General features: G+C 51.7%; 4 protein-coding genes across 4 annotated transcripts; all 4 read right to left on the bottom strand.

Moving 5' to 3' along the window:
* Positions 1-20,897: 20,897 nt before the first annotated feature.
* On the bottom strand, positions 20,898-27,864 carry LOC142595841 (ubiquitin carboxyl-terminal hydrolase 42-like). The gene is made up of 11 exons (XM_075724686.1): positions 27,763-27,864; positions 25,891-26,011; positions 25,352-25,450; positions 25,162-25,255; positions 24,948-25,015; positions 24,698-24,768; positions 24,155-24,237; positions 23,291-23,402; positions 22,762-22,902; positions 22,543-22,643; positions 20,898-20,985 (listed from the first exon to the last, which is right to left on the bottom strand). Exons 1-11 carry the CDS (start codon positions 27,862-27,864, stop codon positions 20,898-20,900), a joined length of 1,080 nt encoding a protein of 359 aa, XP_075580801.1.
* Positions 27,865-32,979: 5,115 nt separating this feature from the next.
* Positions 32,980-33,939, bottom strand: LOC142595882 (olfactory receptor 14C36-like). Its single transcript, XM_075724732.1, has one exon. It carries the CDS (start codon positions 33,937-33,939, stop codon positions 32,980-32,982), a length of 960 nt encoding a protein of 319 aa, XP_075580847.1.
* A 5,827-nt stretch (positions 33,940-39,766) lies between these two features.
* LOC142595840 (E3 ubiquitin-protein ligase RBBP6-like) lies at positions 39,767-46,927 on the bottom strand. The gene is made up of 13 exons (XM_075724685.1): positions 46,889-46,927; positions 46,163-46,381; positions 45,889-45,977; positions 45,672-45,768; positions 44,963-44,970; positions 44,688-44,801; positions 43,602-43,774; positions 42,746-42,849; positions 42,120-42,251; positions 41,962-42,040; positions 41,807-41,864; positions 40,007-40,529; positions 39,767-39,871 (listed from the first exon to the last, which is right to left on the bottom strand). The coding sequence occupies exons 1-13, from the start codon at positions 46,925-46,927 to the stop codon at positions 39,767-39,769; spliced, it is 1,740 nt and encodes a 579-aa protein (XP_075580800.1).
* Positions 46,928-50,048: 3,121 nt separating this feature from the next.
* LOC142595883 (E3 ubiquitin-protein ligase RBBP6-like) lies at positions 50,049-53,899 on the bottom strand. The gene is made up of 3 exons (XM_075724733.1): positions 53,734-53,899; positions 51,798-51,897; positions 50,049-50,106 (listed from the first exon to the last, which is right to left on the bottom strand). Exons 1-3 carry the CDS (start codon positions 53,897-53,899, stop codon positions 50,049-50,051), a joined length of 324 nt encoding a protein of 107 aa, XP_075580848.1.
* Between the last annotated feature and the right edge of the window lie 14,870 nt (positions 53,900-68,769).

Here is a 68,769-nt window from a genome sequence, read left to right as displayed (position 1 = left end):
CCTCAAGGGCAAGAGGGCTGCAAGAGAAGGAATCAGAGCGGACGTGAACCCCCACTGCCTGCAGAGACCCCCAGGAGTCCTGCACAGGGATTGGGGCTCAAAGCCCTGGCCTCCCACACCTGCAGGGATAGCTGGGAAGTCTGTAGGGACTCGTGTGTTCGGTGGCCGTGGGCCAGCACGGCCGAGCCCTGCTGGACAGGTGTGGCAGGTCAGGCAGGGCAGGTCTGGGGAAGGTCTGTGCCAGGTTCTCCGGCCCGGCTCGTGCTGGATCTGCAGGGACCCTTCTGACGGGCTGCACTGGAGGAGGGCTGAATGGGGAGAGCGGGGCTGGGAAGGGACCCCAGCTCCCCATCCACCTCTGCAGCAGGCAGCAGGGCAGAAGGAGGAAGGCAGTGGTGGGACCAGTGCAGGGAAGGAGGGGAGCAGTGGGACGCTGAGGTGACACACTTTCCCAGACTCTGACGTCCAGCAGCTCTTGCCCCCTATGCCCAGGTCCACCCCCGTGGTGTCAGCACACCCTTCCCCACCACAGTGGTCGCTGGTCACTGCACCTTGGCCACGCTTTCGACCTGGTCATTCGTGTGGAGGAACAGGGAGATCAGGACCTCCTGCGCTTTCTTCTTCATCATCTTCTTCTTTCTCCCCACCACAGTCTTCATCAGGTCTTTGAAGAGGCTGATGGAGAGCTCCCGCACCTGGCTGGACTCCTGGTAGGGAGGCGGACAGGGGGACGTCAGCAACAGCCGCTCCTTGCCCACGGTGAGCAAGGGCGTTAGCGTGGCTGGCATGAGGGGAGGTGCTCTGGGGTCGGCTCCTAAACAGAGGAGCTGTGGGCCAGATCCGCAGCTGCAGCTGAACGGCCCCAGAGCCCTGAAAGGCCCCGCAAGAAGAGCGAGGAGGGGAGCCCTGCCAGAGTGCTGCCCACAGGGCTGGGCTGAAGGGCAGCTGTCCCTGCAGAGCACCCAACTGTAGGGCTCAGGCTCCCACGGCAGCCTTACATCATCAAAGAGGGGCAGAATCTTCTCTGCCAGCTGCAGAGCGATGAGGCTGGCCTCCTCCCTCTTCAGGTGACCAATCATGTTCGTGAGGAATACCAGGGCCTTCATCTTGCCATCAGTGTTGACATCCCGCAGGGTCTCCATGATGTCGGGCAGCAGGACCAGGATTTTTCTTGCCTGTATGAAACACAAAGTTTCCTCATTGTGAAGTGCTGAAAGACCACCCTGGCAAAAATGCACTGGCCGCTGAGCACCAGCCTCCCGCCCGGCTTCCCAGCAGGTGGCACAGGAGTTGCTGCAGCAGCCTCCTGGCAGGCAGTGGCCACTGGTGGGGATGCAGGGGGAGTGCGAGGAAGGGAAGGGAGCGCAGGAGAGCAGTGTCCCTTGCTCAGCCACCCCCTTTTCCAAACGGCCTCAAGGGGCAGATGGATTGCTAAACCTCCGTGCCTGGAGGGCTCCGCAGGCATCCACCAGGCCCCTCCATAGCAGGGAGGGTGACTGGAGCTGTCACCCCACATTCTGACCCAGCCAAGGCCAAGCCACCGCGTTACCCGCTGCCCCAGGCCCCGGCTGATAACTTGGCTCTGCTTGACTACACCCTGCTCACCGTCTCAGGTGTCTCTGAGAGCGTGATGAGGCCCCTGAGCACCAGCGAGAGCATCACCGGGCGTGGATGCCTCAGGTACCTCTGGGCCTTGTACAGGGCAGCAAACTCCTCTGTTTCAATGTCAGCGCAGACCAGCAGCTAAAACGAAGACAGCAGTGAGAGACCAGCAGAGCCCACAGGGCTCCCGCCACCGCGCTGGCACAAAGGAGGCACGACGCAAGTGTCTCATCTCCCCACCCTGGAAGCCCCCTCAGCCTGCACAGCGGCCACACCTGTGCCCCAGGCCCAGCTACTGCCCCTTTCTCTGCTCCTGCCCCAAGTTTCCAGGCTGCAGAGTAGGGCAGGGTGACGCAGGCAAGGGGGAAGCGGAGTGCTGCCTGGGAAGAGCCAGGCTTCGTGTTTTTTCACCAGGGCCGAAACAGCACGGGGTGGCCCCAAGTGTCTGGCATGGGGTCTGGCTGGTGCTGGGCAGGTCCCTGCTGACCCTAGGGGGCTGTGTCCGTATGGACTGGAGGAGGTGGCCATTTGCAGGCAGACAGAAGGGGAGGAGGCTGTGCCCGTTTCCCTGGGGAGCCAGGCACAGCCCTGAAGCTGAGCACGGTCACTCACAGACAAGGGATAGATGCAGGCGTCCTCTGCAGCACAGCGGAACACCTTGCGCAGCCGCTGGTCCTGGAGCACGCTGAGCAGCTCTGTCAAGACACTCCTCAAAGCCCAAGGCGCAGAGATCATCAACTCCCACATGGTCAGGGCAGCGCTGCAGACCCAGAGCTCTCAGTCAGCAGGGCTGCCTCGGCCACTGCACCATGCCCGGGCCAGCCTCTCAGGACCCAGGAGGTGCTGCAGCCCTGGCCCTGCCAGCCCCCATCACTGGGGGTGCCCGGGGGCCCTCCCCGCGCAGGCAGGAGGGGGCTGAGGTGGTGTTCCCCATGGGGTAGGGAGGGGCGTCGTGGCAGGGCTCTGGCTTGGCCAGCTTTGGCTGCTGCGGGCACGGCTGACCCACTGGGGCCGGGAAGCACGGTGGGATGGAGGGCCCTGCTCCTCGAGGATGTCCTGCAGTTTTCCGTGGGTCTGGCAGCCAGAGAGTGTCTGGGCCCCTTTCCCCACAGGGAACAAGGCCTCAAGGTTGTCGGGGCCAGTACCTGTCACATGTTGGAGAGATCTTCAACAGGCTCCTGACCACCTCCCTGGGGCACCGGTCGATCAGTAGGAGAAGGAGTAAGTCCAGGCTGCGACGGGCTGGCACCGTGTGGATGCACTCCACGTTTTTGTGGATGCACCTCATGATCTTTGGCACCTGGAGGGGACGCAGGCGAGGATGGTGCTGCCACTGGAGTGCAGCCATTTCCCAAGCTGCCACTGAAACGGTTGCTGCCCTTCCCATCCCTCTCTGCTGCCTTGAAACGGCTTCAGGTGCCCGAGAGAGCTGGGTTAAGGAAGAAAGGAAGAACAAGGCCTGGCAGGCCTCACGGGCAGGGCAGTCCAGCTACAGAGCACTTACATCTGTCAGCCAGGAGGCAGGGTCTCTCACAGCCATGTCCAGGATGTTGCTGCCCATCTGCCTATCACAGATGTCATCTGCTGTCAAGGCCTCAGTGGCCACAAGGAGAATGTCTGTCATCTGAGAAGGCTGGAGGTATTCGCTAAACACCTACAGGAGGAAGGGAGGGAGGGAAGACATGTCCCGCTGAGCACCCTGACGGTGCTGCTTGGCTGAGCAGCGTGAACAGCTCTGGCGAGAGATGCCCGGCAGCGCTGTCAGCAGTGCCCGCAGGAAAGCCAGAAGCAGGGGTTGCAGTCTCTGCAGGGCAGAAGATCCCCAGGGTGAGGGAAGAGGGTGGGGGTCCTGGGCACCGTGTGATGGCCCTACAGAGAACCAGGGCTTGCTGGTGGCCAGGAGGGCTGAACTGCTGCTGGGACGATGGATTGCTGCCCTCGGATAGTCCCCGCTCGGGGACGGCAGGAACCCTCTCACCAGGGACAGTGAGGCCATGCCAACCCCACTGATTCTGGGTCCCTTTGCTCACACAAGCCTCCTGCCGATGCCACGGACAAGAGGCCCAGCAAGGGGGGAGCTCATTACCATGGTCACGTTGCTGCTGCCAAGCAAAGAAAGCAACCAGGTGCTCTCAGAATCCCATCCTGCTTGGGGCTCTGGCTGCTCCGGATTATCCTCTGGCAACGTCTTGCCTACATGGAGGGGAAGCACAGAAGAGTCGGTAGGACACAGCGTCTTTGCCAACAAGCTTCCCAAACAGGGAAAAGAGCTTTAAGCTCGGCACGGCTGAGGAGGGAGGCGGTGCTGGGGCCGGCTCCCATCCCCGAGCAGCCCTGCCATTCAGGTGCCGCCGTGGCCCATGGCCCACAGGACCCCTGCTGCCGGTGTGCTGTGGAAAGAGGATCCCAGCATGAAGCCAGTTGCTCTCGCTGGCCCTGACCCTGCCAGTCCCGGGGGCCCCTCACTCACTGATCTGCAGCGGCTGGACCATGGACACCTCGTAGGGCTGCGGTGGAGAGCTGCTCTCCTGGGGAGCCCCCTTCTGCTCCCAGGCCACCCTGGGGCGGCTGGGGGGTCTCTCCGCCATCCTGCAAAATGGAGGAAAGTGGAGGAGGAGCGGGGACAGCTTAAGGAAAACGCCTCAGTGCTGCGGGGCTGCCGGGGGGCGGCAGGAAAAGACGTGGGCTGCGCTCCGGGTCCCCTCGCCAGCTCCACGCTCCTGCGCTGTCCCGTTGCTGTCTTGTCAGACACTGCAGGGCCGTGGCCATGCTGGCTATATATGGTGCCGTGGGGTGTCACAGAGGGGCGTCACAAAGGGCCCCACTGTGACCCGCCGCCCGGGCCGGGAGGGGCAGGGCGTCCACGGCGGGGGGTAGGGAGCCAGCTCACCATTGGTCTATGGGTCCTCTCGGGGTGCCCCCAGGCCCCCATCTGCCCTTATGTCCCCTCAGGACCCTCCTGTACCGTCCGGCTCATCCCAGAGCCCTGTGTTCACACGTGCCGGCACGGCCCCGGGACCTCCCTGGAGTCCCCTGCTTCTCCCGCTCTGTGTAACGCTCTCTTCGCATCTCTACGGTTTCCGGCATGTCACAGTTACATCCTTTCCCCCACTCTGAAAATCTCTCTCAGCACCAGGAAGCAAAAGATGTTTACGCCTGCTCCGCTCCTCCGATCGCTGTTTGGAGATACAATTGTTGGTGGGACTCTGACAGTGGGTATGGTCTACCAGATGCTCTCAGAATAGGAAACTCAAAAGAAATATTCTCTCTTTTCTACACTGCCTTAACATCTTTAAGTAATGCATTCACCTACAGCTGAAGCGACAGAGGACCTGAGGAGTCGTTCAGAAAAGTCTTCTCTAAACACATGGATCTCACTGGGATCCAAACCAAGCCAAACTGATTCAAGCAGCTTCTAAGCTGCTCCTTATTTGTGCCTTTAGAGGTTTCTCAAGATTCCTAAGGTGTGCAGTGGAGAGGATCGACATTTTTTGATGGTGTCTGCCGTCTCATTGCTTACAGAAGCGCTCATTCACTTTTGGTTCCGTCAACCATGGCTCAAGGTGCAACTCACCACTTGAGAAAGTGAGAAACTCTTGGAGACGGCAGACCATGAAAGGAGAAAACTAGTTGGCCTGGGGTGAAACTGGTGAGACCATAAAGGGAAAAGCTACCAGACAAAAGATCAGAAAGTAGAGCATCAGCGTGAAAGGGGGCAAGAGGGACTAGCAGGTGCAGCTAAAAAGCAGCCGGGGACGCCTGGGGGCACAGAGGAGGTGGGGCAGGGCGCTCCTGGGGGCACAGCTCCTCCCTGTCCCCAGGGAAACTTCTGCCCTGGCTCCCGGGCAAGGACGTGCAAGGCCAGGGCATGCCAGAGGTGGCCACGTCTGAAGAGCAGGAGGAAACCTCCCGCTTTTGCAGTCCAGCAGGGCAGCTGGGGCTTTGTTGCAAGGACAGCCTGGGTCAGTGTGTGCTGTGCTGCCACGGGCTGCTGCAAAGCCTGGGCGTGAGGCAGCTCTCGGGGCAATCCTGGTTCCTTCCGGGGCCTGCTTTTGCCCTCTGCCTCCCGAGAGAAAAGACTTCCAGAGGAGGTGAACAAACATGGCTTCTTTTGGGGAAAAGCCTAAGAGAAGGGTGAAATTCTCAACCACTAATGGGGCCAGGCAATGCAGCAGCAGGCAGCGTCAGTCTCCCCGGCGCAGGGCTGGGGCATTTTAGCTCTCCCCCTCCCTCCTGCCCCTTCTTTTCAGCCCCTCCATCAGCCCTGCTTTGCTCACAGTCCTCACAGGCCCCACTGCACAGCCTTTCTGCAATGACCCCTGAGCCAAGCGGCCATGGGGCTGAAAGCAACCCCGCTGCTTGCTATCCCAGACAAGCCTGGCAGTGCCGTCACCATTACAAACACCACCAAATCAAGTCCTTGGCTGTTTCTGGAGATGGCAGAAGCAAAGGCTGTCTGCCAAACGGACAGAACAACCTGCTGCCTCTCGAGAAAGCCCAGGAGAAGTGCTTCAGCCTTCAGCTAAGCACATGGTAAGGGGTCTTGTAAGGCATGTCATCCGTATAACTGTGTTTTCTACAGGCAGATACGGCACAGTCCCTCCAGGAGCCCATGCCACGTACCGCTCCTGCTCTCCTCTTCCCCGGACCAGCAGGGGGTGCAGCTTGGGGTCCAGCTTCCCGCAGTCGTTGCCTGCTGCGTGCCTCTTTCCCCGACTGCCACCGCTGCAGCACTGCCAGCTCGCTGCAGACACACAGCGGGAGGGAGCGGTGTGAGCACAGGGAGACCGCTCTGTAGCCGGGGCTGCCGTGGCTGCAGAAGGCGGCTCTGCTGAGAGGCCAGTGCCAGGCAAAGCGCCTCTCTTTCCCAGAGCTGCGGGGAGCGGGAGGAAGGGCACTGTGCGAGAGGAAGAACTGCCCGTGTCTGCAGAGATTTACCACTTGAGCTTGTCCTGCAGATCCATCTGGTCATCCCTCTGCCCCCTGCGCTTGCGGGCGACCTGCCCCAGGACGCACGTCACCACCTCCCGCAGGGCCTGGTGTGTCCGTGGGGAAAGGCTCCTGCAACAGCAAGGACAACGTCTCTCTGACCCTTCAGCTCTCACCCTCCTGCCTCTTCCCGCACCCAGCCCCACACGTGCATGGCCCCATTCGGCCCCACAGCCCCTTCAAGGCAGGAGGATTTTCAAGCACCTGCTCTGGCCCCTGCCATCGGGCTCTAACCCTGCTCATTCCCATGGCTGGAGAAATCCCCGGCTGCTCTATGCGGCCCCATGCCTCAGGGGTTGGCTTCCTTGACCCACCACCGGTGGCTCAGCACCACCCCACTCTTCCAGGCCTTGGCTGCAGCCGCTGCACTCTTACCGCTTAGGTGGGACAGCATCGTCCCTGTCAACCGTGGGTGGCTCTTCTCTGGCCTCTTGCCACTCCTCCATCATCATCTCCAGGAGGTCGGGGCTGCACTCCCCCGACTCTGTGCTAGTCGGAGGGCTGACTAATAATTGCTCAGAGGACTTGCACTCCTGCATAGGAAGAGACTCTCATACCCAGAGGGGGCTCTTTTTCTGCAGGAATTCAAAGTACCTGGGTCCCCTGCGTCTCCTCTTGTGTCTCAGTGTTCGCTTTGGGCGTCTCCTCCTCTCTCTTAGCCTTTGCTTTGGTCCCTGGCAGGGTTCGCCCTTTACTTCTTTTGTCTGTTTTCTTCTTTTCCTCTTTGTCCAAGTATTTCTGGATGTGTTCTGGAAGCGTCTCCTTCTTCTTTGAGCGTTTTGTCTGGAGGGTGACCAAAATGCAACAGCAGGCAGCATTAGTCTGGCCTGCAGAGGCCGGAGCTCTTTTCATTCCTACCCTCCCTTCTGCCCCTTCTCTTCTGCCTTTCTGTCCACACTGGTTTGCTCCCAGGTTCCTGCAGGCTCCACCAAAGAGCCTGTCTGTAATGACCAGGGAGCTAAGCGAGCAACCACCAGGCTAAAAACCACCTGGCATCTGGCTATGCCAGACAAGCCTTGCAGTTACGCTGCTGACAGAAACATCCACAAGCAAGGTCTTTGGGTGTGTTCCAGGAGAGCAATGGAAGTGAAAAGTATATTCTCAAATGGCAGAGTAACCCGCCTCGCTTCAAGTAAGCACCAAAGCAACTGCTCAGTGGTCCCGTGAACACACGGTGAAGAATCTTGTGAGAAGCAGCATGCATGGAGCAGCGCTTCTCTACCGTCCAGTATGACACGCTCACTGCAGCAGCCCATGTCAGGTACCTTTCCTCTCCTCTCAAGAGCTCTGGCAATGAAGTCTATTGTTCTGGGCTTGACCAGAGGAGTTAGTTTCTTTTTCTCTTCCTTTTCCTTCAAGGAGCTCCCCTGGATGGGCGGTAGCCGCCTGCAAAGACACAACAGCGTGCGTTGGCAGGAGTGCGCGAGGGGCTCATTCCGCATCTTGTGCTTCCAAGTGGCGCACCTGCTTCTGCAGCAGAATGCGCTCTGCTGGCCTCCTTGTGATCAAGTCCACAGAGACGGAGAAGACCCCAAGCCGTCAGACCCAGATGTGCCCAACAGCTCCACTAAAACTCTGGATGCCCAGGTCTAGGCCCTCTCTTGCTGGAGCAACAAGAGGAACAGGGTCTGATGCCCGGACATACTGCTACGCCCTGCAGGTCAGTGCACTGGAGTCTGCCCAGTGGTCCGAAAGACAGAGGCAAGATCACAGGGTCACCCTCATCCGTTTATGCAAGCGTCTCACCTGGCACGAGGCTCACTCCTCTCAGCTTTCTGGCCCTGCTCTGGCCTTACAGTCATTGCAGGTAACTGCTTCGGAGAAAGCCTTGCTTGACGAAGGAGACACTTCTCGGCAAGAGCCTCTAGAAACAGGAAATGAGACAAGTCTTCAGAAGAGCATCTTGGTGGTGTTCTGGGAACGAGGTACCTATTGTGTCCCAGTTCCAGCAAGAGTGACGTGCAGGTGTGCTCAAGCCTGTGGTAACACTGATGAAGGTGGTCCTTCTCATCCCTTTGGATGAAAGCCATGCTTCCTGGGAGGTCTCAGGCCTTTTCGACAGTTTTTTTTCTCCAGCTCCTCATGCCTACAGTGCACCAGGATTCCCTGTGCTGAAATGGGGGGTTCCCTGGGAGATACTCGTGGTCTGCAGGACTCATTCTGGGGAGGGGAATCATTTAGCAAAAGAGGAGGCGGCTCTTGCATTTCTGGATTGGTCCCGTGCACACAGATTTGCTGCTGGGGCAGGTTTGCACCAAAGGAATTGCTTCTGAGACATCTGAGAACATGCTGGGTAGAAGCAGGGTTAGTGCTTTGCACAGTTTGCAGCCCAGGCTGGGGAGCGGAGGCCACTGGGAAGGTGTCCTTCAGCAGTCCCAGCGGCCATTTGTGGTGCAGGGCTGCTCTGAGACCTTGTTGCACAGTGGGTCACTGGAGCTTTACCATGACGGGTACAGTCACAGGAGGTGCTTCTCCCTCTTCCAGGCATCCTGGGATAACCTCAGCTCTAATCCCCTCCACTCGTGGAGGAAGGAAAACCTACAGCCCTGTGCCAGCAACCCGCTGGTCCCTTACCTTTCTTTCCACTGCCACCACCTTTTCCCCAGCCCTGCTCTGGGGCGGCCTTCACATGTCCTGTCAGGTCTGCTTTCACTGTTGGCATTTTAGGCACAGTCTCAAGCTTGTACCTGGAAAGAGGAAGAAGGCACCAGGCTGAACAAAGGACATTGCATTGTTTCCCAAGGCAGCCCATCCTGGAGGACCATAGTAGGAATGCCAGTGCCTGGAGGGGCAGGCGAGGCCCCGTAAGCCTGTGCCAGTGTTTTTCCATCCTTCCCGTGAGAATGGCCGTCCTCCCACAAACCCCCTTGCTGCTTCCGGGGAAAATGATTCCTCTCTTACTCATAGCGCACATGGAGAGCAGACTAATCTCTAGGGCTCTGATTATCCAACACCTTTCTGAATTCTGATCTTGTCCTCCAAGTTTCTTGTAGAGCCTTGACAGCATTGTCGCTCTGCCACTGTGTGTTTGGCTGTGAAACAACACACAGCGAAAGCTGATGAGCAGCAAGAGCTTTGAGTGCTGGCAGTTTGCTGTGGGAAAAATCGCTGGACGTTTGCAGTGTGGGAGCAGGGCTCTGCCGATTGCAAACAGTGGCGTTCCGCGCTTGCTTAGCCCCTTACACTGCCAACACCCATGTCACTCTCACGATGGGCAGAGCCCTGTTCTGACACTGCAAGCAGCCAGCGATTTCTCCCACCGCAAAGGTGCCAGCACGGGAAGCTCTCGCTCCTCCTATACCATCCTTTCCCCTGCTCTGCGTCCCGCTCTCTCCCCCTGTCTCTCCCTTTCTCTCCCCCCTTCCTTTCCCCTCGCACCCTTTCCCCTCTCTGCCCCTGTCCTGATCCCTCTCCCATTTCTCTCACCCCGCTCTCCTGCTGCCTGGTGCAGGGCGCTTGGCCATCCCCCAGCCCCGCCGCCACCGCTCGCTCCTTGGGGCAGCCGCCCTCTGCCACGTACTGGGAGAGCTCGGGGAACTCATGGAGGAAGTCAGACAAGTCGGGGTCATCGGGGACGGTGTCCTTGCTGTCCCCCAGCCCTGCCACCACCGCCTGCTCCTTGGGACAGCCGCCCTCTGCAACACATTTGGAGAGCTTGGGGAGCTGGTGGGGGAAGGCAGTCAAGCTGGGGCTGTCAGGGACATCGGGGACAGTGTCCTCGCTGTCTGTGGTGTTGAGCCAGGTGAGCATACAGTTGGTGGTGGTGTCCTCTACCTGCTCAGGGAGGGCCTTGCCAAAGGCATCTGGCCCCTGCTCGGACAGATCCGTGGGCTTCCCTGGGACTGCTGGGGTGGTCACCGCTGCTGAAAAAGCAAACAAAGGCAACCCAACCCTGGGGCGATGCAGGCTTTCCTCAGCTTGGCCACCCACCTGCAGGTTCTGCCACCCCCCAAACCTCACCTTCGGGTTTTATTGCAGTTCCACAGGTTGGTGGAGCCAGGGCATGCTGGTGGGGGCTGGCAGCAGGGACACTGTCCTCAATGGCCGCCCCGTCCTTCTTGGAGGCCTCCGACGGCTGCTGGCTGCTGCCAGGCACCTGGAGGGAGAAACAACTTCCATGTCTGCAAATCCCCAGTTATCAAAGGCTGTCAACAGAGGTGGAGCCGACCATGCCCTTGATTGGTTTAGGTGAGCTTGGTAGTGTAGGTTAATGGTTGGACTGGATGATCTTAAAGGTCTTTTCCAACCTAGACGATTCTATGATTCTATGATTCTATGAGCAGGAGAGCCACGTGAAGGCCTGGGGACAGCAAAGGCACCTGCTCTGTCCCCACCACAGCACGCCCGCTCCACAGCCTGCAGCCCTCTCTTGGAGAGGAGGCCACTCCGCCTTCCCCTGCCCTGCGCACATCAGACACCCACCTCCAGCTCTCAGGGCGCGGGCTGGCGACCCTCGGGGCAGCAGCAGGAGCCGCTCGGACCCTGCCTGTGGCCTTGGCCCTGGGGCTGAGCACTCGGGGCTGGGCTGGGGAGCTGGGCCATGCTGGGGCCCAGGGCACTGAGGGCTCCAGGTCCCTGTCCCCAGGCCCACCCGCACGCGGAGATTCCTGCTCCTCCTTCTCCTTCTCCTTCTCCTTCTCCTTCTCCTTCTCCTTCTCCTTCTCCTTCTCCTTCTCCTTCTCCTCCTCCTCCTCCCGCCCCCGCAGCTCCCCGCTCCCCCCCCCCCATTTCTCCTCAGGCTGCTCGGCCTCTGCCCCCTCCGGCCCCGCCCCAGGCTGCCTGGGACTGACAGGCCGCCTCCGGCTCCGCTCATTGGCTCAGCTGTGGCCAATGGCGTGGCTGTTGCCAGGCGGGCACAGGCAGCCCGCGCCTCTCCTCCCAGGGCTGCCCTGCGCCCGCTGCCCCCCAGCCCGCAGCGGCTCCTCAGCCCGCCGGGACACTGGGCCTGCGGAGAGACGGCCTGCGAGAAGGGCCATGGCCCTGGGGCTGTTCTCTCAGCAGCGCAAGGGCTGTGCACAGCCCTGCCCTCCCTCAGGGCTCTGCTGGGGGCTGGGCCTGCCCGGGGAGGGAGCTGCCCGGGAATTGCTCTGGGCCCCAAGGCTTTCCCAAAATGCAGGCCTGTCTGTGCTGCCAGCCCCAGCCCTGGGCAGGGGGAGCTGCGTGACGGGAGCCGCTGATTTGACTTTCTGGGCAGATGATGGAGTAGGCAGACACAGGCTGTAAGCCTGGGCTGGTCTGTACCTGCAGAGCTGTGGGCTGAGCTATTCTGCCTCTGAAGGCTGGAGAGATACGGGCTGTGGGCAGAGTTACTGTTTGCCAGTTAGCATTTCTTTTGGGGTCCTGTGACGGTGATGGTAAGGTCGCCAGCCTGCAGCTCTGCGGCAGTTAAAACTACGACTGAAAGAGTTTTGATGGTAGATGCTGTTCTGTGTGTTTCATTGTCATTAATCTTTTCATTGAGCTGGAATTATTTCTGTGCAATTAGGTGATGGGGATCTTCTTTTACTGGACTTCTGGAGCACGTCCTGACAGCCTTTGTCATGCAGAGCTTTCCCATTTGTTCCCAAGAGGAGTGATGGTCACGATGTGGAATGAGTCCTGTGAGTAGTGGCTTCACCAGTAAGCTTGGATTTAGTGAATCCCCATGGACAAACATATGCAGCAGGTGCTCCAGCCAAGAACTTTGATGTGCTGAAGCTCTGGACTGAATTTGGAGGGGTTTCCTCCTCCTCCTCCTCCTCCTCCTTTTCCTCTTCCCTGTTCTTCCTCGTTCTCCTCTCCTCCTCCTCTGGTTCTTCGTCATCGTTGTCCTTCTCCTTCTCCTTGTCCTCTTCATCTTGTGCTTCCTCCTCCTCCTCCCATTCCTCCTCCTCCTGTTCTTTTGCCTCCTTTTCTTCCTATTCCTCCTCCTGTTCTCGTTTCTCCTCGTCCCTCTCCTCCTCTATTCCTTTCTCCTCCTTTATTTCTTCCTCATCATCCTTTTTTTATTCTCCTCCTCCTTATCGTGCTCTTCCTCCTCTTCTCCACCTTCTCTTCTTTCCTCTCTTCCATCTCCTGCTCTTCTTCCTCCTCCTCTTTCTCCTCCTCATGTTCATTCTCTTCCTCCATTTCTTCCTCCTCTACCTTCTGTTCTTTGTCCTCCTCCTCTTGTGTTCCCTTCTTTTCCTTTTTATGTTCCTCCTCCTACTCCTCCTCTTCCTGCTCTTGTTTTCCTCTTCTTCTTCTTGTTTCTCATGTTCTTTATCCTGTTCTTCCTACAGTTCTTCCTCCTCCTCTTCTTTTTCTTTCTCCTCCTTTTTGTCTTCATCCAGCTCTTCCTCCAACTCTTCTTCCTCTTCCTCGTTCTCCTTCTCTTTCTCCCCTTCTCCTCATACACCTCTGCATTTTTATCCTCTGCGTGTTCACCCTCCTCCTGTTCTTGTTCTTCATCGTCCTTCTCCTTATACCCCTCCTTCTCCTCCTCTTTCTCCAACTCCTCTTCCTCCTATTTCCTTCTGTTTTTCTTCCTTTGCTTCCTGTTATTGTTATCCTGTTTACCCTCCTGTTCTTGACCCTCCTCCTCCTGTTCCTTTTGTTCTTTTCCACCTTCTCCTCTTCTTCTACTTCCTCCTATTATTTCTCCTTCTCTTTCCTCCTCTTCCTCCTCCTATTCTTCACCCTCCTCCTCCTCTTCATCTTCTCCTGCCTCATATTCCTCATTTTCTTTCTCCCCCTCATCATCCTTTTCTTCCTCCTCTTCTTCCTTCTTCTCCCACTCTTCTTAAGAATTTTCTTCCTCTTATTCCTCCTCCTCCTCTTCTTCTTTCTCTTCCACCTCATCCTCCTGTCTCCCCTCCTCCTTCTTCTTCCTCCTCTTGCTCATTTCTAATCTTTCTCCTCCTCATCCTGTTCCTTTTCCTCCTCATCCTATGTTTTCCTCCTCCTTCACCTTTTTGTCCTTCTCCTTTTCCTCATCCATTTCCTTTTGTTTCTCCTCATGCTTTTCTTGCACTTTCTCCTTGACAATTGCATCAGATTCAACAAGGCCAAGTGCCGGGTTCTGCACTTGGGTCACAACAGCCCCATGCAATGCTACAGGCTTGGGGAAGAGTGGCTGGAAAGGTGCCTGGCAGAAAAGGACCTGGGGGTGTTGGTCGACAGCCGGCTGAACATGAGCCAGCAGTGTGTCCAGGTGGCCAAGAAGGCCAACAGCATCCTGGCTTGTATCAGGAATAGTGTGGCCAGCAGGAGCAGGGAGGTGATTGTGCCCCTGTACTCGGCGCTGGTGAGGCCGCACCTGGAATCCTGTGCCCAGTTTGGGCCCCTCCCTAGAAGAAAGACACTGAGGTGCTGGAGTGTGCCCAAAGAAGGGCAACAAAGCTGGGGAAGGGCCTAGAGAACAAGACTTAACGAGGAGCAGCTGAGGGAACTGGGGTTGTTTAGTGTGGAGAAAAGGAGGCTGAGGGGAGACCTGGTTGCTCTCTACAACTCCCCAAAAGGAGGTTGTAATGAGGTGGGTCTCTCTTCCCAAGTAACAAGTGATAGGAGAAGAGGAAATGGCCTCAAGTTGCGCCAGGGGAGGTTTAGATTGGCTATTAAGAAAGATTTCTTCACCGAAAGGGTTATCAAGCATTGGAAGACGCTGCCCAGGGAAGTGGCTGAGTCACCATCCCTGGAGGTATTTAAAAGGAATGTAGAGGAGGCACTTAGGGACCTGGTTTTGTGGTGGACTTGGTAGTTTTAGGTTAACAGTTGGAGTCAATGATCTTAAAGATCTTTGCCCACCTAAATGATTCTGATTCCATGACTCTATGCAAAACAAAGCTTACAGAGGGTGGAAACAAGGACAGGTATCCTGGGAGAAACGTGGAAAGATTATCTGAGCGTCTAGGGACCAAGCCAGGAAAGCCAAAGCTCAGACAGAACTTAATCTGGGCAGGGATGTCAAAGATAGGCAGAAGAGCTTCTTAAGTATGCAGGGGACAAAAAGCAGCCGAGGGAAATTGTGGGTCCCTTGCTCAGCAAGACAGGGGACCTGGTTCCACAGACGTGCAAAAAGCGGAGGTACTGAATGCCTTCTCTGGCTCAGCCTTTACTAGCAAGAGCAGCCTTCAGGAGTGCCAGGTCCCAGAGAGCGGGTGGAAAGGTGGGAGCAAGGAAGAGGGACCCTTGGTGGAAGAGGATCAGGTCAGGGAATACTTGTGGAACAACGTAACGATGATGTATATGTCTACAGTGGTGTTATCTACAGATACAGAGTGGCAAAGGGTTCTCGTACAAAGGCATCCATGTCGAACATATATGAGTATTGTTTCAGGGGTATTATCAGGATGTATTTCAAAATGACAAACACTTTGTTCAGTGTCAAGAGACATGTCTTGGGCCTTCATGGTGTTACTTTCACAAATAAATCCCTGTTGTTCCATCCAACACATGTATCAACATCAATAGTTTGCCATTTATTCCCATTTTGTTGGGCCCATACTCTATGTTTTAATGGATGGAGTCCAGTTCCATTCTGGTTTAACCCCAGCGCAATGATTGGGTAGCTATATGGTGTGTACTGAAGCATTGCGCATTGTTAATACAAAAGCTGTGGCTTTACTGTCAGTAGGGTTATAGGTAAAATTGATTAGACACCACCAGGATTGGAAGTCTCTTTCGAATTGAGTTGCATTATCCCAGATAACCTTTCAAATTTCAGTGGGCACGGTACCCTCATCGCCTTCTCTTATAATTGTTGTTACAGCCGATTGTATCCACCATTTGTGCTGCTGGAACAACTGCCCTTCATTCTCCTACTTGTGCACTGCCTTCACCTTCTTCTATTGCTTGTTTGCCAGTGGTAATTTCTAATGCAGCAGCCTTATCTTGCCGTTTCCCATTTACTCTTTTTGCTGAGGCATCAGTAAACCAAACGTTTTCTGTTGGTGTTCCCTTTCCTAAGAGTGAGTAAAGTGGGCGAGCAATGATGGAAAATCCAGGTACGTGTTTTCTCCAGTATCCTAAAGTACCCGTAAGCTGTTGTAATTCTTTCCCAGATTGGGGCATCTGTGACTGTTCTATGATATTTAGGGTGTCTGGTGGGATTGTCACACTACCTGCAATCCACCAAGAACCCCAAAACTTGACCTCTCTGCTTGGTTTCTGACACTTCTCAGGTGGGATTGCAACTTCTGCTTTATGTAGCGCTTGCCCTGCTGCTGCTGCTGCTTCCCCTACCTCCTCAGGGGAATGTCCTCCGATCAGAATATCGTCTATATATTGGTATAGTTTCACGTTGTGGGGAAGTGTGACTGTTTGCAACAGTTCAGCAAGCGCAGCATGAGCAAGTGTAGGTGAGTGTTTGTATCCCTGTGGGAGTCTGTTAAAGGTATATTGTATAGCTTCCCAGGTAAAAGCAAATCTGTCTTTCTCCTCCTCCTGCAAGGGGCCCATAAAGAACATCCCTTTCACATCTAGCACTGCCATGCATGGGTGTGCAGCTGCCTCTAGTGTGGCTGTAAAGGTTGCAATATTGGGGACTGCAGCCGTTAGCGGAGCTGTGTTGGCATTTGGACGCCTGTAATCAATTGTCAGACGCCATCTCCCATCCAGCTTTCGGACTGGCCAGACCGGTGAATTGTGTGGGGAGTGGGTTCTGGAGATAATTTGTTGTTTTTCTAAATCAGGTATGCCTTTAGAAATTCCATTTTGTGCTGCAGCAGAAATTGGCTATTGTGGTACGTTAGTAACTACTGAATTAGGGAGTGCAGGGGCTGCACGGAGTAAACGCACTGTAGGCTCCTGTTCTTTATCAGGTTAGGATTAATATTTGAACCAAAGGACCACATCCCACCGTCTGGGAGGTGCCACGTTTGGCCATTCAAAACATCAAAGCCCAAAATACTTCCATTATGCTTTTTTACTGCAAATGGGTAGACAGCATGCGTTTTTCTCCCGGGAGCCATAAATGAACCTTTGCAGTCTGACAAACAGCACTTGCTCCGTTCACTCCAGTAATTTTAACTCTTTGCCATCTGGGTCATATACTCAGCTTCTCAGTATCTTATTGTGTCAATATTGAAATTTGTGCACCAGTGTCTATTAGGAATTTGATTAATTGTTTTTGAGGGCGAACTGGTATTAAAATACATAGGCCATTATTATCTATCCATTGATAGGAGACCTTTTGCCAGATGGAGAGACCCAATTGTCATCCAGGCACTACTTGTTTTTTGATCTTGGATTTTGGGGAAGGAAAGGGTCATCACCCCCTCTCGGAGCTGGTGATGGTATCTGGGTGTTGGAAATGTTTTCTCTCCGATGGTGTCTTTGAACTGCATGAATTAGATCTTGGGTAATGCTGGCAGGTTGTTTCTGAATTACAGCTCTCGGAATGCCTAATGTCAGTGCTTGATTCTATAGTTCTCTCCACCTCTGACCCCTAGGTTGACGATTAATGGATTTTGGTTCCTGGGAACACTTTTGGGGTGTTTGTTTAATTTGTCTGATGTTACCACTAGGATTTTCGGTTTCAAAAGATGGGTCGGATTTCTCACCCATGATTGATGATGTCATGCATCAGTGTTGCCCATGTGGGGAGATCTCTGCACACTAGGGCCCCTTCCTGTTTGTTGGCACCCTCCCTTATGTCTAACAGGGCATTGAAGTCTGTGTTCCCCCTTATTTTCTCTCCTTTTGCAATGAGGTAGGGTTTGAGCATAGCAGGGGCTCCATTAATTAAGGGCTTTAGCATCTCATGATCCACGATTGCTGATGTGGGAACGTCAAGAGGGCTGCGATCATGCATGACCTGAATACAGGCAGCTTTTGTAACAGCTGTGGAAAGTTCATTTAGGGATTTGATAGGCATTACTAGAGGTTCTCCTCTCTCCCCTATATCAATTCCATTGGCCCAGTATGCCACTCTACTGGTTATCGAGTGGGGATCATCTGGAAGCACGAGGCCAGCATTTAAAAAGACACCAGGGCCCCAGAATCCATTGGTTTCCTCGCCGTTTAGTAAAATTCTGTCTCCGCCTGTTAAACACACTCTCCAGAAATACTCAGTCTCAGTTTTGCCTGGCTTACAGCCATAGCATTCTTGTAGGTCAGCCATTTGGATTGGATCACATGGGGTTATTTTTTGGTACGATTTCCTGCTCCACCCCGAGGCCCAGTATTTTTTCTTTTTTTTATAATGGGCCTAGCGACATATGTAGGGGCATTTGGAGGAGATAAAGAATCATCTTTCCCTGTTTCATTATCATCAGGGTCAGCCCAGATGTTTCTGGGGATACATTCTTCAGGGGATACAATTAATTTCCTAATTTGTACAATGTCAAGGGAATTGGGAGCTTCCATGAATATTATCTCAACATATGGCCCATTATAATCGTACATGAAAACCAGCCCCATTTGATCCAATCCAAGATGAAGATGGCAAAGATACTCAAAAGTGTTATAACCTTTGACAGTGGAAACATGTCATTTACACTTTATATGAACAGTCTACTGTTCTTTTCAAAAACTTACAAAGGACATTTTGCTATCTCCATATCAGAACATAGTGATTTGAAGTTAAAGCTCCCCACTAAGATGTGGGAAAGAAAAGACCCATGTGCCCTGGAAAGAAGAGTAATTACACAGACTCAGTAGTCTAGCTCTTGTAGTTTTCAGTTCTACTGAAAGAGCAGGTATGTGGGTTTTTTCACTTGTGCTTGGCAATGATTAAAAAAAAAGACAAACCCTTGAAACTTCCTCTGAAATTAGAGGTGGGTGAGACACATCACATTTTCTGACTCTTCCACTATCCTTCTTTCTTTTGAAGTTGTTTGTATCAGTATCATACATTCTTTGCTTTCACTAGAGCCAAGACAACGTCAGATTTTTTTTTCCCCCAGGCCTACCATCTCCTGTCAGGCAGAGATATCCATGCAGAAGTGCTCAGTTACAGAGGCCTTGCTGCAAGAGGACTAAGAGGTGGGTGCGTGGTTCATGATGGTTCTTATCCGTGCTTTGGAGGGTTTTCAGATTGGTGGTAATTACCGAATCCTAGCATGATAATGACTGCAGTAGTCTGAGGGTAGGAGGGAAACAAAGGTTTGGGGGGAGGAGAGGATACTTTTTAAAAGCCGCTAGATTTTTTACAACACAGTTTTTGTGTTGTAAACACCAGCCCTCAGGGGTGGGGGCTGTTTCTGCCTGGTGCCCTTGACCTGGCGCTCACAGCTGGGAACAGGCTTTCCAAAATCCTGCTAGAAAGTGCTACATAAGAAAAAGCTACAATGTGAAGATGGCTTGAAGACACGCACACAAGAACTTGACCGACCGTGACCTCTCCTACCCAGGCGGGTTTGCTGCTGCAAGAAATGAGACCAAACTGGCTGAAAGCAGCAAAGTTGCAAGAAAATCGTGTAAACTCAGCTAAGAAATATGCATTAAGCGCCCTTGCACAGAGGGTTCACGTGTACAAATACTCAAAAGTGAATGGTAACAGACAATATCGTGGCCAAAGCCAATAGGTTATGTAAATTGTAAAAATGAGTATATGAATAGTCTTAAGATTTCACACAAGGAATCAAGAAATGTAACACGGTGACCTCCTCATGCTCCCAGCTGAGAGCACCTTTACTGCTAACAATAGAAAGGGGTTTTAGCTAGCGCGTGCTTCTGCTGCCTTTTTTCCCAGTGCCTGTGCATGAACTAGAAGAAAAGAAAAAGGCAAGCAAATCCCTTTTGGTAACAAGAGCGGCAGATGTGGGACCTGTGGCTGAGCTGGGGAACAGGGAGCACCCCTGGAGCAGCCTTGGGGCTTGCTGCCAAGCTGGGAGAGCTGCCTGCAAATCAGCTCTCCCAGCAGGACGTTGCCCAGGAGTTACTTTGAGTCTTACTCTTGTCCTTCAGGAACGCTGTTCCACACCAAGCACACCCAGAGCTGAGCCTGTGCAAGGAGAAGCCTTCTCCAGGAGAAGCACAGCTGGGGCTGATGGTGACAGTTCCCAGCAGCTGTCCAGGTCAGAGAGATGCAGGTAAGATGCCCTGGAGGAGACAGCGACCGCTTGGCAGTTCTCTTGCAGGAACAGGGTTGAAGAGCAGGAGGGAGCCAGGGCAAAAGGGCCTCTGAGGTCAAAAAGTGCATCAAACAGCCAGAGCGCAAAGCAGAGGGAGAAGAGAAATAGGTGCAGGGGACATGGCTGGGACAGTGCTTTCAAGGTAACATCTGCCCCAGAAGCACAGTGACAGTGAAAGGCATTGGGAGGTCATGGAGTGAGTGAGAAAAGGGCCTGGCAGAGAAGAGCCCAGAGAGACAGGAGACAAGATAGAGATGGAGGGGAAGAAGAGGGCGTGTGGAAAGTGAGGATGCTCATCCTGTGCAGGTCCTTGGGAAGACACTGGTGGCAGAGCAGCTGCTGCGGAAGGAGCAGGAACCTGGCTTCTGCTGCAGGTACTTGTGATGTCACCTGCTGCCGAGAAACCGCTAGGGCAGGAGTTTTTAAATGACTTGTGCAGATGCTGGCGATATCACTTGTGACTGAGCAGCAGACAGCTAGGAAAAGATGCATCGCCCACTTAAGTGTCTGTGATGTCGCTCGTGGCCAGAACCAGCCTGTTGCTGTTTCAGGTGCTTGTGATGTTACTGGTGGCTGAGGAGCTGATAGGGCAGGAGTTTCTGTGTGATTCGTGAAGGTGGTTTTTGATGTCGTATGTGCCTGAGAAGATGATAGGGCAGGCACAGAGAACAGCTTTATGCAGGTGCAATATGCATAGCTAAATAAAGAGAACAAATTCCCTTGGTAATTCTGTGCTAAGGTGTCCTTGCCTCTCTCCTAGGCCAGCAAAGAACTGACTTTTACACAGGTCACCCGAGGATGACTGCTGCCAGGAAAGATCTTTCCTGTGCTTGGCGGCTCACCTGGACCCTGTTCCTGCTCACATCCCCATTCCCAACGCCTCTCTCGCTGGATTCGATTTCTAGAGGTCATGGTAGTCCCAAGCGGTGGCATTTGGAGATGAAAACCGATGCTGATGGAGAAGCACTTTCGCGCCTTTTGCAGTGAGTCATGGCAGGCTTGGGAGCTAGGTGGTTTATACTTTGTGCGAGGAGAAATGCCTACACATTTCTGCCTTGGTTATGCCTCAGAAACTGATTTCATATGTAGAACGCCTTGCGACAGGCTTGGAAAGAGGCCAGAAGGCGTATGAACTGCAGCTCTTGTGGGACACTGCAGAAGCATCTTCAGGGTGAAGCGTTGTCTTTTTTACTCAGACTCCACTGCCCAGGTTTGCCAGGAAACCAGCTTCTTCACCAAAACAAGGAGTAAAAAGAGTGGAAACCCATCGTCTTAACAAGATGACCCTGTTGGAGGGACCGTCAGTGGCAATGCTTGTAATGCCTTGGTTTCCTTGTGTCTCTTGCACCAGATGTCACACCTGGGAGAAGACAACGTGAATCACACGCAGGTGACCTGAGCCTCTAATCGAGCAGCACTGGAGATGCTTTGTTCCTGGGCATTTTTTTCCCTGAGATCTCTACATGCTAATTTAATATGCTCAGCAGGTGTAGAAAGCTTCCACCCTTCTGGATCACAAGGGTGCTTTCATAAAGGAAGTCTCGAGTTACACAATTTCAAAAACACCCTGAACCCCTCTGTTCTTTCTTGCATGGTCAAACACTCTACAGAAATCAGAAGCACCACTCAGGACTGGGTCTGGTTATGATGGCAATTTTATTGTTTTGATCGCCTGAAACACCTGGCAAGAGTGAGGCAACATTTGCTGGTGATGCTGCAAACATTGCTTACTTCTGCGTGCTCCTCTCCAGAGTTCTCTTTGGATTTCTCTTTCTTCTTGCATTTCTTGCATTTCTTTCGCGATTCCGGATCACCAGAATGCTCGCTTCTGACTTTTGCCGCTTACTTTCGGGCACACGTTCACCCCGCTCTGCACAGGACAGTTTCCTCTTTCTGCATCTTTGTTTTTCATTTGCCTGGCAAGAGCCTGCAGACTCTGGGTGAACTGGCACCGGTGGGAGCACACGCTGTTCAAGTGAGGATTTCCGTGGCTGCTGCTCACCTACCGAAGCAGAATGCGAGTCTGCTCTGTGGTCACTTGAGCCGTGCACAGCTTCCCCTCCTGAGCTTCTGCCATTCTCAGGGCTGCTGTTCTCCCCGTGGGAAGAGCTGCACAGGTTCCCAGTGCCGCGCACCAGCTGATGGCGAGTGTGCTTCTGTATTTCTGCGCGGCAAGCGTGCCTCCACCTGGGAGGCAGACAGTCTGGTTGGCTTCTGTTCAGCTTCTTCCCCTGCTTGGTGTCAGAGCGCGCTCTCTTCCCGCTGCAGTGCTGAGGGGGAGTCCCTGCAGAGTCCTGCATTTTTCTCTTCCCTTGGATCCTCTGCCTGTTTTGTCTGCGTTCGTGATTCCTCAGTGCTACGGTGCCTCCAGAAAATGGACTCTTCAGCACCTGACCCAGCTTTGCCACGGAAATGCTCTTTGTCTCCTGGCATTCAGTGCCTGCTCCAGGGGTCAAATCATGGTGCCTGGAGAAACAACGGTGATCTTAGCCTAGGGCTGTTGTTGCAGCCTCCTCGTGGCTTCAGTCTCATCCTATCATTTTCCGGCAGCACTTGATAAGGCACGCAGAAGACTGAACGAGAACTAGAAGCTGGAAATTAGATCATGGTCTTCCAGCCATGTCTGTCCCTTTCCAAGCACTAACTCATCTTTGTGCCCTCTCAGGCCTCCCTTTCACCTCTTGTCACAGCTAGTCAGTCTCAGAGAGCACACAGCCAGCAAGTTGCACAAGCACAACAGTTTAGTGCCAGACAAGGAGGGAGAAGAAAGGAGCAGAACAGAGAGAACTGAACGAGACAAACAGTCATTCTTTCCCAGGACAGAAAGCAAAACCCACTGGAGGAGAACAACAACAACAACAAGAGCAGTAACAGGAGCGGGAGTGTATTCTGAGCACCCCTTCACGCTTGTTATTACCTGGCATAGAAGAGTAAATATGCACGCTGGCGGAGAACCGTCTTGATGTCACAAAGACCTACAGAGTCATCATTCATCTTGTACCACCGTCCATTGCTGGCCTGCAAAGAAAGGCAACGCTCTCTTCAGATGAACTGCAGGGGTTTTAAAACAAAACCACAGACAGAACACCACTGCAGGACACAATACACCAACGCAAATCACAGAGCTGACTTTTACCTTCACGAAGCAGTAATAGTGTCCTGCCTGACAGCCAGAACCTTCGTGTACCAGGACGGCATACAAGGAATAGAGGAGCGGTTCTCCACCCGCCTGAGACATGTATGCGCCAAGGTCCAAATATTCTGGATACTTCACAACCTAAAGGGACACCAAGAAGACTCACAAATTATCCTGAGAGTCTTTAGGAAGCAGCCTGAGAAAACTTTGTCACCAACCACAGGCTAGAGGTATAGAAATAGATCTTCTGGGTTCATCAAAACCAGGTGTTGCCATTTCATCATTGAGGTGGCAGAAAACCATTCTCAGCCAAACCAGCTCTTCACGAGCGCAGTAGGTGCTTATCTTCACATTGGAACTTCCCTCTTACCACAAGGGAAAGAGCGAGGCATAGCTATTGCACTGATTTTCCTTAGATGGCTGCACTCAATAGCTGTCGTGCAAACACGAACAACTTCCAAAAAAGGATTGTCCCTCAGGAAAGGTCTCCTTCCAAGCAGACAAAGTTGCAGTGCACTTGTAAACATACCTTGCTAATCTTTCTGCCAGAGAAAGCATCAAATCTCTTCAGGCACACTGTCAGGACATTGGAGGAACGATGTATTGTAAGGCTCTTGGACGCAGTGGCCAGCTGTTCACACCTTGAAACAAGCACAGACCCAACTGTTGCAGCCTGTCTTCTCCCCACTCCGCCCCCCATCCATGGATGGTTGAGTTAAGGCTTGTTTTGCTCAACTATCGTATGCACGTGTTTGCATTCCACACCCCTTCAGTCCGCACGCTCTCAGTGAAGGTAGCTTTGGTCTAGGCTGGCTCCCTTTGGAGAGCAGCAGCCCGCAGTCTACAAGACAAGAACTAGGCTTGACAGCATTCAGAGAGCCAGTGGGGGCTGCTACTGCTCCGAGGACTGAGGTCTCCTGGACAGAGACGCAAGCATCCAAAAAGCCTTGGAAATGAAACTGTTGATTGCTTTCTTGAAGACGCTGCTGTTGCCAAATGCCTGTCCAGAGCTCCTCCTTGCTTCAGCTCACCACTGCCCACGGGACGTGTCTTTGTCCTTCTGGGCATAGGGGTAGTTCAGTGGGCAGCTTCATAGCTAGGGAGGTTGACCACTTCCAGGGCAGACAATGCCAGGAATCAAATTCTCATCAGAGCTTTCCAAATATTCAGGCAGAAGGGAAAGAAATTACCTGTCTTAGAAACAAATGCATTATTTTCCAAGTTCCAGGTTGTTCAGGTGGATTAGTTGTATGGGGAAGAAAAAGAAAAGAAAAAAACCCCAGCTGCCTCATGACTGGGTTTCTCAATTAAGTCAAAACAGAACTAGTGCTTCGAGACATGCTATCCCGTAACCCAGTATCTGCTGGGAAGATGTCATTAGTAATAATCTTACTTGCTGCATTTGTAGCCATTTTCACCATCCAGCTGCTCAGGTTTGACAAAGTCTTCCAGAGCTCCAGTGACAGAGGAGGCTGCCTGGATGAGAAAGAAAGGAGAGCACTAAGCTCCTGGAAATTCAAAATCCCAAGACATAGCTACCCGTGTAGTACCAGCGTTGTCCCAAGAAGCAGCTACCCCTGGGTGGTACCAGAGTTGTCCATGGTACAGGTCAAAAATAACACAAGCAATCGACCCCATCCATCCAGCAATCTGACACGTATTGAGGGAGTGCGAAGCAGGGTGGTATGACAGTGTCATCATGGCTGTAGGTACCATCCTTACTCTTTGCTCAGCTGACACCCAGCACCCAGCACAGGGAGACCATTTACAGGGCTTCCCCAGAAGGAGCACACAAGTCCAGTTCCCTCCCCATCCACCACCAAGCTCTTGTGAGGTCACAGCCCACAGGTTGAAGTCAGCAGAGTTCACTGGAGATAAACTAGCCTCCTGCAGGGACCTGGAAACATTTTGCACCACAATTTCCAAACTTCTTTACCTTGATATCCAAAGGAATATCAAGGAATGCCTCGTAGGTGTCGGAAACGGCTTTGCAACTCAAGCACGTTACTGGAAGGCAAAGAGAAATGCTTATCAGGCTGGGAAGGAGACTGACTCTGCCCATTTCACCGACCAACACATACCACTTTAGACACACGGGACATACTGCGGCGTACTAGAAGCTGTTTACCACAAACAGAGAGAGAGCCACAGAACATTCTAAGAACAGTAATATTTTTAAAAAGTACCTCTTGATCTCAGAAAGCCCCCAAATATTTGCTGGACGATGGTAGTTCCTTGAGAAGAGCTGTCCAAGCTGGAAACAAATGGTAAGGCAGAGAGTTATCTCTTCCAAGAGTTTTCTTGGTCGGAAAACCCTGGGCGCAGGGTTTCCTTGGTGGGAGTACATCAAGGAGTCCAAAGGGCTCAGGAACATTGAAAAGGTAATTTGCTTGTGCTTACTGGTTGCTTCCACTCAGGCAAGCTCTCTGCATGGCATCAACAGTATAGCATAAAAACTCGTGGGCATCTTCCTGCACGCCAAGCTCAAAGTGTTCTCCTATTCCTAAGAAAGAAGAAGTTACTAGTTCTGTCCTACAAGAAGGGAAGGAACCATGTCAAAGCACCTGAAATGACTTACGTGTGAGGACACTGGCGACAGCCCTCGGCTGGATGGCACTGGCTGAGGAATGCAGGACCTTGTGAACATGCGCTTCCATTACGCACATCATGCAGAAGCCTTGCTGACAACCTGAAGAGGGTGGGCCGGAGGGAGGGAAGCAAGCTTCTCAGGTTAGCAAAATAGCCATAGCACTGGGAAACCTAATGACGTTATAAGGACAGTCTCCACTCCTCCCAAAGTGCCAATGTCCCAACAAGCCCAGGACATTTTAGCGCATAGAAAGCTTTCTTCAGAGGGGTGCTTAACGGACAGAAGTTTTCTGTGCAATAAGCACAGAGGGTTTAACTTGCAGGACTAGGGTCCGAGACCCGGGGCTAGAAAGTGGTGCCTTTCTGAAGGTGAACACACCTAGATAGGACAAGAGGCTTCTAGGGTTGAGTGTCCAAAGAACACCAAGTTGGGGGGCTGACAAAGAAGGGCTGCTTTTCTCCTAAATGAAATTCCAGATTGTGAGAATCCTTGGGAAGTGCCCAACAGATTTACAAGGAGCTGTTCCTAAAAGTCCTCACATGACTGGCTGTGCTCACGAGAGAGCAGGTAGTTGGTGAGAGGGGGCGTGTACGTCAGGCACTGCAGGACGGAGTTGAGGAAGCACGTATTGCCCAGGTTGTAGAGTCCTGCTCCAGCTCTCTGTCGTTGCGGCCAGGCCATGCAAATCTTCTCCAGGGGAAAGAGGACCCTTTGTGTGGGAGCCGTTCCCTCGGCAAGGACTGCAGGGAAATGGTATTTGAAAAGAGATGAGTTGATGCTGTTGCACAATAGCATATTTAAAAAGTCGAGTTTGTACAGAAGCTCCCAGGAAAAGCAGCTCTAACCTCCAACACAGAAACATTGGGGGAAGCCTAACACTGCCACTGACAATTACTGGTCAAGAAACCGTTTTGGAAAATAGTCTGTTCCTCTGCTTACTGAAAGTCCAACAAACCCCCGCTCTGCTTTCTGTGCCTCGGGCTATCTTCCTTTCCCTCTAGAGCCTTGCATTGGATTATCAGGTCAAGTCTTCCCTTTTCCTGATTGTAAGTTGATGAAAACAAGCAAGTACCTAGCAGAGAAGGTAACCCTACTGATGTCAGATCTTTCTACGAGCAATGTCATCTTTCCAAGTCTTGTACGTAGTGGCAGAGGAGTGATAAAATGCATTTTCCTGTGTCTGATCGAAAACACCTGGGTAAGTCTGGCTGCTACCAGGAAACGCCCCAGAATTCATGCTAGGTTGTCAGCCCATCAACACCGAGGGAAGGAGCACCAGCCACATCCGTTGCCTTTGGGGATTCACAAAGTCCAAGGCTGCTGGTGAAGCCGTTACTCACAGGAGTCATTCCCCATTGCAGCCATCGGTCCTCTCAGGAACAGAGGGGAAAGCTTGGGATGACAAAGGATGTCAGGACGTGCTCCAGAAAGAGAAGGTCGATGCCAGTCCTGTCACCTGATTGCAAAGAAATAATTTTAGCTCAACAAAATGATTAGAAAACCACCAGACTAAACCCACGGAAGAGCATCTGCCATCAGCAGTGTTTCAGTGGTACTTGTAAGTGCTGCAGAGCTGCAGGCTGATGGCCCTCCTGTCCCTGTCACCGGACTCCAACTGACAGCAATTACCCAGGCCCTCTGGAAAGACTGCATTGCGTGTCACCTTCTCTGAAGAGGACCTGCTGCTTACCCATTGCTAGCGTTAGCACCAGAGCTGTCTGGCTCTCCAGCCCACGCTTGCCCACCCTGTATGCAGGAGTGACCGGCTTTCGGCCGCTACTTTAACGGCTGTCTTTGCCGTGCTCCTTTTCCATCTCCCTTCCTACCGCATCAGTCAGGGTGGGCTTCTTGTCTTTCTAGGCTGAGCCCAATGCCTCCGACTACACTGCCACCCCCCTACTTACCTATCCTAGCATACGGTAAAGGAATAAGAATTAGCAAATACGATCTCTACCCATAGCCCTGGCCAGCCTAGAAAGGTGTAATAGCTCAGCCTAGAGCTCAGAAGGTATAGACCAGCCTATACGTTTATCCCGTATCTACCTCCTCTATGATCTGTCCTGAAAGGCAAATCATAATTACCTTTGAAAGAGGATGGAGGTTGAGGAGAAGTGGGCAGGAAACAAGAAATGGTTGGAAAAAAGTAGGCACGCAAGTAGCGAAGGAATGAGCCAAGTTATCCCGAAGGCCAGCTCAGCCCAACTAGCTTTCGCTGGCCAGCTGCTCAGGATGCCAAGCCCTGGCCAGGTGAGGTCACAAGCGCCAGGCGGGTGCCGCATCACCGACCCTTTGTGACATGGGGCTGCACCAGGGCGTCTGCCACGGCCCGGGCGCCTCCCGCAGCCGGCAGCCGCTGGCCTTCCCCATGCGCTGCTGGCGAAGGGCTGTTCGTCCATCGGCAGAGCTCCCACCTCTTCCCCGAGCCGCACCAGCCGGATGAATGCAAACCTGGCCAGGGCTGTAAGGTTGTTTTGGCCAGCTTTGGCCGGCTTTGGAACAGCTTTGGCCGGCATGTTCCGGTTGCTGAGGGTTTCTTTTCCACTCTTCCTAGGTACAGGACTTTGTCCATGGGACTCGTGTAGCAAAGCACCTGGGCTCTTACAGGTTCCTTTGCAATGAATTGTATCTGCCCCCCAAGATGCAGCCACAGGCTGACTCTGAAGTAGCGCTACCGAAGAAACCCCTTCAGCAGCTGCCCTGGGTTGACTTTGGCTTGCTCCAGGCCCCCAGCCGGCTGCTCTCTCACCCTGCAGCTCTGAAAAATATTCGTGGACAGCTCTTTAGCATCAGGTTTAACTCCTTGACTCGCTGGGAGGGCAGTGAGCATTGCTCCTGTCCCAACACGGCAGCTGGTTGTTATTCCTGCCCCACTTGACCTGGCTGCTTTGGCCCTCGCCCCACTGGCGTCATCTGGTTTTCGCCAGCCCTGCTTGGGGCAGTTAGCTGTGCTCCTGCTCAGCTCAGGGCAGTTAGCTTTGCCCTTGCTCCACTCAGGGAGGCTTTTCTCTTTCTATATTTTGCTTGAGGCATCCCGTTTGCCTACAGCCTTGCTCGCAGGGCTTGCTTTCATCAGGTCCCTCTCAGGACGGCTGGGTTTTTCCCCTCTTTTGCTTGTGGAGGCTCATTTTGCCCCTTCCCCACACAGGGTGCCTGGATGTACTCTGGCCCTGCTCAGGTGGCCTTTTGTGCTCCTGCCCAAATTGGGGTGGCTAGTTTTGCCCCTGTCCTGTATGGGGCATTTGGTTTTGTCCCTGTCTGGCTCAGGGCATCTCTTTGTGCCCCTGGCCCCCCATGGGGCATGCCGTTCTACCCGTCCCTGCCCCACTTGGAGCAGTTATTTTTGCCCATGCCCAGCTGGGGTTTGCCCCAGCCTTTGCATGCCCCACAGTCCCTCCTGCCCCGGCACCTCTCATTTCTCCTGACTAGGTGTCTTGGTTTTGGCTGGGCCAGAGTTGGTTTTCTCCCTAGTAGCTGGTGTGGTGCTGTGGTTTGGATTTAGCATGAGAATAGTGTTGATAGCACACTGATGTTGTAGTTGTTGCTCAGGAGTGTTTGTGGTAGTCAAGGACTTTTCCGCTTCCCATGCTCTGCCGGGTGCAGAAGAAGCTGTGAGGGGGCAGAGCCAGGAGAGCTGACCCAAACTGGCCAGAGGGCTGTTCCATACCATAGGGCGTCATGCTCAGTATAGAAACTGGGGGGGGGTTGGCCGGGGAGCAGCGATTGCTGCTCAGGAACTGTCTGGATATCGGTCAGTGGGTTGTGAGCAATTGCATTGTGCCTCACTTGCTTCGTATATTATTATTACTTTTATTATTTATTTTATTTTCATTTTCTTACTATTTTATTATTTTATTACTTTGTTCAGGTAAGGACTTAGGGTTAGGGGTTAGGGTTAGGGTCATTAGTGTTAGGGGTTATTGTTAGGGTTAGAAGTTAGGTTTAGGATTACAGTTAGGGTTAGGTTTAGGGTTTTGGGTTAGGTTTAGGGTTTGGGGTTGGGGTCTTAGGGTTAGGGTTAGGACTTAGGGTTAGGGGTTAGGGTTAGGTTTAGGGTTTAGGGTTAGGGTTAGTATTAAGGTTTGGGCTTTAGGGTTAGGGTGTTAGGGTTAGGGTTAGGATTAGGGATTAGGGTTAGGGCTCGTGTTTAGTGTTAGGGTTAGGGGTTAGGGTTAGGGGGTTAGGGTTAGGCTTAGGGTCAGGGGTTAGGCTACTGTTAGTGGTTAGTGTTAGGGGTTTGGTTAGGTTTAGCATTAGGGTTTGGTTTGGGGATAGGGTTAGGGTTAGTGTTAGGGTTAGGGTTAGGGTTAGGATTAGTGTTTGGGTTAGGGTCAGTGTTAGTGTTAGCGGTTAGGGATAGGGTTATGGTTTGGGGTTAATGTTAGCATTGGGTCTTAGTGTTACGATTAGGGGTTAGGGGTTTCGTTAGGTGTAGAGTTAGGGTTAGGGTTTATTGTTAGGGTTAGAAGTTAGGGTTGGGATTACAGTTAGTGTTAGGTTTAGGGTTTGGGGTTAGGGTTATGGTTAGCATGAGGATTTGGGCATTATGGTGTTAGGGTTAGTGTGAGGGGGTTAGGGTTAGGATTAGGGTTAGTGTGAGGGTTAGGGTTAGGGTTAAGGTCAAGATTAGGGTTGGGGTTAGGGTTAGTGTTTAGTGTTAGGGTTAGGCGTCAGGGTTAGGGATAAGTTTAGGGTTAGATTTAGGGCTAGGGTTAGGGTTAGGGTTAGGGTTAAGGTCAAGATTAGGGTTGGGGTTAGGGTTTGTGTTTAGTGTTAGGGTTAGGTGTCAGGGTTAGGGATAAGTTTAGGGTTAGATTTAGGGCTAGGTTTAGGGTTAGGCACTAGGTTTAGGGCATTAGGCTTAGGGTTAGGGTTAGGGGTTAGGGTTTGGTTTAGGGATAGGGTTAGGGGTTAGGTTTGGGCTTAGGGTTAGGGGTTAGGGTTAGGGGTAAGGTGTTAGGGGTAGGGTTAAGGTTATGGGTTAGGGTTAGGTTAGTGTTAGGGTTAGAGGGTTAGGGCTAGGGGTCAAGTTTAGGGGTATGTTTTGGACTAGGTTTAGGGCTAGGTTTAGGTTTGGGAGTTAGGGTTTTAGGGTTATGTTTAGGGTTAGGGTTAAGATTAACGTTAGGGTTAGGGGGTTAGGGTTTTAGGCTTATGTTTAGAGTTAGGGTTAGGTTTAACATTAGGGTTAGGGGGTTAGGGTTTTAGGGTTACGGTTAGTGTTAGGGTTAAGAATTAGGTGTTAGGGATAGGGTAAGAATCCAGGTTAGGGTTAGGGTTAGGGTTACGTTTAGGGTTAGGGTTAAGAATTAGGTGTTAGGGATAGGGTAAGAATCCAGGTTAGGGTTAGGGTTAGGGTTACGTTTAGGGTTAGGGTTAAGAATTAGGTGTTAGGGATAGGGATAGGGTAAAGGATCCAGGTTAGTGTTAGGGGGTTAGGGTTTTAAGCTTAGTGGTAGGGTTAGGCTTAGGCTTAACGTTTAGAGTTAGGGTTACATGTTAGTTTTAGGTATTTAGGGTTAGGGGGTTGGAGGGGTAGGGTTATGATTAGGGTTAGGATTAGTGTTTGGCGTTGGGGTCAGGGTTAGTGTTAGCATTAGCGGGTTAGGGTTAGGGCTAGAGTTAGGGTTAGGGTTTTAGGTTTAGGGGGTTAGGGTTATAGTTAGTGGTTGGGCTTACTGTTTGGTTTAGTGCTTAGGGTTAGGATTACTGTTAGGATCAGCTTTAGGGTTTAGGGTCAGCGTTAGGGTTAGGGTTAGGGTCAGGTTTAGGGTCAGCCTTAGTCTTAGTGTTACGGATAGGGGTAGTATTAGGGTTAGGGTCAGGTTTAGGGTCAGTGTTAGTCTTAGTGTTACTGATAGGGATAGTATTAGTTTTTAGGGTTAGGGTTAGGGTCAGGGTTTGGGCTTGGGCTTAGGGTGAGGGGTATGGGTAGAGTTTTAGAGTCCGGGGGTCGCCAGGTGGGCCAGGCCCCAGGCTGGGTGGGGGCTGCGGGGGCACGTGGCGGTGCCAGCCCCAGGCTTGCATGGAGCGGGGCCTGGCCCTGCCCGCACAGGGAGGACGGGGGGATGGGGCGGGGGGGCTGGCTCCAGAATAAAGTTTATTTCTTGTAGTGCCCAGCTCATTCTTGCTGCGGGGGCACCGGGGTGGGGGGTTCCTGGGGAGGGGGGTGCGGTGGGGCTGTAACACCCCAAGTCCTGGGGGGGGTCTTTGCTGCAGGGGGGCACCCCAGGACTCCCCCATCTGCCCTCCCAGGCTCTGGCCATCCCCAAAGGCTGGGCTGGGGCAGAACCCTTTGGGGTTCCCCCCAGCACCCCCAAAGCTCTGCCCCTCCCAGCCCCGACGCTGCGGTTGTGTCCCCCTACACCAGGGGCCTGCCCTGGCGTGCAGAGCCCCGATGCATTTGTAACACCCCAGCACAGGGTGTGGGGGCAGCCCTGGCCCCCCCGTGCTGGGCTGGGGGGCAGTGGGGGGTCAGGGGTGTCCCTGTCATTGTGCAGGGATGGGACCTGTTTGGTTTCCTTTTGTCCATACTTTTTTTTCCAGCAGCTGTCGGGTGAGGCCCACAACAGGACCCGGGGGCACCGGGGCACTGCACAGCACGGCCCTGCTTCCGTGGCACGGCGAGAGCTGGGGCAGGGTTAGGGTTAGGGTTAGGGTTAGGATTAGTGTTAGGTGTTGGGGTCAGGTTAAGGGTTAGCGTTAGGGTTGGAACTGCCAAGTGGGCAACACCTCTGAGTATGGGCAGACCCAACGGCCAGGCCCACAGTGGAGGCACCGTGGGGCTGTGTGAGCCCGCGGGTGAGTTCTGCCGGGAACGTACAGAGCACTCGTGCAACCTTCCCAGCAGATCAGCCTGGAGGGGCACCGGGATGGGGCCACTTGTGTTGCTCATGGCTGTGTGAGTGCTGCTGGTGGTGTGGGGGCTGTAACGGTGCTGTTGCCTGTTGGAGCTGCTCTGTGTAGGGTTGGGTTATTTCCATCTTTGTTTCCTTGCAGACGCCTGGATTTTGCCCCTTCCCTTTGGGTGACTCCAGCTTGGGCGATCTCTCCCTTTGTGGGGCTGCAGTCACTGCCCACCCCAGGCACACACTCTCCCTGGAGAAGCCCCAGTCTCTCCAGGCAGCTCCAGATTCCCCTCCTGGAGGATGTCTTCTTCCCTGTCACATGGGGACAGCCCTGGGTATGTACCTCAGCGACCATTCACCATCTCCACTGTCAGCACATACCAATGGGTGAGTGCACATTTCAACCCTTGGTCTCTAACTGCTACCAGTGTGACAATGAGCTTTCCTCTCCCAATTCCAAGGAGAAAAAGCCCCATTTGGGGTGAAATTCCTGGAGCCTGTTGTTAACATGAGCTCTGGGAGAAGACCCCACCCTTCATTTAGTTCACTAGGGAGATCCCATTTTATTACAGAGATGCTAGGAGAGCGTTAGCTCTATCCCAGAAACACTCACTTTTCTATCAGATCTATGTGAGAGAGAGCAGGTTTATTACTCAGTCAGCATCAGATGAATCCAAACATTTCTGTAGAGACATAATAAACACTAATAACCATACAGATAATGGTAACAAAATGGCTAAAACAAAAACCAACAGAGAGGCCTGCAATGGGACACCCTGAGAATCATTTGTGAACAGTACCGGAAAATATATCAGTGTTGAAAATCATCCATGAAATCACTTTCTTAATGGCCTCCTTGAGCTCCTGGTTCCTCATGCTGTAGATGAGGGGGTTCACTGCTGGAGGCACCACCGAGTACAGAACTGCCAGCACCAGGTCCAGGGGTGGGGAGGAGATGGAGGGGGGCTTCAGGTAGGTAACCATGGCAGTGCTGACAAACAGGGAGACCACGGCCAGGTGAGGGAGGCACGTGGAGAAGGCTTTGTGGCGTCCCTGCTCAGAGGGGATCTGCAGCACGGCCCTGAAGATCTGCACATAGGACACCACAATGAAAACAAAACATCCCAAAAAAAGAAAACAACCAACCACAACAAGTCCAACTTCCCTGAGGTAGTCATATGAGCAGGAGAGCTTGAGGATGTGGGGGATTTCACAGAAGAACTGGTCCAAGGCATTGCCATGGCAGAAGGGTATGGAAAATGTATTGATTGTGTGCAGCACAGCATAGAGTAACCCAGTGCCCCAGGCAGCTGCTGCCATGTGGACACAAGCTCTGCTACCCAGCAGGGTCCCGTAGTGCAGGGGTTCGCAGATGGCAACGTAGTGGTCGTAGGCCATGATGGTGAGAAGACAATACTCTGCTGAGATGAAAAAGACAACCAGAAAGAGTTGGGCAGCACATCCCAAGTAGGAGATGGCCCTGGTACCCCACAGGGAATTGGCCATGGCTTTAGGGACAGCGGTGGAGATGGATCCCAGGTTGAGGAGGGAGAGGTTGAGGAGGAAGAAGTACATGGGGGTGTGGAGGCGGTGGTTGCAGGCTATGGCGGTGATGATGAGGCCGTTGGCCAGGAGGGCAGCCAGGTAGATGCCCAGGAAGAGCCAGAAGTGCAGGAGCTGCAGCTCCCGTGTGTCTGTGAATGCCAGGAGGAGGAACTCAGTGATGGAGCTGCTGTTGGACATCTGCTGCCTCTGGGCATGGGGACTGTCCAAGAGGGAAAAGACGGTGACAGGAGAGAATTCTCTGAGCAGAATCAAAGCCATTTCTGATAGAACCTCCCCCCCAAAACTGCCTCTCTCTGTTCAGGAGGTCCTTTGGCAGGTCCTGTTCACGAGCCCTGGTTGGTGCTGGCTGAGGGTGCCCCAGGGAGCAGGGGCTCTGCTGTGGGCTCTGCAGGACTCAGTCCTGCCCTACAGCAGTAGGTAAAGAGGAACACGGGGTCATGTCTGATTAAAACCACTTGTGATATCAAAGAGATTTTCAGCATTATTGTTCCAGATTCACCCGGGTGCAGAGCGGAGCTGTGGGGATTTTGTTTTGTCTCTTCTGCTCTGGTTGCCCCACCACAGCTGAGGAGTGTTTCTACTGCAGAAACCCCTGGCATTCCTGCTGCCCTGCAAGGGAAACCGTGTGGGTCCTGAGAGGCCAGGGGAGGGTCCCTTAGTGCCGAGTGAGGACAGCCGCTCTGTGCATCAGCCCTGATCTCAGCTCCCTGTGCTGGCAGCTCTTTCAGCGGCACGACTATCGCCCTCGGCTCTTCCCCCAAAAGAACCAGGACACTGCTGGGAGCAGAGGAATCCCGTTTCCAAGGGCAGATGGCCAAGGCCCTCAGCTCATCTCCTGGTACCTGCGGAGGATCTCAGCTCTGCCCTGCCGAGCAGGGACGCAGAGGGCTCATTACAGCTGCCGGCATGCAGCCGCCCAGCAGCATTTCAAGGGCCTTAGCACCCCGCTGGCTTCTCCATGGGGCTCCTGCGCAACAGAGAGAGGCCATGGGAGAGCTGTGCCCTGCGGGAGGGCAGCCTGCAGCCCAGCAGCACCTCCCAAGGAAAGACTCACCTCTCCTCAATTCCTTACGTCCTGAAGAGAGGGTGAGATCCCTGCCAGCCGCACACACTGCAGCACCCAGAGCCCCGAAGGTTAACAGGGGGCGAGTTGGGTGCTTTTCCTCCATGGACACAGGTGCATGACAGCGCTGGTGTCTGAGCTGCACTTGAATCCTCACCCCCACACCCCAGTGAGTGTGACAGTCAGAACTGTAAGGGCAGCAGGGAGAAGAGGAGGAGATGCCAAATGAGGCCTTGCAAGGGAGGCAGGGGAGGGAGGCACAGTCACACACTTGAGTGTTTCTCCTCTTTGGTGGTCAGGCTGCTGCAAGGGCAACTCCTGAGCATGTCCCCATGATAGGAAGGGCAGGGGCTGTGCTGTGTGAGTGAGGAGAGCAGGGGCTTGCTCCCGGGAAAGCGCCTGCACTGCAGGGGATGGCAGGGAGATGCGTGAATGCCTCCTGCCACGGCATTTCTGCCAGCAGGTCTCTCTGCCTCCCTGCCCACCTCTCTGCTGCCTGCAGCTCTTCTTGGCCAGGACCTGTTTCTCTCTCCCCACGTCTCCTCCCTCTTCATGCTCACAGAGCCCGTCCCACGCGCTGTGTGCTCAGCTCTGCCCTGCACACCCCTCCTGGCAGCAGGGCACTGCCCAGGGACATCTCTGGGGGTGTGCAGGGACCAAGGAGCAGCTCAGACAAGTCCTGATGAGAACTGGGCTCTCACTGCCTACTCCAGAGCACAGAAATACATTCCCATCTCCCACTGCCCACACAGCCAACTGAGAAGAGAAAAAGGACAAATTTCTACCCTTTCAGGTAATCCCCTACCTTGACATCCATCTTTAAACTGACCTTCTGCAAATATCCTGCAGGTGATGTAGGAGTCTGAGCAGCCCTGACCCATGCTGAACACTCTGGACAGCAGAAGGACCCAGCCTTGCTGGGGGTCCCTCCTACCACCCTCAGCTTCTCCCTGCAGCACTGTGGAGAGCTGCTTGGGCAGGCTGAGAGCTGACCCTGGCAGGCGGCAGAGTCCCTGCCCCGGCACACAGCACCCTGGGGTGCAGGGACCCTGCTCGCAAGGACAGCCCTGGGCACCCCTGGCTGCACACCTCTCTTCAAAACCCTGGAGCCATCCCTTGCAGAAGGCAGCCGTCATGCCCTGTCCTGATGGTACAGCAGGGAAGCCCTGCTCTGCAGCACCTCCTCCTCCTCTGCACTAGAGAAACCCTGAGAGTCCTCCTGAAAGGTCGTATTTGCTGTGGCATGTACCAGCGTTTGGATATCCCTCCAGGAACACCACCTGTGTTTCCCTACACCCAGAGTCTTACCATGCAGAGGGCAGTGAAGATCTCTCCCGCAGTGAGCTCTCAGCACCCTCCCACCCCACACTGCCTTTAACCCCTGTCTGCCTCCCTCCTCTCCCCTCCCTGCCTGCAGGCACTGCCCTCAGCCCTGCTGCGCTTGGCACAGGAGCTGCTCCTGGGCAGAGCTGTCTCTCTGCAGCGCTGCCCACTTGCCAGGAGCTGCCTGCGTCCCAGCAGCCCGGCCCAGCTCAGCAGCACAGCACCAGCCCAAGGCAGCCCTTGCTCTGCCCCTCTGGGCTGCCTTGTGTTGTCCCTGGGGCTGCAGGGGAACCTGCTGTGACACAGCCTGAAGCCATCACTGATGCTCCCTCCTGCAGCTGGGGAGAGACTCTTACTTCCAGCAGTGTAATTTCTCTTACAAGAGAAAGATTTAGGTCCAAGAATCACCTTTTCTCAGTGCATCTTTAGGGAGCACTACCCAGGCAGTGACAGGCAGGGATCTCCTTTAGCCCTCCCGAGGGAAGGAATTCACGCCCTGTTGTGAGTGTTTAGTCCTGGGGCTGCAAGGGCTCTCAGCTCCCTCCCATGCCTGCCACAAACCCACAGGAGGGGGGATTCCTCCTGCCTCACTTCAGGTGGGCACAACATGGGTACCTGCGTGGGAGCTCCTTGTCTCAGCTCCCATGGCGATAATGGAGATGGAGGCCAGGAGGGAGCTGTTCAGGCACAAACACCTGGCGACATTTGGGCTTCAGGAGGTGGCCCCAGACACTTGCAGGTGACTGCAGGCTCTAAGGGAGCAGCTCACAGAGTGTGGTGGTTTAACCCTGGGCAGCAACTAAGCACCACACAGATGCTCGCTCACTCCCCATGCCCGGTGGGATGGGGAGAGATTTGGAAGGTTAAAAGTGAGAAGACTCGTGCGTTGAGATAAGAACAATTTAATAATTGAAATAAATTAAGTAAAATAGTCGTAGCGGTATTAATAATAATAACAACATATAACCCTGTGTACCCGTGCTGCAGCCACATGCCATCCACATGACTGAAAGGGTCTCTCCTCTTTGCTCGCCAGCTCGTCCAGCTTCAAGTTCACTCGTGAATTGCACACACACAGCGCTCCAGCAGTACCTGGCCCTGGACACTCGGTGTTTCCAGCTGCTGGGTCCCCATGCCCTGTGCTCCCTTCTGCCACTGCTAGCAGCCAGGCCTCTGCACCCACCCCCGCACCGGGTACACAGAGTGGGGCCACGCACAAAAGGATTTGGAATCGCCCTCCAAAAGAAGGTCGGACGGGCTGTGGGGATTAGGTGCAGGGCTCAGTCAAACCAGCAAACCAAGCAGCAGCTGGATCCTTGATCCCCACTTCTCTCCTTTTTCCATGCTTGTACATCCCCTCAGCTTCCTTGGCTCCTGCCTTTCTGCGCCCGTGTCCCCTCCCAAACAACGCACCTACCCCTGCTTATTTTTCCCCCTTCCTCCCACGTTTGCCACACCTGGGAACAGATGTGGTGTTTCAGGTGCTGTTAGCTAGGTCTTCTTGGACTTCCATGCCATTACTGATGGGGTTTCCTGGGTACTGCTGTCCCTGCCAGATTCCTCTCCCCAAAAAGACCCCAACTCCTCCTTCAATTTGCTGTCCAGCGTGGCCACCTCTCACATCCATCCCCCTTAACCACCTGCAAAATCTGGGGCTGCAACAGCAGAGTATCCACAGGAGACAAGCTGTCTGCTCTAAGGCCGCTTTCTGTCTGCTCTGAGCAGATACTGGGCACCACCTTCAGGTCCATTCCAAAATCCAAAGCAGCCTTGAGCCAGTTGGTTTGGGGCCCAGCTCTGGTGCCCATGAAGCCATGCTACGCCTCAAGGGCCCTGAGAGCAGCTCTTCCACTTTCAGGCAGAGCCTGCCCTGCCATCCTAGGGACCAGGCTGCACTCGGCTGGGTGCCTCAGCTCTATCCCCACAAGCCAGGGTGGCAGCAGGAAGCTCCCGCACCTTGCACGCCCTTTGAGGCTGCCATTCTTCAAGCCACTGCTCTCTGCCCTCCAGGGACCCAGCCCTGCTCAGCAAATGCAACGCACGTGCCTGGCTCCCGCTTTTCTCCCGGGACTGCCCTGCACTCCAGCATGTGAGCAGCTGTAGCTGACACCCAGCTGCCCCACCAAGTCTCACTGATACCAATGATATCCTAGCTCTGGGAACGGACCCAGGCTTCCAGTTCAGCTTGGTTGTTTCTCACACTGCCTGCCCTGGGGTACAAGCATTTCAGATATGCTCCTGAGCCCTCCCTGCTCCCAGGAGCAGGGTAAATGTTTCCATCCTCAGGCGATGTATGCAACTTGGATACAACCCAAAGATAATAATGCAGAAGAATTGGGAAAAAAAAAAACCAGAAGAAGAAAAGACAAACCCCAAAACCCAGAACTGACAGTCAATGTATTAACTCCCACTTCCAACAGAAGACTAAACAGAAACGAACACAGAGCAAGTGGGAAAGGGGACAGAAAATAGCAGGAAAAGGCTAATCTCACTGCTGCAGTGCTGCATATAAATTCCAGTGGTTTCCTAAAACCCAATGGCTTGGCTAAACTCAAAGTTCAGCCAGGAAGGATCACAGCTGTGCTTGACTGCACTAAAACAATGGGCATGACTCTGCATTTCTGCAGCCTCTAAGGACAAACACCAACCAGAGATCCCTGCACTTACTGAAATAGTCATACTAAACCAAAAAGGATCCACTTGCTTGCTTTGGCTGCAGGAACAGCAGGACAGCAGCACAAATTTGCAAGTGTAGAATGACAGCGAACATAAGAACAAGACAATGAAGAAATACACAAAGCATAAGATTTTGTGCGTCTTCTTTTCAAAAAAGTCTCACTCATTTTAGTTTTGCTGCTTTACTGTGCAACAAGAATTGGCAAGCTTTCCAGTGATTTATTCCTGCCACACACAGATCCAGGTTCTGCTTCGAAGTTCATACAGGGATATGCGTATGAAAAAAAAAAGAAACCAAACCAAAACCAAGACCAAACCCCCTCTCTGTAGACCAAGGCCTGAGGTAGCTTTAAGAATGCAGCTCATTGTGCCTCCAAGCCCAGAAGCACCTGAGGCTGCAGAGCTTTTACAGGGGGAGGGAGAGAGGACTTGTGAAGAGAGATGCAAGGCTTCCACCCTGCCGACAGCCACCCACAGCCCAACTCAGGGACAGTCAGAGCAAACAAGAAGGGAATGGGTTTGCTTTCTCTTTCATTTACTTGAATTACTTCTAACCAACTCTAAGTCTTCCCTCCCACTCCAGGATTTTTCCTTTGGTTTGATTTTTTTTTTTTTGAGACTTCTCTGTTCCCTTATGGTAAGATGCTACTTAGAAATGTAATACAGACATGCCAGGGAATAGACGAGGCTAAAAGAATCTTAACTTTATTTATGAACATGAGATTTGTGTTTATACACATGCTAGTAAACAAAGAGAAAAATAGCCATGCGATTGTCCATGTTCCAGAATGGCTTCTGCAACGCCCCCGTTCCCCCCCACCCCCTGCCTCCAAAAGGTACTCCCCTTCTATCTTCCCAAAGTGGAAACTACTCTTTACAGGAAAATATCAAAATATTCTCAGCCTTTTAAGATGAAAACATTTCAACACTCTTGGCCTTTGGCTACTCCTTCTTTGCTTTTTTTACAGGAGGTTCCAATTGAGCAGATTTTTCAAGACTGGTGTCCATCTTCTGGGAAGCTTTAGATGCTTTTGTTATATTGTTGTTCTTTGGAGGAAAAGCCACTTCTACTTTCTGCTTTGCCTTTTCAATTTTTGCTTTTGGCTTATCCTTCTCTCTTTTCTCCTTTTCAGACCCCAGTTTGAAAGTGCTATAATCTGCTGGTCTAGGCTCATCTCTTACAGGGGTGGCATCATCTCTGCTTGGGAGCATGAACAGAGAGCCCCTTGTAACAGAACAGCCCTTGTAAAACTTTTCATACCATTCTCGATAGTTCCTTTCCCATGCGCTGTATCTTTCCTGCTCAAAAGGATCTCTGACGTCAGCAGATCTGCCATAGTGAACCTTCATATCATAGGGTGGAACTTGTGTGTGTCTGTTAAAAGGCTGCCTTTCTTCCTCCCCTTGAGGTATAGTCTGTTTCATGGGACACTGGCCTCTAAATACTGGTGATCTTGGCCGTGATTTGGATCTTCTGTATGGGGGTGACCTTGACCTTGACTGGTGATAACCATGTGCCCTTGACCTAGACCGAGAGTTACGGCTCTTCCCTTTGCCTCTTCTTCGATTCGGCGGCGACCGCGAGTAGGAGTGAGAATGGGAACGACCAAATCTTCGAGAGTAGGAATGGGAAGAACCAGCTCTTGACTTGGAATAGGTATATGACCTTCTAGAGTAAGATGAAGCATTACGGGGAGACTTGGACCTTAAAAAAGCACCACACAAAAAAAAAATACTGAAGGTAATTCAAAACAGTCACTCTCACCAATTTTTTTTGTCCCAATTTTGTGTTTGGTTTTTTTTTTTTTCCATATGCTTATGGCAAAGCTGCTTTCAGCTGCTGACATGATGCTACTGCAAAGTCAAGAGCTTGATAAGAGTTTCTGCTTACAAGGCAGAACAGCTGCTGCTTTGCTCGTGTGAAAACATCCAGGAAGGGTAACTCTATTTCCACTCACTCCTATCTCATGAACCACCACAGCTGTTGATTGATTTCAGGTGGTGCATACTGGCACGGGAAGCGGCACATTTTTCACTCCTCCACGACTACATGCAGTGCAATCTTTTTTTTGCAGTAAGATGCAAAAAGAGCAAATCTTAACAGCTCCCATGCAGTACCAAACATCAAGAAAACATGATTTAGCCTCAAGAGAGCTCAATTTTAAAATGCCAGCTGAGTCTACTTAACTTCACTCCTTATTTGGCAAGTTGTACAGGATGCAAAATACTTGTACTGCAATCCTACCTACAGGACTATTTCATCAGCACTTCTAGCCGGATGTCCTAGCAACATTTGGCACCTACCTCTAGCTCTAACCAAGGACAGTGACTACATTTCAAGACAAGTCAAATCTAAAAGCTTCTGAACTCAGCCGCTAGCAATGTCACTCAATGCCATTACAAATATGTACCAAAAGGAAGGACTCACTTGGCACTGCAATAATAGATAAAACAGACTCCTCCCTCTCCAACTGAGAGAAAGCATCCTGGCTATTTGAGATGGCTGAATTGAAAGAAATTCAACGTTGTCATAAAATAACAGCGTTGACTTTTCCAACAATTTGCTCCATCAGTATCATCTAAGTTATTTAAAAAAGAATGTTGGAGGCTGTTTACTATTGGGAAATCAATTTCTTCAGCCGTATTCAGGCAGTGATCAAAAGGGTGGCTTTCTATTTGATCCTTTAATTATATTTAAGTTTTATAGGTAATTATGGTTTCCTCAAAAAAGCATTCATTTTTCAGAGTCCTCTTTTCCATCCTCTACTGGAGTTTTGTTTTCAATAACCTTACTGCAAGCCCAGATCCCCTTTGTTAAAGCCCCAACTCAAATTTCAAAATTAATTACCATGTGTATTCTCCCTCCACTGCTATCTATGCATATTCACTTCATTAGAAATCAGCTGTTGTATAAGTTATGTGTTATGGCCTCGTTTAGCAGGTTACAAGTAGGCATCTATTGAATTTCTGTAGAATACTCACAGTTCCCAGCCCGCTCTGCCACCTGCTGAGCGAATTGTTCTGGCTCTCACTGGATGACCTACTGGAGTGGGGAGGCAAAAAAGAAAAAAAAAAATCCCATTCAGCTGGTCTGAAGATAATTGTTTTCAGGAAATCCTGAAGTTCTAGTTACTTACCAGCTGTGGGTATTGGTTGTCCTTGGGGGCCCACAACACTTGCTACTGCTGGCTGCCTTTGAACAGGAACCTGGTAGCCCTTGTGCATAAATGCAAACAGTTGGAAAATAAGCTCTATGAAAAGTAAGAATCAGCACATATGCTGAAATAAAACTTACCTTCTCTTCCAACAGATTGCTGATTGACAGAGGGGAAGGTTTAGACAGTTGAGCAGCACTCACCAGAGCAGCAGGAGGTGTGACAGGCAGGAGTGGTGGTGGTGGTGGTGGTGGCTGCTGCTGCTGTTGCTGCTGAATTTGTGTATGGAGCCTTTTTGTGTAGCCAGTTCCATTTTTGAAGTTGTTCACAGCCTAGAGGCAGAAAAACATTGACAAAAAGGTAATATGAAACTTCAGGAGATACACAAACAAAAGCCTCCACAGAGTAAAATTGCTTTTGTGTTCTTATAAATGCTATCAACCGTAAAATAAATCGCCATACAGATAGATGAACACATCCCATTAGACACTGATATTACTGACTGGTGACTCAGAGTATCTGTATTTAAAGTACTTCAGTGTTAACACCAAATCTGAAAGCGAGGCAATCATCTTAAACAAAAGTGTGACCTGAATGTGCCAGGCTGTAAGCTTCTGTAACAACAGATCATGGATTTCAGAAGTAAATTTGGCCTTGTTCCATTTAGCCTTGCTTAAAGGAGATGTAAATTAGTATTTGCTTCCCTTTCACCTTTTCACAAACAGACTTGTCTTACAAACAGTTTACGTAAAAGGCATCATGGCACCTGGCGTAGGAACTTGTTGGCAATTAAAGAATCAGGCGAAACGTCTGTCTGGTGGCACGTTGGGCAGGTATGCTCCTCAGATTCCAGCAACGCTGTTCTAATGCCTGTGAATAATTAGAACCATCAAAACAGGTTTTAGCCAAAGTGAGGACATTTGTTGGCTTCTAATCAATTCTCAAAACACGTCTATGATTAATGGGTGAATGTGGTCTGGAATTGAGAGCATGAAGCTATAAAAGTTCAATAGTGTCACAAATGTCTCGTATGCAGCACACAACCGTACAGCTTTGATATTTCACTACTGTCACACCTGAAGATGTAGAGTAGGCTGTGTCCTGATGTTCCCACGAGTCTTTTTTCCACTCTCTAGTACAGCGAGAAGTCACCAACCTCCAGGTTAATGAATAAAACACGTCTCAAAAAACCATTAGTAGGTCTGAGTTCTGAAGGTTTTAACCAGCTCTCCCATGGAGAAGAATGTGGATTAAATGCCTAACTCTCCCTTTGTTGCAGAGCACAGTCAGGCACCAGAGCTGGCTGTATAATTTTGTATGAGGGAAAGGGCTGTGGACAAACCAAATGCATTCCATATCCAATACTGTAATCACCTGCACAGTGATGCACTCTTCTCATACTCGTCCTTTCCCATGTAAAGAGGACTTAACTAGATAGGTAAAAAGGGAAAAAAGCTTTCTGCCTTTTTTTTCCCCATTATACGAGAAGCATTCTTTCCTGTTCAGCATCTACTTAAGTGTTAAATAGAGCATGTAAGAAAGTAATTTTGTTATCTCCTACTTCTGCTTTCAGAAGATCAGATGTGATGTTTTGCATGAACAGACAGGGCAGTAACACTTACATTCGTCACAGTAACTGTTCCCACAGCAGGGAATAACAGCTGCATCTGTCATTAGATCTTTACAGATGAGACACAACAACTCCTCTGGAACAGGATCAGCTGAGGAGGAGGAGGAGGACGGCTCTGCTGGTAGGAAGGGAGGCTTTTCCTTCTTGCCTCTAGCATAAGCTTCCCTGGAGGCGGGGTGGGGAAGGAAAAAGGAAAGAGTTAAAGATGGGTAAAGGGAAACTTTTCCAAGCTTTGCATTTTACCAAAGGAAGAGAATAGATGGAATCCTTCTCACTCCCCATTAGCCTTCTAACATGTAGGCATTTCGTTTGAACTACTTTTCTGTAGCCACAGCACTAAAAGAGGGAGGGGCGGAAGAATTTTCCTTCTGCAGAACTCTCCCATTCATTGGATCAACTCAGAAACCAGCTCAGACTGGAAAAATAATTCCTTGACACCCAGAAATAAGGTGAAATGAATCCCACCTCTCCTTTGCCAGAGGGTAAGTGTAAATTGCAGGCTCAGGGTAAAGTTAGTCTCTGAGTAATTACGTTTGATTCATGGAGGAAGCCTGTGTTACAGCTTCTACAAAAGGAGATCCACAACAGAAAAACACAAGTGCTACCAAGTGCATTTGAAAGCAGCCACTCTTGTCAGCACACAGTAGTCTTTTCTTAGTTTATAGCCACAGGAAAACTTCAGTCTGTTTCACACATGGGATTGGATAAAAGTCAGGGGGGCAGGAAAGCTCAGTCCAACAGCTCTTTGTTACATTTTGCAGGAAGCCTTTGAAGCATAACCCAGAAGCAAAATGAGCGTTCACAGAGACCGACTCCGCTGTAAACACTACTGAAACGTTTTGCAGAAATACAGATTCTTAGCATACCGCAAGTTTCACCAACTTGCAGGGGCTGGAACAGAAGGACCGCCCTATTTTAATGGTAGAAAGTATCACAGATTTTAAGGGTAAACTACAATGACAATGCTTCCTCCCCCGTAATTCCAGATGCTGGCCAACTTGGTTGCATTGCCATGCAAACATTTACCCATGGTTTCTCTTATTACCTTTGTGGTCAGTCCAATTAATTCCCTACTTACGCATTAATAGCTGGTATTGCGTATTTTCCACTTTTCGTCAGCATAGCACCCTTGGTGTTGGGATCTTCCACCTCCACCATGAAACTCCTGGGAATTCCTGTGCTCTTTTTAATTCTGGGAACAGACTGAAATTGTTTGTCCTGTTAAGGAAAGAAATGCAGACATATCTCATCTCAGGACCCACACTTCAAATGACATTTCAAGGACTATTTGAAGCAGCAAAAGCCTTTAGTGCTCTCCTTGTACCCAGCGTAAGGGTTGCTCAACTAAAATACTTCTTTTCCTAAAAGAACAGAGCCAGGACGTTCAAAAGGCTTGAGCAGTGTTTTCAACTCATTTGACATTCTTTGGCTTAACTTCAGGTTCCTGAAGGGGGAAATACCCCTGCGCTCGCCATCCACTCGGAGAAGAGACACAAACCCGCTCCTCCTCCCCAGCACAGTTCAGCGCGAGAGCTCAGTTCGCTGCTCTGAATCACTCGCTGGGGAAACTTGTGTTCACCATCTCTAGATGAAGGCTGAATTCAGACCTCATGAATACGCATTCAGTGACGAACGTTCACTGGCATGAATACTCAACCAGAGGCTTGTGTACCTAAAACACGCACTTAGTCACAAGATGGGGTCAACAGAAACATCTTGGGTTTAGACGGAATCCTGAAAGCTGTCTACAACCAGTCATTAAAAAGAGCTAAAACCAGAAACATTTCCAGTGATATTGAAATATACAAAAATGTGTGTGAAAGTCCACAGAGAAGGGTCTATGGACATATTTAATGTCTATGACCTTGAGAAAAGCCAATTTTACATTTGTAATTGCAGGTTTCCCTGGAAGTCTGAAGGGCTTTGCAACACTGCCAGGTAACCTCTGCGTTTCACCCCAAGACAAACAATTCTTAATAGGAGCGTTTCTGTATTGTTACGTGACTGCCAAGGTAAAAACAATGACAAACTACCAAACACCAGCAGTCCCCCACAATCTTACCCCATGTGTTGGGCAGTTCTTCCTATAGTGGCCAGGTTTTCCACAACGGAAGCAAGTGTAAGATGGTGGAGGTGGACCCAAGGCTTTCTTCAGGTAACTGAAAGATTTTGGGGAAAGAAAGAAAAAGGTATGCAAAGGTGTCTCTCTTGTTCCAACAAGCATCCTTTCAGCTTTTCCATCATCTTCAAAGAACAGATCCGACATCAGCAACACTCACTTGGATGGATCATATTCCTGGCAAGACTGTATCATCATCGCTGTTATTTTATCTTCCTCGGAAGCATCGGCTTCAGCCAGATTGGCAGTCTGTTTAACAGGTCAGGATTTGACACACGCATGAGAAACACAGTGAAGCCCCCACGGCCAAAGACCACAGCACTCACCCAGTCCCGTCAAGAGCAGCACAACGCCAGCTGAGGCTGCACCAAAACAGCTACTCATATAAAACAGAGTTGTGCTGAAGATGTTCTGGGGAGTCCTTACGCCCTTACGTGGGGGTTGGGTGCCTGGTAACCTGCTTGACAAGAGCATTCCTGGGCACCCAAAACCTTGGGCTCTGTCTGCACCTTACATAAAGGCTTGTGGAACCAGTCCCACTTTCTTCCACGTGGACTCAAGCTCTGCGTAGAAACAATTACACTGTCCAGTGTTTTTGAACTGATATTAAGCTCCAGACTATTTGAAGGAGAAGATCTCTGCTGTACATTTAACTGAGAAAGATGTATGCCACTATCATGATTTACCCTTTGCAGCCTGAAAAGGGCACTCAACTTAGCAGTCAGGGAAGTTGGTTTCTGCTTGCTGAAACTGAGCTTCGGACACAGAAGCATGAAAAGGAATCAAGCTTTTTAGAATCCCTCAGCAAGACAAAGGATTCTTTTCAGTAGAAATGTCACCATCATGTGCTGTAGGCAGTCCAAACTGCATGTTCCCCCCTACTAACTTCTTCATAAACCTTACGCACAACTACGTCTTCAAATTCTTGAAGCCAGCTGCTTTTGTTTAACCAGTATTTGGTCAGATTTTTTTATTGCACGCTAGTCCAGACATAAGCAGGGACAAAGGGAGGGACTGTAAATGACTTGGACCTTCAAGCACCTATCTTTCAGATCAACAGCGCATGTTTTTGCTTTTAGATGCATTCATTCACAAAAGCAACCATCTAGTTTCAGTATTTTATTAAATGGTTGTTTCATATAGACAGTTTTTTTCTCAACTGTAACATCATTCACATCAACATCTGTCAAGTCATTCATATAGACAGTTTTTTCTCAACTGTAACATCATCCAGATCAACACCTATGAAGTCACTGCCATTAACATTTACAGACAACTTTACAGATACTTGACTAGTTTGTTTGAACCCAAACGGTTTACAGAACACTTCCAAAACACAAAATAACGCATCCTAGGAATAGACCAAAACTCAAATATGGCATTTAATACATAGGAATAACAAACCGGAAAACTTTTTACAACACATTGCCTCCATGCTAAGCCAGTCTGCACTCAGGAAGTCAGCGCAAGTAACAGTTCTGAGCTGCTTTATGTTATTTTCCTGTATTTTTCTTTAAATGTTCTCAAAAGCTGAAATGTCTACACCACTTGGACAATTTTTCACATTTCAGGGGAAAACTTCACATGAGTTTACAGAATCAAGGACACATTTAGGCACAGCACTAATGGAGTCCAATTTCTTCTGGTGGATACCTTCCAAACTAATTTTTTTTTTTTTTTTTTTTTTTGGCCAAAGGTACACAGTGTAATTTCTGCAGTGAGTGAGGGAAGAAGTTAGGAGTGGGAAGAGATTTCTCTTTCTTGGAAATGAACTCCAGCCTTTATTTTCAGAAGAAAGAAGCAGATCCTCTGCACTAGGCCCGGCCTTCTCTCATCTTTGTCACTCGAAAGACCACTCATTCCATTGGCTAGCACTACGCCTTTGCACAACGTGCAATCACTAGTGCAACCACCAGGCAAAGCTACACATTGTTGAGCACAGAACGCAAGCAGTTCCACAGCAAAACACGGCACTGCAACAGTTTCAGAAGGTCACATCTGCTAATATGCCACACGTACACATTGGCATATTCCTATAAACAGTCAGGTACATTTACACAATTGACGCAGCCTGCGCTCAAACAAATTAGATTGTGCTGTGCACTGTAGATGTACTACGATGTATGAAACTCTGCAGCATTCACAGAACGGAACTGTAACTATCGTGACTAGAAACTCAAAAATAGCCACGCAATCGTCCATGTTCCAGAAACGCTTCTCGTTTGGCTGTTGCAACCCGCCCTGAAATGTCCATAACTTACAGACCATATAATTCTTCTCTGAAAGTTGTGTTAGTTTCCAACACAACATGAATGAAACGTATGAAAAACGGTAAACAGCTTCTGCAGTGCTGCTTCTTTGTGTCTTGAAGGTGAGTAATATGGCAACATTACGTTGAGGCTGATAAGGTACTCCCCTTCTATCTTCCCAGACTGGCAACTACTCTTTACAGGACAGTATCAAAATACGCACATATTTTACAGTTAAAATAAATACTTTTAAATTAGTAAAATCTAAATTAAAGTTCTGTTCACATTACAAGAGTTATCCAGCTATAGATCACCGTATAAGATTTAAAAATACAAAGCAAACACTTTTGGTTTTAAGCATTTGACAAGAATATATCTAGATATACCTTAATGAGCTGGGCCAGAGAAATAGATCCAGAAGAGTCATTGATCTGTGCACAAAACATTAAACACATATTCAAGTTCTACAATCAAAACACAGCAATAGTTCACCTCTACTGCAGTCTGAAAGGCTGCACCATATCCTCTGAGTGTCACTGAAAGAGGCATTTCCAACCCAGTGTAATCGGCATTTGTTCAAAAAAGCGTCCAAACCTGTGACAGCTCCAGAGTGCCTCTGTGGTTAATGAGAAGAAACCAAACTCACCAAACCCGCCTGAGATCAACTTACTGCTCCAGACTATCTCAGAGAGGGACCCTTGTCAAATGCTCACAACTGCTTAAGAGTCACAGGGGTAAGGAAGCTGCCAATTTGCAGCTAAAAAGGGATTTCTGAGAATAAATTGCAGCCACACTCCTCCCTCCCAGCTCCCTACGGAACAGCTTGCAGGAATGAAGTCCTCAGGCCACTGGTTTGTAATGGACTGCTGTGTTTGTTGAGAACTAAGACTGGAGGGCACTTTTTCCACAAGGAAAAAGGGGAACTCTTCGCTTGCTCCTTTTCCAGTGTACTCAATTCTGTTACGCCACAAGCAGCAGTGAAGCTCACACCAGTAAAACCTTAGCAGAAAGACACTCGAATCACTGCTTATTATGCCTGAAGTTGTTCAAAAGCATAGAGTAACATTTCACAATGTAAACTGAACGGCTCTCCTCAAGGGGTCACTAACTGGATCAGAAGAGAGATTAAAAGCCTTCCGTGGAAAACGCTCTTGTCCTTTAGTGCCTAATGCAGTGGAAGAATTCAAGGCAGCAGTTTTTAGCAGACTCTGGGAAAAAAGATCTCTACATGCAGAAAAAGATTCCTCACTCCAGTTCATCATTCCTTCTCCATATGTTTAGCATCATATGGTGGTACACTAAAGACAGGCTTAACCTCTGCGAAATTGAAGCAGCATCCAACCCTGAAGTCACCCAGCTCCAAAAGCATACTGCAGGCAGAGTTTAGGACAAATGACAGGGATTTCACCCACAAATGCACCAGGCTCTAAACTTGTGCCAACATTTGTACACTGGGGTTTAGGTATTTCCATTTGCAGACAAACTATTCAACTAAACTGCTTTATCCGAGAAAGTGGAAAGATCAAATGCAGAACTTGACAATAGCACTTTGTGTAGCAACGATGTTTAAATTCACAGCAAGCTATGAAAGACATTTATGCACTCAGAGGGGCCCAAGCAATATCACTTCAATCATTCAGTTTTAGGAACAAATACCCAGGTATTTAAGGACATGGAAAGGAATCATTTAGCTGCACAGAACTGTCCTCAAAATGTATGGGATATGTGACTTATCATATTTGTTTGAACCCCCAAATCAGAACTAAGGAACAGTACCAAGCTGAACAATAATGGATTTTCAAAAAACATTAGGCAAAAAAAAAAAGACTTTCAATACAAAAGCTAAGTAATACAATGTGAAAATGGCAAAAAATGCACTCCAGACAATTTGCGTTGCAAGGAACAAAAGCACACAACAACCGATACAAACATACACACTACGATGCTGAATCAAATACATTCTATTTACAACATATACTATGTTCTACTGGAAAACAGATTAAGTTACTGTTTGGAAAATTTATACCAGGCTACATTGTGTAGAATTAAGTGCAGTGTGCAGAAAAAAGTGTCAGATTGTGTTTTTACGTACTGGTTTTGATGGTCCACTCACTGGCTCCGTTCGACTTCTGGAAGAGAAATGGAGGTGATCAGAACTTAAAATAGAGCCCGTACCTCCTGAAGATGAGGAAGTACAAGGAAATACTTGTAGATTACCACACAGTGGTTTCTTCGTGCATTTCCCTTCAAGAACAAACTGCAAGGCGAGTAACACATTTTCAAGGCCTCTCCACCATCACAGCATGCATTCATCATTCCCAAACATTAACCACTCTACCAGCAGTTTCTGCAATGTTTCCAGCTGGAGGAATCAAAAGCTAATCTGCACGGCTAATTTTCAACGTTACAACAGCAGTGCCATTCTTTCCTTGTCCCCACACACAGGGATTTAGTTGAGCTTTGATGCCAGCAGCATCTGTCCTCTCACTTTAGGGCAGCATTACAATACCAGGAGAGGGTGCCACCCAACCAGAAACGGAGGATGCATTCACAAGGCAGCACTGAGCATCCATCCTTCAATTAACCCCCAAAACAAGGCCATGTTTATAAGCACAACGCCGTGGCGTCCAGAATTACTCAGTAGTGCCTGAAAGCACTGCAACAACTGCTGCAGTAATGTGCCCAAAGTTTACATGCAGAGCCACACAAATTCAGGGTTTTTTTGCTTGCAAGTGCTTCATGGGCACCAGGATGCTGCTGTACTGTCTGTTCGAGACACACTGTAACTCATCAGTATACTTTATTTATGGGGAACCCACATCAGAAGGACATGGCAAAACCACAAGCTAATAACACCTACTAACTGTGGTGGAGAGGTCTATCTTTAAGAAGGCTGGAAAACGTGACCATTCAAACAGTGCTAATGCAGCTGATACACAACTGGACTGTGTGAATACAGAAATGACAGCAATGATGCTGTAGGCAGGATGGCATTTGAGTGGCTGTCATTTTAATCAATACACCCAGTTATCTGCCCTCCTTAAATCTTGGGAATACAGAACTAAAACCTGGAGCACAGATGTCAGCTTAGGGTAAAAACAGATGTAGAAAGAGAACTAGCAACAGTTGGCAATGTGCTAAACTGCTTCCTGCGTTTCAGGTTTGGAAAGGATTAACTATTCTTTCACTCTACTCGCACTAAAGGCAATACACTTTGGGACAGTGTTCTTTTTCTCTTGCCTGAAACGGACGCTGTCTTTAGGAAACTGATACAAATCCCTTATGAATGGAACTTCTTGTTTGCATGGTTCGCCAGCTGGCAACCCTTGCTCTTTCCTCTACAGCTAGGATGCAAAACCCCAGACCTGGGGCATAAGAATACCTGCCATATCCCACCCTCCCTCCCCCAAAGGCAAGAAAGAGTCAAACCCCAACAATCAGACTCTTCTGACATGGGAACAAATTCTCAGTTCACACTACAGTGCATATCTCTCTTCACTATAAAAGCAATAGAAGCAAGAAGATTTAATAATGACCACTCAGGTAGAGGAAACAGCACCTACAACTTGGGTCTCAGCAAAATCAAGCCCAAGAAGAAGCCCAAGAGAATCATCTTAAAAGTTACCATTGCTCCAGTTCAAACCCCATGTCCCAGTCGACTTTGGGACAGATACATTACAATCTACCTCATGACAACCAAAATTAACAGCACCTTTAACAACAAAGATGCAATCGGAATGCCTCTGTAAACTAATATCCACAAAACCAGCTAACACACTGAAAGCCCTAACAAAGGGTACAATGCTGTATGGATACTTACACAACATAGGTTTTGCTGGTGCCTTTGACTCCTCCAGCAGGGATTCTTCGAACGATCACTGATGAGTTCTTTGGAATCAGCGCATTAGCATCTGTGTATTCTGAAAACAACACAAATACAGAACAAAACAGTATTCAGTTTGTAAGAATGTCTATTACTATGTAATGACATAGCACTTCAGGCAATCCCTTCACAGGGATGAAAGCAAAGCTTTCTATGTAACACTGCGCTTTTATCGTCTCAACACACTAACGGGACATTCCTAGAAGTCTTCAGGTTTGATAATCACACACAAGCAGCAAAATCTTTTCCATTCATTTAAAACAGTTTGAATGCCAGCAGCACACTGGTCTCCAAGGTCACTCAGGACTGACAGAACACAGAAGACAGCCTGCCATCTGCACTAAGACCAGGTCAGGTCCCAGCTGGGTTTGTTGTTTGGTTGTTGGTTTGTTGTCTCTTGCCTGAGAAGCAGAATAGCACATGCTCCAAGGGGTTGGAGTCAGAATGTTACAGGGCAGGAAAGAGCACTCAGGAATCCTGAGCTCTGCAGTTCACAGTTCTTCCACAACATTGTGAGAACATCCATTCTAAAAGACAGGTCAAGAAGTTCAGATCAAATTAAGAGGAGGCGGCAAGTTGAAATGCATCATTCCTGAGTGCAGGCTTTTTGAAGGGAATTCTGCCTTTATAGAACATGCCTCTAGAGGAAGCATGGAAGAGGACACCCCTGCCCCCCCGACATTTAAAATAGGTCTCAACCATCCAGTTTGCCTGTCCAGATCTTCAAAAGAGTCCATCATATCATTTTTTTCCACTGACATTTAAAATCATGTTTACTTCTAGTGAGTTTAAGCATCTACATCTGATGAATAAAAACTGAAATTCATGGTTATGCATTTCAAGCAAAAATACTCAAAACGTTTCTTCTCCTGGGGATAAGAATTGGGCTCCATCACATTTAGGACCATCCATCAGTCTGGTTTTAAGGCTCTGTTTGACACAGACCCAACCATTCCAGTAGTGACGCCAGCCAGTTGGCCACTCAGCCTGCTGGCATGTGTGAAGCTGACAGTACCTTAGCAACCCAAGACAACATTCACAGACCCTTCTGCAGCAAAGCCCTTCAGGCAAAGTAGCCATTTTTCAAAAGCTCTTGACAATTTCATTCAACAGTAGTAGAAAACTACAAGACTCCTGAAATGGATCTCTACCTACGCGTGCCATGCAATCCAATGGCATTCCTAGGACCCCTAACAGTGTGCTCTTAAGTCTCTTCACAGACATTCTCCTGAACACAGTTTAAATATCTTGTCGTGGTTTAACCCCAGTTGGCAACTAAGCACCACACAGCCACTTGCTCACCCTCCCCCCACACCCCGTGGGGATGGGGGAGAGAATTGGGGGGGAAAAAAGGTAAAAACCATGGGTTGAGATAACGGCAGTTTAATAGGACAGCAGAGGAAGAGAAATAGTAATACCGCTTCTACTAATGATAAAAGAACATACAAAGCACAAAGTGATGCACAACGCAGTTGCTCACCACCTGACGACCGATGCCCAGCCCGTCCCCAAGCAGCGATCGCTGCCCCCCAGCCAACTCCCCCCACTTTCTATACTGAGCATGACGCCCTATGGTATGGAACAGCCCTCCGGCCAGTTTGGGTCAGCTCTCCCGGCTCTGCCCCCTCACAGCTTCCTCTGCACCTGGCAGAGCATGGGAAGCGGAAAAGTCCCTGACTGCCACAAACACTCCTGAGCAACAACTACAACATCAGTGTGCTATCAACATTATTCTCATGCTAAATCCAAACCACAGCACCACACCAGCTACTAGGGAGAAAACCAACTCTGGCCCAGACAAAACCAGGACACATCTGCAGATAAACAGGCAGCTTTAGGTGCCCAAGGCCCCGCGCCCACCACCCCCACGCACCTTCGCTGGTCTGGGCGTTGCTGATCTGCAGGTCGCAGTTGGCCGCCTTCAGCTTCTCGCGGCCCATGATCTGGCGCTTGAGGTCGCAGAGGGGGATGTGGAGGCCGCTGAAGGTGACCGTATCATAGCTCAGCTTGGAGGAGAACTTGTAGTGGACGCACGACATGCTCCTCCTCGCAGCCCGGCCGGGCGGCCACACGATGGGGAGAGGCCCCCGCGGCCCCGGCTCCTCCTCCGCTCCCTCTCTCGCACGCAGCGCTCCCAGGCCCGACCGCTCGCTACGGCCACTCGGGCGCCCGGCCTCAGCGTTCCGCCCAGGGCTTTCCTGGACGACAAGTGCACGGGCTGCCGCCAGCCCCTCACCTCACCCAGCGCATTATGACAAAAGGCGCGCGTCATGGGGGCACGGCGGCCCCGCCCTCTTCCTCCTAACCCCGAGCTCTCCCTAAAGGCAATCGCCATTCCTCCACACATTCCTCCAAACCTTCCCATCTACCACATCCACTGAGCGGGCAAGGGAGATTCTCCAGAAGCCCTTACGTGAAACCCATTCAAACGCATCACGCTGGCCATTTCTTCCTGGAGGGAGTTCATCCGGCCCTGCACACTGCCAGACAACATGGATGTTCACAGAGAGATTCACTTGCTGTTCTGCAGGAAGCCACAATCAAAGTAATGGTAATGGTACTTGGCTGCCACTACGGGCCTAGAGGATCCTGATGCTCTGAGCCATCTCCTCTGGGTCCCAGCCTTACTGGTTTACCTGAACAGCCCAATCCGGCACATGCTAACCCTTGCACAGGAAATCATTTGCATCATTCAGACTCCTTTGAAGATCAGACTGCCCTATTTGCACAAGCACTAGGGCCATATTGGATAGGTGAAGAAAGGGCATTTCAGGATTTACCCTCCATCTGAGGTGAAAAGGGGATTCTAAGTGCAATAATACCTCCCACACAGGTTAGAACCAGCATCTCTTCTGCCTCTGGAGATCCCAGCTACTGATAGCTACGGGAAAAAGTGTTACAGCCCTCTGATGGCACGTAGCACTACGTTCCCCCTGTCTGTAACAGCTTTTATCCCATGCTTAGGGGTTGCAAAACTAGAGCGAGCTACTGCAAATGTGTCAAGAGAACTAGAAAAAGCCATTAATGAAACCGCAGGGAGTATTACAGCCCTACAGGAAGAAATCAACTTATCACCACAAATGGTAACACAGAATCGATTAGCCCGAGACCACCTTTTAGCAGCACAGGACAGAGTGCCCAGTGGAATGAGCTCATTTCCCTGCTCTCTCCAACCCACAAACCCTTTAAAACCCCCACTGTCAGCATGTCGTTTTTCTCACATTGACACAAGAAAAGGGCATGTGGAAAGCTGCTTCTAAACGGGGAATCCCTTCATCTATCACCGACTCCCAGGCACCCAACCAACCACGTTGTGATGACCCCATCACAGAGAATTAACAGGAGGACAAACAGGAGGAGGAGAACAAGAAGGAAGACAAACAGGATGAACTGATGGACAGCAGGAGGAGGAGGAAGGGGATGAAGGGGACGAGGAACACAGAAGGAGAATGAGAACAAGGAGGAACAAGACACAGAACAGGAGGAGGAGGACAAACATGAGGAGGAGTGAGAGGAGGAGAAAGAAGAGGTGGAGGAGGAACACGAGGAACAGTCAGAAGAGGAACAGGTGGCACCAGGAGCAGGAGGAAGAATAGGAAGAGAAGAAGGAGGAGCAGGAGGAGGAGCAGAAGATAGGGGAACTAGACACAAAACAGGAGGAGGAGGAGGACAAACATGAGAAAGAAGAGGAAAAAAGAGGAGGAAGAGGAGAAGGATGAGAAGGAGGGGGTAGAGGGGCAGGAAGAGGAGGAGGAGGAAGGAAAAGGAGAAGGAGAATGAAGAGGAATGGGACGATGATGAGGAGGAAGATGAAGAGAAGGAAGAGGAGGATGACATACAGGATGAACAGACGAACAGAACAAAGAGGAGGCAGTGGAGGAGGTGGGGGAGAAAGAGAAGAAGAAGGAGGAGAAACAAGAAGAAGAAGGTGAGCAAGAGGATGAAAAAGAGAATAAGGACAACTAACAGGAGAAGGAGGATTAGGATGAAGTTGTGGAGGAGGAGTGGGAGGAAGGGGGAGGAAGAGGAGGAGGATGAGGACAACTACAGCAATGACAAACAGGAGGACAGAGAGGAGGAGGAGAAGAAGGGTAAAAGGATGACAATGAAGAGGAGTAGGAACAGGAGGTGGAGGAAGACGATCGGGAGGAGGAAGAGGGGGAGGAGAGGAGGAAGTACTGCGAGCTAAATGTTGCAAGGCACACATACAGCAACGTACAATGAGAGATTGCAAATAAACGTACTTGGTAACAAGTCCCCATGGTCACCTTTGCTCCCTTTTTCCCTTCCAGGTGACACCAGCAAGCCCCAGGCACCTGCAGCCATTCGCTGTACACAACTCCCCTGATGCTGGATATCTGATACACATTTCATAAAACAACGTACCCACAGAGATTTTGGCTGTTCACCTGGAGCTGGGGGGAAGGTGTGTGCGTGGGCGAGGATGATCTGCTTTATCCCTTTAATTTTTACACCTCAGCAAAAACACTGCAAGATTCGGACTAGAGGACAGCACTGAAATCAAAGGGTAAGCAAACAAGAAGGCTCCAACTGCACATTGCCACCCGATTGCCTTACACAGAACACACTTTGGATCCTGACTGCTCACTTCACCCTGGAATAGTCCCATTCCTCATCTGAAAGCTCCTGCGTGCCTGGCCGAGCACAGACACAATCCACACTGACAGCAAGCAGAGCTCAACCCTGCACTTGCCTTGGCCACGTTTCCTTGGAAAACCTCTTTGCTGGGTTCTTTGAAAACCTGTAACCGCAAGAACCAGGAAGAAACCCTCCCTGACAGCTTGACTGGAACTTCCCAGCTGTGGTAAAACCATCCGCCCTCGGCACCCCCATTTCACAAGAGCCAGCAACACAGCCTGGGTGGGGGGAAAGGCACAAATCAGACCTCGGGGACGAGAGATGAGCACAAGCATCTGCCAAGGGAGCTGCATCCAAGCAGGAACGCTCCCCACTCCCAGGAGGGAGAAACAACTTCCGCTCCTCCAAATCCCCATTTATCAAAGGCTGTCAACAGAGATGGGGCTGTCCATGAGCACGAGACCCACAGGAAGGACAGAAGACAGCAAAGGCACCTGGTCTGACCCCACCACAGCATGCCTGCTCCAAAGCTGGCAGCCTCCTGTCGCAGAGGAGGCAACTCTGCCTTCCCCTGCCCTGCTGCCATCAAACATCGGTCTCCAGATGTCAGGGCTCGGGCTGGCGACACTTGGGGTAGCAGCAGGAACGCCTTGGCCTGTGTGCAAAGTGTTCCCAGAGCTTTCTGCTGGCATCTGCACAGCTCACGGCCCAGGACAGAAGTGTCTGTGACCGCCACGTGCTTTTCAGTTTGCCTTCCCAGACCAAGCCAAGCTGTGATACAGGAGCTCTGCTCCTCCCTGTCTCCCAGGGAAAGCTAGAAATGGCATTATCGCCATCGAGCTCCCATGGGATATAAAGAAAGCTCGTCAGGCAGTGGTTACGTCATGCTGCGCAGGCTTTGAACTAGCTCGGGTGAAAAAGCTGACCAGCACATTGCGGTACATAAGAAAAGCTCCTATGTAAAGATGGCTTCGAAGACATGCGCGAGAGAACTTGACCGACCGTGACCTCGCCTATACAAGTGGCTCTACTGTTAGAAGAAACCAGACGGAAACCAGCTGAAAGCAGCAAAGTTGCACCAAAAGAGTGCCAACTCAGCTAGGAAATATGCATTAAGCGTTCTTGCACAGGGGTTCACGTGAACAAATACTCAAAAGTGAATGCTAACAGGCAACCACATGGCCACAGCCAAGATCTTTTTTAGACTGTAAAAACAGATATGTGAGTAGCCTTAAGACTGCATATAAGGAATCAAGAATTGTAACACGGTGTCCTTCTCAAGCTCCCAGTGAGAGGCACCTTTATGGCCAGCAAGAAAAAGGGATTTGAGCCACTGTATACGTTTGCTGCCTTCTTTCCTGTACCCACACATGAACTAGAAGAGAAGAAAAAGTGTAAGCAAATCCATTGTGGTAAAAGTGTAGGTCCACATTTAAACATCCAGAGCTCTGAATGGCTACACTGACCCTTACTCAGATATTTATTTTATCTTCCTTTGATATGTAACTAAGCACATTTCCTCCTACCCACAGTCTGTCCTCCCAGCCTCACAGCTCTCCTACATAAGAAACATAAGCTACAAAAAAAAAAACAACCCTGCTTTGGTGAACACCAAAACACCCACAACTTTCTCAAACTCTTCACTGCCCCATCTGAGGGTCAAGGGACAGCATCTCCTAAAGGCTCGTTCACAGGCACTGCCCTGAAAACCCCCCACCGCTTCTCTACTAGTGCACAAAGAGATGAGGAAGACTTTCATCTTTAACTCTATGCAGACAATTTCTGAAATTAGACAAGTCATTTTTAATGAGGATAAGCCCTTTGCCTTGCATCTGGCAACCAACAGGGACGTGGACCCAGCAGCACAGAGCAGTGCCATGCGCAAACCACCACCCTACCCACAGGGAAAGACAGACAAGTCAGATGGGGCACCCAATATCGCCAAAAAATGGCTCTTCACATCAGTTCTCTCTGTCATCAGCTTAGTCCTTTCAGGCAGACACAGAAACCCAAAGTGAGTTCTTCTTCTTTTCCTGAAGTAGACTTTTAAGTAGATATTGCCAAAGAATGCAAGAACAACCAAAAAAAGTTAAAGCAGGTCTCCCGTTAAGTCCACTACCCCTCACAAAACAGACAAGTGGCTTCAAGAGATGCCTGCAAAGAAACCGCCAATGGAAGAGAACCCTGATAACTCCAGCACAAGCGGTCAATGTGGAAACGGCACCACTGACCCTTCTCCCACTCCTCCTACCAGCTCTTCGCCAGCCACGTGAAGATGCAAAACCAAGGATGTTGGAATCAGATCTGACAAGAAATTCACCCCCCACTATCCAAAACGATCAAGAAATCTATCTGAAATACAGATTCACATCCACTAGCATGGATGATGAACCTCACCCTAAGCACACGCTGTGCCTTGAGACAGGAGCTAAGGACTGCATGCAGTCACCACCACGAGCAGGCGTTCAAACCTGAAGCATCCACAACACCCACACAAACCTCCACCATTTTGTCAGCAATGCTTCAAGTCACATGAAACTCAGTCTAGGACTTGACAAAATGTCACTAAAATTAATGACAGCAGCCTCTTTACAGGTTGCTTACTCAAAAGCAAAAACCAAAAAGCCACGTACCCTTGGGGAAACCCTTGTCCTTCTGTGTGGCTGGTGTCTTCCCAGGGCTCTTCCTCAAGGCACGAGAAATGACCATGCATTTGGAAGTCCACACAAGCTCGAAGCACACTTAGTCCTCTGCCAGTCATTACCCATGGGCCAGAAGCCCTCTCACCCCTCCCCAGAACTGCCCGTTAGTCGCTGGCAGTCATTCTCCATGGACCACATGGACCTCCCTACCCACCTACCTACCAACACAGCTACCGACTCACCAGAAATGAGGCAGACCGCACCAGAAGGGACACTGCCTGACATGAAGTGGACATATTACACCAGAAATGATGCTTTCAAGACAGAAAACACAGCACAATCCACCAGAACAGCAAAAAACAACCAGAAGAAACATCGCACACAAACCAAACGCCCCTTTCCAAACCCTAAAAAGGCAAACAAGCTGAAAAAAAAGACTTGCCACAAAAAAAGACCACACAGAACACAAGGTAAGCTAAAAATAACATAACCCCAGGAACCCAGGGCCAACAAACCCAGATTCTCTCCATAACAGTAACACGCTTTAATTGTAACTCACTTAAACTCTGGCATACCATAACCCTGTCACCCCATAACCCTAGCACATTGTAGCCCTACAATACCAGAAAACGGATCACAAACTCCCTGGAGATCTCTGCCAGGGCCTTCACGTGGCCCTGGATCTCGGACATCACAACTTTGAAGTGGGAGTGAGACAGAGCCACCAGGACATCACCACCATCCATCTTCACACCCTGGAAAAGTGCCCAGCTTAAACGCCCCTGGGGGGAAAGGCTGAGGCACTCGGAGTCTTTGACCCGGCCAGCCATGACCACGGGGCTTCAGCTCATCGTTTCTGTGCCACAGCCTCCAGGCAGATGACCCCGTCCTCCCCGCAAGACCCCTCGGGGCAGCCATGGCTGCTCTGGGGGCCTCCAAGAGAACCAGCTCACCTGGGCTGCTCTGCGGCCACCGCGCGCCTTGGCTGTCAGGCGGGTCTCAGCGCGGCTCTGCAATCCGCTGTCACCTCCCTGCAGGACGCTCTCCAGCACACGGGACGTCTCCGCTTGCTCACCCTGGGGACAAAGAGCAAAAGAGAGCGATGGCGTTTGCTTTGTCCCCATTCCCAGGGTGCCACAAGAGAGACCTGCCACCCCCAAATCACACGCTGGGTGCTGTGGACACAGCGTACAAGCTGCAGACATGGGTCAGGATGGCTGTGGGGAGCGGGCAAGACATTCTGCGGTGCCCCGGCCCTGGCAGAAAGCAGAGATGGAGAGAACAGCGGGGGAAGCCCAGGGCGGACGGCGCTGGGGCCCGGCAGGGTGCAGCACCCACAGAAATGCCCGGCTCCTTCAGCCTTGGCCCCGGGGCTGCAGCATGGGGACAGCACCGGCTGCGACTTTGCTGGGAAAAGCCAGGCAGGGGGGACCCTCACACCCCACACGGGTACCCAGACCTGGGATTTGACAACCGGTCCCTCTGCCCATCGCCACCATGGCATCCAGAAAGCAGCGCCGCTGGCCCTGCCGTGGTCCTGAGCCATCTCTCCATGGACGAGTCTTTAACCAGCAGGCCTGAAGAGAGGAGAAATTGTCCCCCATTAACCCCTGCTCAAGGTTTTGCAGGCAGGAGGGTTTTTTGAGATGCCTGGTGGTGCCGCTCCTGGGGAGCACTCAAGAAACAGGGCGGCTGCCTGTACCTGCAGGCAGGCGGTGGAGTGTGCACAGCGGGAGCGAGCGGTGGTTTGTGCGGCTGTTGAATGCATTCAGGCTTGAAATGTGGCCAGCCTGGTACGCCTGCTACCTTTTTCCTTGCAGGTTGTATTTAGAGCCTAAATAGTATTATTTTAAAAGCAAAACCAACAAGCAAACCAAGAAAAAACCCAAAGCTGGGCAGTTGTTTTCCTTCCAGCTGGGCTTTTCTCCCCACTCCTGGCCACTCTGCAAGGTGATGCCAATATTAGGGTGCAGGATTAGGCCCAAGGGCAGGCCTTTTGCAGGCAGCACATTCCTTGAGGCCCCCAGTAATGCAGTTCCTGGGGACTGCTCAAGAAATGGGGGCAGGTGCCCATCATTGCTGTTTTGGGTCTCTCCCCATCGCTCTCTGTCCAGCTCCCTGCACCCATTTTTTAATTCCTCCCTCTCTGTCTTTAGCCCATCACTATTTTCTTCCTTTTTTTATTTACTCTCTCTGGCTCCCTGTCTGTATTTTCTAATTCCTCCTCTGCTGCCCTACAGCCTGTTGCTATTTTCTTCTCTCTCTACATCTCTCTCATCTTTTCTATCACCATCTCCTGCTTCCTGGCCTTATTCTTCCTCTCTGTCCTGCAGCCTGTCCCCTCTTTCCTGCCTCTCTCCCCTGCTCAGCTGCCTCTGCTTCCCGTCCTTCCCTTGCTCTGTGTCCTGCACTGTCCCCCTGCCTCTCCCTTTCCCTCTCCTTTCCCCTCGCACCCTTTCCCCTCTCTGCCTCTGTCCTGATCCCTCTCCCATTTCTCTCTCACCACGCTCTCCTGCTGCTTGGCACAGGGCCCTTGGCCTTCTTGCCACCCGCCTCTCCGGAGCTGGGCACCATTTGGCAGGAGACGGCGCCCAGCGGCAGCGGCAAGCGGGTCAAAAGCCCCCGGGGCTGCCTCCGCAGCGCCTCCTCCAGCACTGGGGCCGTGCGGGGTGGATGGTGCTGGGGCGCAGCTGGGGGCATCACCGCCGCCACTCGCTCCTTGCTGCAGCCACCTCTGCCCTGTAGTGCGAGAGGTGGGGGAGGTTGTTGAGGGAGAAGGTCAAGTGGGGGACGTTGGGGACACTGGGGACAGCGTCCTCGCCATCCACCAGCCCCGCCGCCACCGCTCGCTCCTTGGGGCAGCCGCCCTCTGCCACATACTGGGAGAGCTCGGGGAACTCATGGAGGAAGTCAGACAAGTCGGGGTCATCGGGGACGGTGTCCTTGCTGTCCCCCAGCCCTGCCACCACCGCCTGCTCCTTGGGGCAGCCGCCCTCTGCCACACATTTGGAGAGCCTGGGGAGCTGGTGGGGGAAGGCAGTCAAGCTGGGGCTGTCAGGGACATCGGGGACAGTGTCCTCACTGTCTGTGGTGTTGAGCCAGGAGAGCATACAGTTGGTGGTGGTGTCCTCTACCTGCTCAGGAAGGGCCTCGCCAAAGGCGTCTGGCCCCTGCTCGCACAGATCCATGGGCTTCCCTGGGGCTGTCGGGGTGGTCACCACTGCTGAAAAAGCAAAGGCAACCCAACATCGGGGCGATGCAGGCTTTCCTCAGCTTGGCCACCCACCTGCAGGTTCTGCCACCCCCCAAACCTCACCTTCGGGTTTTATTGCAGTTCCACAGGTCGGCGGAGCCAGGGCATGCTGGTGGGGGCTGGCAGCAGGGACACTGTCCTCAATGGCCGCCCCGTCCTTCTTGGAGGCCTCCGACGGCTGCTGGCTGCTGCCAGGCACCTGGAGGGAGAAACAACTTCCATGTCTGCAAATCCCCAGTTATCAAAGGCTGTCAACAGAGGTGGGGCCGACCATGAGCACGAGACCCACGTGCAGGCCTGGGGACAGCAAAGGCACCTGCTCTGTCCCCACCACAGCACGCCCGCTCCACAGCCTGCAGCCCTCTCTTGGAGAGGAGGCCACTCCGCCTTCCCCTGCCCTGCGCACATCAGACACCCACCTCCAGCTCTCAGGGCGCGGGCTGGCGACCCTCGGGGCAGCAGCAGGAGCCGCTCGGACCCTGCCTGTGGCCTTGGCCCTGGGGCTGAGCACTCGGGGCTGGGCTGGGGAGCTGGGCCATGCTGGGGCCCAGGGCACTGAGGGCTCCAGGTCCCTGTCCCCAGGCCCACCCGCACGCGGAGATTCCTGCTCCTCCTTCTCCTTCTCCTTCTCCTTCTCCTTCTCCTTCTCCTCCTTCTCCTCCTCCTCCTCCTCTTTCTTCTCCTTCTCCTTCTCCTCCTCTTTCTCCTCCTCCTCCCACTCCCCCCCCCATTTCTCCTCAGGCTGCTCGGCCTCTGCCCCCTCCGGCCCCGCCCCAGGCTGCCTGGGACTGACAGGCCGCCTCCGGCTCCGCTCATTGGCTCAGCTGTGGCCAATGGCGTGGCTGTTGCCAGGCGGGCACAGGCAGCCCGCGCCTCTCCTCCCAGGGCTGCCCTGCGCCCGCTGCCCCCCAGCCCGCAGCGGCTCCTCAGCCCGCCGGGACACTGGGCCTGCGGAGAGACGGCCTGCGAGAAGGGCCATGGCCCTGGGGCTGTTCTCTCAGCAGCGCAAGGGCTGTGCACAGCCCTGCCCTCCCTCAGGGCTCTCCAGCCCACCTCCCAAATTGCCAACGTCCGGGGGTTTCTCCCACGCCAAAGGTGCCAGCACCCAAAGCTCTGCCCAGCCCTCACCCTCCCTTGGCGCCGCTTCCACAGCACCACAAACACGGGGGCTCTGGCTTTGCCTTGCCTCCCTATGGCCCTGACATCGCTCGCACGCTCAGTCCAGACAAAAAAAAAAACTTAAAAGAAAAATCACTTTTATAAAAAGAAAAGAAGCAGCAGGAGAAACTTACATACTACCTGTGAGTAAGCATTTAAAAAAAAAAATTAATTTTACTCCCAGGGAGCATGGCATTTTCTACTGCTGCACCAGACTGATTATTTTTAATTTTTTTTATACCTTAATCTACACAATCATTCGCGTTCCAGCCAGGACTACTGACATCACACCCACCACCGCCCCCCACAGATTACCATCACCGCTCATTAATCCCAGCGGGAATGCAAACTACATCACCATTAGGAAACTTCACCCACCAAATATGCAAACAAGAGTCAACAAATCTGTTAACCGACCTGCACACCAGCACTCCTACACACAAACAAAATAACATCTACACCCATAAACCCAAGTAAAAACACCCACTGCAAAACAAAAGGCACATCCAGCACACAAAGGCTCAACAAAAGGAACGAACAACCTAAAAAAACAACACCACGCTCTGCCCGTGCAGGACTCCCAAACCACAGACAGCGCCTTCCAAACGCTACCGGCAAACCGCCACGATCGCTGCGGGCCATCCCTGGGAGCCGGACCATGGAGCTGCACTTCCGGGTACGAGAGGGGCTTCCGGCGCGCCGCTCTGTGCTGCACAGGGCCGACTCTATAGGCCGTACCATGGAGTTGGACCTCCAGGGTCGAACTCGACGGTGCAGGTCATAGAGAGGAGCTTTTGGTTTCCAACTCTACGATCCAGAAGTTCCTCTCTATGGTCCGGAAGGCCTCCAGCATTACCGGAAGTCACACATTACTACCGGAAACACCACCAAAAAAAGGTGAGTGACCCCAATATGACCAATAAGTCCCCCCAAACACAACCAGTTAGGGGTTTAGGGCCACAATGTAGGGGTCTGGGCCTGCTTCACGGAGGGAGGGGAGGGGAGGGGAGGGGAGGGGAGGGGAGGGGAGGGGAGGGGAGGGAGCTGCCCGGGAATTGCTCTGGGCCCCAAGGCTTTCCCAAAATGCAGGCCTGTCTGTGCTGCCAGCCCCAGCCCTGGGCAGGGGGAGCTGCGTGACGGGAGCCGCTGATTTGACTTTCTGGGCAGATGATGGAGTAGGCAGACACAGGCTGTAAGCCTGGGCTGGTCTGTACCTGCAGAGCTGTGGGCTGAGCTATTCTGCCTCTGAAGGCTGGAGAGATACGGGCTGTGGGCAGAGTTACTGTTTGCCAGTTAGCATTTCTTTTGGGGTCGGGTGACGGTGATGGTAAGGTCGTCAGCCTGCAGTTCTGTGGCAGTTAAAACTACGACTGAAGGAGTTTTGATGGTGGATGCTGTTCTGTGTGTTTCATTTTCAATAATTGTTTCGCTGAGCTAGAATTATTTCTGTGCGATTAGGTGATGGGGGTCTTGTTGTACTGGTCTTCTGGAGCACGTCCTGACAGCCTTTGTCATGCAGAGCTTTCCCATCTGTTCCTGAGAGGAGTGATGGTCACGATGTGGAATGAGTCCTGTGAGTAGTGGCTTCACCAGTAAGCTTGGATTTAGTGGATCCCCATGGACAAACATATGCAGCAGGTGCTCTAGCCAAGAACTTTGATGTGCTGATGCTCTAGAGTGAATTTGGAGCTGTGAGGAGCAAAGCAAACACAGGCACCACTGTGTCCGATCAGCAGAGCCCTCCTGCGAGACTGCAAACATCCAGCGATTTCTCCCACAGCAAAGGTGCCAGCACGGAACGTTCTCGCTCCTCCTTACCTTTCCTAGCCACCGCCTTCACAGGGAAACACACAATGGTGATGTACCCTTGCCTCTGTGCCAAGCACTCCGAAGACATGTTCTCAAGCTCACTCTCACTCTCGGCAGAGACCAGCTCCCAAAGTGCAAATGTTCAGAGATTCCTCCCACCGCAATAGTGAAGGCCTTAGTGCTGTGAAAGTGGTGGCACGGGAAGGTGGGGAGCAACAAGAGCATTCAGTGCTCTCATCTTTGCTGTGGGAGAAATCACTGGATGTTTGCCGTGTTGAGCAGGGCTCTGCTGATCGTGACAGTAAGACAGAGCTGGCAGTGTAAGGAAATAAGCAAGCCCGGAGCGCCACTGTGTGTTTGGCTGTGAAACAACACACAACGAAAGGTGAAGAGCAGCAAGAGCTTTGAGTGCTGGCAGCTTTGCTGTGGCAGAAAGCATTGGAAGTTTGCAGTGTCAGAGCAGGGCTCTGCCGACCGCACACAGTGGTGCTCCGTGCTTGCTTAGCTCCTTACACTGCCCACCCTCTGTGTCACTGTCACGACAGGCAGAGCCCCGCTCCGATACTGCAAAAGTCAAGCGATTTCTCTCACAGCAAAGGTGCCAGAATGGAAAGCTCTCGCTCCTCCTTACCTTTCCCGGCCACCGCCTTCACAGCGAAACACACAATGCTGATTTGCACTTGCCTTTCCACCAACAACTCCAAATACACATTGTCAAGCTCACTCTCACTCCCAGCACGGACCAGCTCCCAAAGTGCAAACGCCCAGCGATTTCAAACACACAGTATGGGAATGTGTATTGGGAGTGCTGGGAGGCAAGGCAAGGGCAGATGGCCAGAGTGTGTTTGGCTGTGAAAGAACTTGCAAGGGAAAGTGAAGACCAGCAACAGCTCTAAGGCCTTAGAGCTATGGTGTGGGAGAAATTGGTGGATGATTGTACTTTGGGAGGTGCCTGGAGTGGGAGTGAGCCTGAGAATGTGTATTGGGAGTGCTGGGAGGCAAGGCAAGGGCAGATGCTCAGACTGTGTTTGGCTGTGAAAGCCTTGTCAAGGGAAGGTGAGGAGCAGCAACATCTCTTAGCCCTTTGGCCTGCGGTGTAGGAGAAATCGCTGGAAATTTGCACTTTGGGAGGTGGTCTGTGCCGAAAGTGAGAGTGAGCTTGTGAATGTGTAATGGGAGTGCTGGGAGGCAAGGCAAGGGCAGATGGCCAGAGTGTGTTTGGCTGTGAAAGCGCTGTCAAGGGAAAGTGAGGACCAGCAACAGCTCTAAGGCCTTAGAGCTATGGCGTGGGAGAAATTGGTGGATGATTGTACTTTGGGAGGTGGTCTGTGCCAAGAGTGAGAGTGAGTTTGAGAATGTGTATTGGGAGTGCTGGGAGGGAAGGCAAGGGCAGGTGCCCAGAGTGTGTGCCCAGAACTTTGGGGGCTGGCACCTTTGGCATGGGAGAAATCCCCGGATCATCGCAAGACAGAGGTGTCTCATGGCGTGTACATCTACGTGTGATGCCTGTGGTGGCAGTGTATGTAGTAGGGCAGAGCATGCAGCTGTGTATTGGCGGTGCTTGTGATGTCACGTGGAGCTGTGTAGGTGGTATGGCTGGAGCAGGAACGTTCCTGGTGCCGGCCATTATGATATCAGAGATGTCTGAGGAGTTGGCAGAGCAGGAGCAGGAAGTTGTGTTGCACAGCTGCTTGTGATGTCAGTGGTGTGCTGAGGGGTGAGCTGCCCTGCGCACAGCGGTAGAGGCCCGGAACAGCGCTGTCCGCTCGGCACGCTCAGGATGGTTCCTGTGTGAAGGAAGGATGCCATGGCCTTGGGCTTGTGCTTCCAGCTTTAATCCAAAAGAGCCGTTGTCTTGAGGAGAGCTTCACTTCTGCCTGGCTGTGCAGGGCCAGCAGCACAGCGCCCACAGGCTCCGCCCCACTGTTGGCTGCTCCCTTGGAGCTCTCAGGATCAGCAGGGTCTGAGCTGCCAGGGACGAGAGCGAGGGCTCGGCGTCTTTCTCCAAAAGCTGGAGGGCTGCAACAGAAGGAAAGAGAACAGAGCTGAAACCCACCTATCTGCAGAGACCCTGCGGCATCCCCTCCAGACCATGCCAGCCCCAGCCATGCCTTTCCCTGGCCAGGAGGAGCAGGTGAGACACATGGATGAGCTGGAAGGTGCTGCTCAGGAATGCCCCGGAGGTGTTCCTCTGCCCTGAAAGCGTTTCCCTGGAGCAGGGCGAGGCATAGCAGCAGCACACTGCCCAGGCCCTGTGGCCTGCCCCAGCAGCCCCGGCACACACAGCACTGCCCCTGCTCACCGCTGCAGATCTCAGACAGCTTCTCCTCGCTGTTGTCCCTCAGGTGCTGCGCGGCAAGCCCTAGGCACAGAGCTGCGTCAGACCTCCCGCTCCCCAGCATGCTCCCAGCAGCGCAGCTCCCGGCTCTGCCGGTTTGGCTGCACACCCTCCTCCCCCTCAGCAGGGTGAGCCCAGGGAAGGACAGTAGGCGAGGGCGGGTGGGACTGAGCAAGGCTGCCAGCAAGGCCAGCTGCGTGGGCAGGGCTGGGAGAGGGAGGCACAGAGCCCCTGGCTGCCCAGGCCCTCACGGGGCAGTCGGGGCTGTGGCAGCCGCAGGGCTGCCCCTTGCTGCCAGTGCAGCGGCTGGGGCTGGGGCCAGGCTGCCAAAAGAGGGACCCCATGGGGCACAGGGGCTGTGGCTCACCAATGAAGCTCACGGCTGCCTCTCGCAAGGTGACCTGAGCATCCGTCAGGTATGGCAGGCTCTGACTCAGGTATTCTTCAACTCTGCTCCTGTCCTGCAGCAGCTGGAGAGAGCACAAGGGCATGGGGCTGAGGTTGAGAGGCAGGCGCAGGCAGAGCGGGCTCTGCAGGCCCTGAGAGCCTCTGAGCCAGGGCGCAGCTGGGCTTGCAACATGCTGAGGATGGGGAGGGGAGAGGGGCGTGGAGAAGAGCCCTTGGGGGGCTCTGTGCCTGAGGGCAGGGAAGGAGGATGCAGCTCCAGGCTGTGGGCTCTGGGCTGGAGCAGGGCAGGCGAGGCAGAGCTGCACAGGGGGCAGCCCTCATCCAGCACGGGCCCTGGGGCTTGGGGGTTGTCCTCACCAAGCACTCCCCAATTCTGCATGCCTGCTGGGTCTTGGTCAGGTGCTTGAGCTGTTTCCACTTGAGCAGCTTTGCAGCGACGAGGAGGGCTTCCCGAGAGGCCTGCAGAGGGGGACAGGGATTGGGGGGCTTGTGGAGAGGGATTGGGGCTCAAAGGCCTGGCCTCCAAGACCTGCAGGGGCAGCTGGGAAGCCTCTAGGGCCTCTCATGTTCAGGCCTTGGTGGCCATGGGCTGCTGCTGAGCCCGGCTTGACCAGGTAGGGCAGGTGTGGGAAATGTCCGTGGCAGCTTCTGCGCCCCTCCTCACGCTGGGGATGGCGGGAGCCTTCCTCTGGGGTGTGCTGG

Source organism: Pelecanus crispus, chromosome 23, assembly GCF_030463565.1.
Source record: "Pelecanus crispus isolate bPelCri1 chromosome 23, bPelCri1.pri, whole genome shotgun sequence".
Taxonomy (NCBI): domain Eukaryota; kingdom Metazoa; phylum Chordata; class Aves; order Pelecaniformes; family Pelecanidae; genus Pelecanus; species Pelecanus crispus.
The sequence above is the reverse complement of the archived record's forward strand: the minus strand, read 5'-3'. Positions and strand labels throughout refer to the sequence as shown.

Coding starts and splice junctions, on each gene's coding strand:
- LOC142595841 (XM_075724686.1), bottom strand. CDS start 27,864: ATGCCGGCCAAAGCTGTTCCAAAGCCGGCCAAAGCTGGCCAAAACAAC. Junction 25,451..25,890: donor TCGTGAGCACAGCCAGTCAT/GTGAGGACTTTT, acceptor CACCCTCTTCAG/GTTGTCAGCAAGGCTTCTGC. Junction 24,769..24,947: donor GGGCTTTCTGAGATCAAGAG/GTACTTTTTAAA, acceptor TTTGCCTTCCAG/TAACGTGCTTGAGTTGCAAA.
- LOC142595882 (XM_075724732.1), bottom strand. CDS start 33,939: ATGTCCAACAGCAGCTCCATCACTGAGTTCCTCCTCCTGGCATTCACA.
- LOC142595840 (XM_075724685.1), bottom strand. CDS start 46,927: ATGAATGACTTGACAGATGTTGATGTGAATGATGTTACA. Junction 40,530..41,806: donor GGCAGAGCGGGCTGGGAACT/GTGAGTATTCTA, acceptor TGCTTTTTTAAG/GTCCAAGTCTCCCCGTAATG. Junction 39,872..40,006: donor GCAGAGATGATGCCACCCCT/GTAAGAGATGAG, acceptor TTTCCTCCAAAG/AACAACAATATAACAAAAGC.
- LOC142595883 (XM_075724733.1), bottom strand. CDS start 53,899: ATGTCGTGCGTCCACTACAAGTTCTCCTCCAAGCTGAGCTATGATACG. Junction 51,898..53,733: donor CAACGCCCAGACCAGCGAAG/GTGCGTGGGGGT, acceptor TGTTGTTTTCAG/AATACACAGATGCTAATGCG. Junction 50,107..51,797: donor ACCAGCAAAACCTATGTTGT/GTAAGTATCCAT, acceptor TTTCTCTTCCAG/AAGTCGAACGGAGCCAGTGA.